This window comes from Phalangium opilio, unplaced genomic scaffold (genome assembly GCF_054372755.1).
Source record: "Phalangium opilio isolate 3A_F unplaced genomic scaffold, DU_Popi_V2 ptg000013l_1, whole genome shotgun sequence".
In the NCBI taxonomy this organism is placed as follows: domain Eukaryota; kingdom Metazoa; phylum Arthropoda; class Arachnida; order Opiliones; family Phalangiidae; genus Phalangium; species Phalangium opilio.
In genome coordinates, this window is record NW_028324148.1 from 9,416,409 (window position 1) to 9,475,169 (window position 58,761).

Below are 58,761 nucleotides of genomic sequence, written 5' to 3' on the forward strand. Positions count from 1 at the left end.
TGATAGGCCGTTGTGAATTTCAATGAGCATTCACGAATCACCTAGCATTTTATGGACAGGACGTGGCTATTGGGAATCGACATCTTCAGTCCAATGTTTCAGATGAAGAAACGTAAAAATGTGCACCCTACTCGTCCAATTTGCCAATCATTTTTCTTAATTTAAAGCAAGTCTTTATTGTTAAGTTTAAACAAATGCTCCAAAAATTGAGGGGTGCGAGCTTAGCAAAGGCAAACTTTAGCTCCGCCCTCATGGAGACGTCATTTGCTTTAATGTGTCAGCCTGTCTAGTCTCCATCGTTGTTTTCCCTTCCTATTTTTTAATGTGCCTGTCAATCACGTACTTTTAGATTATTGGGTAAGGTAAATTATGTGTTTGAACATCTTAAATATCACCCACAAAGCGTTTCATTAGTTGGGGGTCTACAGTTGTTTTGGCCAGTAGAGCTAACATCTTTATCAACCCAAATTTCTTAGAGAAAAGACTACATGTTCTCCGGCCCAAGCCTCAACTTGAATATTTAATGTCGGAAGGTCAGAATCTATGGAATTAATATGCCTAGCTGAATTTGCAGCTGGGTTCAAATTCAACAAAAAAATGCTGAATCACGAAGGTTGCATGTCCAAACGGGGATGAAGAATTTGGTAGCGCGAAGGAGGAATCTGACGAAGCCTCGGTTTCAGTGATGTCAACTTCCCGAAAAAAAAGCACGTTTTCGGTTAACCGATTAATTTAAATGGCCGGTTTATAAGCTGGACATAAAAACCGGTTTTTATCCGGCCGTTTTTGATAAATGTTAGAAATGCTATACTCCAACGTAGACTCAAAGACCGAATATTAGTACAGAGTTGGTAGTGCCACTAGGCGATAACTAATGCCGCTTTCCGATGGCATTCTAGAATACACCATAGATGGAGTAATTTTCAAGGAGTGAGAAGGAAATTTCCTTTAAAATTGCATTATATGCATATGTGTCTCCTTAAATATTGCTCCATGGTTGCAAAATTGCTAGAAGCCAACCAAAACTAAATAGCAAGTGACGTAAATTTAAAATATTTAATTTTTTGAATAGAAAAAACTGATTCAGTTTTCATTTTAAAAAACCAATTAAAACCGAAGAATTAAAAAACCGGTGCTCTGTAGTTGTAAAAACTTGTTTTAGGTTAAATCGGGACTCGGGAGGTTTTTAACATCCCTATTCGGATTGGCTAGCTTCGATACACACAAACTAAAATATTTGGAAACGGAAATTACAACATCTAAAAAGATTCCATACATTCCTACAGAGAGCGACGAAGAAATTGATATTTTGGATAAAGATTTCAAAGAAATCTACGAAGCAAAAATTTGGATTTATTTCGCTGAAAAGAAAAAAAAATTGTAAAGAAAAGTAGTAAAATTGACTTTGAAAATGTGTGGGTGGAATTCCTTTAAAATGAAGGCCAAGTTAATGTTGCTAATGTTCGACCATAATGAAAGAGATAGTGAATACACGTTGAATGATAAAGAATTCTACTTTCTGCCTTTAAGAGATGAGATGGTAATGCAGACATTGGGTCGGAAGTTCGGAGCTGCCCGATAGCACTGTTCCAGACTACACAATCGTACAAACTGTTACTGTACTCTTATCGTAGAAGAAAAATGGTTCAGCGTTTAAACGTAATTCAAAGGTAAGTTTTTAACCAATATTTTGTGGAACTTGCATGCATAATGATCACTCAGTGGGAGATAATATTTTGATTTTTTAAATTATTTTGGAAGAAATACAAAAATTATATTCCTATAATCAGAAGTTTATGACTTCTTATCCTGGGAAGTAATGGACTCTAACCATATCCGGAACCATCTCTGTTAGCCAACTTCTTATTAGGTCCGATCACCGCGCCACCTACGGCGCTTCTCTCATTTTGAGCTGGCAGGCTGATTTGCGCGCCAGCAGCGGGAAAGTAACGAAACTTTAAGGTGTGTCCTGTGCTTTGAGGTAACGAATCAGAAACGGTGACAAGAAGAGCTGTTTTAATAGACTGCTAGAAATTCCGGTCAAACTAGTGTGGGGTCCTAGGCCCACGGATTGTAATGGATTTTCATAGAGTTCTAGACAGACGGCTTTTCAACGATTGGCGCTGAAGAAGTTTTGAACACGCCCCACAGTTTGAGTGCCTCAACCTCTCGGCGTGGGATTTTTTTCAGTAGATTAGATAGTTTTCCTAGTGGGGAGGAACTTTCGACCCTCTTTTACGACTGCCATAGGCAATTTTGACTAGCAGAGATGGATACTATATAAAGCCTTATTGTCCAATACTTCCCAGGATAAGAAGTCATTAACTTCTACTATAATAGAGGAAGAAATTGGTGTAAAATAATGGAGAAATGCGAAAGAAATAATTTTTACATCACAATCAATTTTAAAATAAAAAGTACGAATTCGATTTTGTCAGGGATCCATGTAATTTTAGAAGCAGAATAATCTGGGCACGCTTCAAAGTCCATGTTCACTTCCTCCGGGACGAGGGGGGGGGGGTATCAAAGAAGAGGCGGGTCATAGCGACAGAGGTAAAAAGGAAGTACGTTTATTTCACCGTCCCGTCAGCAAAATCATCAAAACGTAGTTTAAGTGAGCCAGTAAGATTATTTAAAATTTTCGTTACGTGTTGGAGGGAGGGGCTCTATACTGGGCTATTAGTCGGACTGAAATAAATACTAACTAAATGTTACGGAGATGTTGTCCTCTAAAACAGTACACTTCTGTTTGATAAAGATTCAATAACGGTCTAAAATCAATTGAAGACAGGTATGTCTTAATCCACGTGGGTTACTGTTGCCTTGTTTTAGGGATCAATCACTGTTTGGAAGCCCACATCTCTGCAACTAAATGTTGTTGACCTAATATTCTTTGTCACTTTCTATTCGGTTTGATCCTTAGAGCACAATCCTTTAAATTGGGATATTTATAAGAAACACCTTGTATTCTGATCTTGTGTTTTGAGATATTTAAGAAAAAAAAGAAAATTGAAGTTTGAATAATCTCTGACATGTTTCCAAAGATTATTCAAACCACAAGTTTCTTGCTGGAAAAAGCAAAGCAGTTTTGACGTCTCGTTGTGGTTTTTGTTATGGCATTGCACGCAGCACATATTATAGAGGAAAAGCTAGTCACGAAGTTCAGATCTTGTTCACCAGAAGGCGACACAGTTTTCTCCACCTCTGTTTTAGTTATATCTTTCATTTTCATAAAAAAATACTAACTTCCTCAAAATTGAAGTATTTAAAACTATCAAAACGATTTTTAGATGAAATCAAACCCTATATTACCTATAAAATGCACTTGATGTTTCCGCTGTCTTTAAAAATAGAATCTTTTGTGAAAATACCAACTAAATTAAGGGGCCTAAAAGTTTTTTCTAAAATATAAATTAATATTGAGCTTCAGCATTTTCACCGGAGCTGTGCTTTATTTAAACTAAAGTGCTTTATAATTTTCATCCAATTATATTTATAACAAACTTTGTCGTGTAAAAAAACTCAACCTCGTTGAAAATACTGTCAAGTAAAAAGCGCATATACTAAGGGAACAATAAATTCCTCCAAGGACTATAAAATAAGATTTCAGCAACGCCAGCATAACGTAGTTAAAGTGAGCCAACAACATAATTTAAAATTTTCATTTCGTGTTGAAGGGAGGGGCAGAAGTAAGTCGGACTGAAGTAAAGGCTAACCAATCTCTAAACCTGCTTCTAAAATTAAATGGATCCCTGATTTGGTTAAAACTGTTCCTTTATTTTTAAATGTTCTAATTAAGTAGATAACGATGTGGCTAATATTATGGTCCAGCCATTGGGTCATCTTGTTTTTAAGATGTCTTCGAGTACTAACAACTAGCTCGAGATCGAAAGGGAATCCACTGTACGCGGTTTCCAGTTCAGTACCCTATTTAATCGGTACGAAGCGACTCACTGCCCTCGCCTTATGAGAATCTCCGTCTCACCTCTCAAAATCAAGTGACAATCTTACGAAATATATCCTACAAACCTATGAATAATTTATGTTTCTGAAAAAAATTAACTTTCCACTACAAAAGGTTTTCACTTCAAATATATTAATCACACCATAAGAGTATTACACTCCATAAATATGGGTCGAAAGATTATTTGCTGAGAGCATGCATTCTTTATAAATTGAAGAAGGGCGTCTCTTGGGTGGATAGGGAGTCTTCTGGTGACAGATTTGGCACAAACAGAAACCATAGCTAACTTTGAACCATTATACCGAGATGGCGCTGCATTATCTTCATTTTTTTCGCGCATCTATGCAATGGATACAATGCCGATACTATATGACAATTAATTAGTTAAAAGTCATAGGTTTCAATGAGTTTTGAAGGAGACAGGATCGTTTCCCTTTGCCTCCTTAATTGGTCTTTTGCGTCTTTTCTACAATTACACAAACACGCATCTCTTCTATTCCCAAGCTGTCTCGGTTTACTATCTACCTACAAGCTAGTTTGGTAGCTTGAACAACACTAACTCTTTCTTTGCTATAGCACTGCCATCTCTAATGTACAACTGAAGCATTTTTATGTGACATTTTGAATTTGCGCTTAGTAACCGTTAGATGGCTCTTTTCTGGAGCGAATTTTAGCGATGGCGGAAGAAAATTCGTACTTCGCAGTCTCGCATGACGTCACGTCTTTCGCTTATGGTGGACCAGGAAGGGAAATAAGGATTTTTTTAAACTGGACTAAATAACCTGGTCAAAGACTTTTGACCAGGGCACTTGGTCTGCTAAACTAGAGAAGTGAATAATTAAAATATTGGAATTAATGTCTGGACTCTAGTTACCCTTGAATTATGTGAAATTCTAACTGCCACCCCTTTTATTCGTATTGCAAGGCCTAGTATTAGAGATGGCAGTGGCTATAAACTAAAGACCTTCGTCTCCGTACTCTAACACCCAGAAGAAGTGGAACACATTACTCTTTCAAGGAAAAACAAAGCTGTCCAGAGGGGGATAATTCGGTCCGTTTTCCCAGGACCTTTACCTTCTCAGGGTCGCGGGTAGGGTCAGAAAGCCGGGGAGGAAATGACGAAATGTTGTCCTTTTCAAGGGGGCTTAGAAACTCTCTTCATGGTCCTGTGGAACGGAAAATCTTTGGTAGCTACCAACTCATCCCACCAATTCTCCACATTTCATCTGAAAAGAACTCCAAAAAAATCTCGACCCTACCAAATACGAGAATTACGGCTTCATTACCGTTTAATTTACATTTTAGAGGCTGTTTTCTTACAATACGTTGCACTTCACTGATAAACGACTTGGCTGATCTGGGTTATATGAAATTCTACCTAACTTAAAGTTGAAATACAAATCATTCGCTACGCTATCTCAGGCAAACAAAGACAGCAAACAGAATAGTTGACTCGGTAGCCTTTAAAAAAGGGATCACCACAATTCGGAACACCGAACTATACCCATTGATGTATGGTGTTATGGAACAAGTCTTCTTTGTAGCCGATAGAAAGTAACATTTTTCGATCTGTTGGGAAAAGATAATTTCTATACTTACCATATACTTGCACTATAGTTCGAGTCATACCGCATTAAATAAAGCTAGGGTGATATAGTACTTTTGCGTCTCGCAACGACCTTATATCTTTACACCCACTCCAACAGGAATCATTCTTGCGTTACGAGTCGCGAGCTAGTCTAGGTATTTCCGGTTGGCTGCTTCCTGAAAGTTTTGTGGACACCTTAGAAACATATCAAACGCTTCTCTAGAGGGTCTTTATATGTTTGAAAGTTTTCTAATGGGCAAAGTGTTTCCGAGTTTTAGGTCCTGCTTGAAGTCTATTTTTTCTACGCTGCGAGCGTAAGGGAAGTGAAGTCAAAATTTTAAGAATCCACAAAACTTTCAGGAAGTATACGGTGTATTTAGGGACCATCGTCAAGGTTACATATCCCTCATTAAGCTGAGCTTGCGTTTCAAAATGTAACTGCTTGAAACATTTATTATTTTTGGCATCGCTTTCCACAACGAATTTGTAATTCAGTCTAATTATCTTGAGGGACCGTTTATAACCTTACCTACGTCATACAATAGACCATTCCAATAACCAAGAGGGGTGAAACTGTTCCCTTCATCTCGCTTTTTAGCGCCTGCGCTGTAGTCTTTTGTGAGTGCGCTGAGACGGCTATGTATCAACAACCTTGTATGTCCTGATACAGAGGGTTGCCTACCACATTTTTTATGTCGAAAAGGTCTATTAAGCGAGAGAGGATTTGTCACTTTGAGACATAATGTGATGAATAGTGAGGATTGGAGTGTTTTTTTACGTTAACTATTACTTTTATATTTTACAATTTTTAAATAATATAAATTTATTGGGCCATAAAATATCTTGAATACCAAGAACTAGCTTCAAATGTAATAGTTCTTCATGTCAGAATCCCTTGATTTTTACCTCTTTCAGCCTGAGAATTTTTCGAGATTCTGCAGCTGTACAAGCTTCAAACTACATTAGATTTGGTTTTTGTTTTTCTTAGCGATTAGATGAAACTTCAATCGTGTCAACATTTGCTAGATTCGATTATACGCGCTTAAATTGAAATAACGTTAAAGGAAAATAAGTTACAGGTCTCAGAACTATAGATTTGCAGTTGGCTGAAATAGTTTTTATAAATATCAAACGCTTGACACAACATGTACCGTACACAATGATGATGCTGAAAGTGCACCGTTATAGGTAGGAATAAAACATTAGAAATATTGATAAGTAATTCATGAACAGTCGAAAACGTCTTGTCCTCAACAGCCAACAAGCTTATTTTTTTTTCATTGTTTAGGTCTAATTTTTATCTATGTTTCAAATTGCAATTTAAAATGTCTTTCACATAACATAGGCCAGTAGCTTAAGTTTCATTGGCAAAGGTTTTGAGCTCCGAAATTAAAAGAAGCTATGAAAATATTGCTTTGGAATAGATCGGTAATATTTCGTATAAATTACTATGGTAAAAAAAATGCTACACATCGGTGTACGGGTAAATTATGGACGAAAAAAGTTGAACACTGCAAGTGCGGAAACTTTTAAGATACTGAACTTAATGAAAAATATATGTAAATTTATGTATAACAAAATTGTCAGCTAATGGCATTAGAATAGTTTCAGCATCTTATGAGGGATAGATGAAGGAAAAATAGTGGATGGAAAAATTGGTTAATTTCTAGCCGATAAAGGAATAATGGCTAGTTAATTATTGCTACCTAACGTAATGAAATAAAAATTTCCAAATTTCTTTGAACTGTGAACTTGAAACAGAAACTGAGAACACTTTTCCTCCAATTTACAAACAGCGAACTCGTTCCCCAATAGTGAAGCAACACCCACACGTCCCGAACAAAACCTTTCCGTGACGTACGTCAGTCGGAGTGGTAATTATCACAGGGTCCATCGTTGCTTGTAACACTTTAATAAAGAGATACATGGAAATTCTGATTATGCGTTTAAAAAAATGCTGGTCTAATTAAGTACAAATTTTGTCATTGCAAGGGGTTTCGTTACTTATGAGGCAAAATGAAGTGATTACGATTTATCTCGCTTCCTGACTTTTGTATAGATGATGATAGTCACAAGGTTCGCTTGTTTATAGGAAAGGAAGCCATTGAAAGGGAAACGATCGATAAGGCATTCTACAGCACTGATAACCCTGCAGGGCATCGCCGCTTCCTTCCATAGCCATTCCCTTTAATTAAGATGACTGGGAAGTAATTGCTGCCATTCCCAACTGACGTCTCTGAGGCCTTATTTAGAACGTTATTTGCTTTCTTTATTGGGTTATTGTGAGCAAACGATACGAAAACTAATGAGGAAATGGATGGAGCTGCCACAGTTTGTTTTCACGTTGCACAAGGGTGTAAATAGTTCATAATGACATATATTGCCCATGAATTCCAAGATCGAAAGCGAAACAGTCGCTCGAAAGCCTGAAAATTGCGGAACTCACCATGGGGCAACTGGTAAATCACATCCTTTTTCTTCTCTTACATCTGGCTACAAGTAATTAATTCTTGATTGGGAAAGATTCAACGAATAATACTTTGAAAAATGGGAATTTCGCGTAAGGTTGTAGTATAGAGTCGAATAAACTAAAAAAACTCACAAAATATAACACAATACAACTTTAAGTATCTATCATATTATAGTACAATAGGTGAAAAAGATTAGACTAACAATTGTAAGGATAATATCGCCGAGTTACTCACTTGAATAATCAGATGTACAAAACCGCAGAAATCGATTTCTTGATATCTTGAATTCTTATAAAATCATCCGTAATCACAATCATTTTTGTGGGTAATCAAAGTAATCAGAAATCTCGGATAATCACTGAAAATCACATGAAATCTTGAGAAAATCAGAAATAATCAGATGATTTTCAAGCAATCTTTTGTAATCACCTCGGTAATCACACATTTGGGATCGTCCATAAACTACGTCACGCGAAAAAAAGCATTTTCTGACCCCCCCCCCGTCCCCCCAGATCACGCTTCGTCACGCTTTTCTCAGACCCCTCCCCTAAAAACCACGTCACATTTCTTTAACCCCCCCCCCCTCCGCACTATGATTTGTCTTATTTTACAAATTTAATTTATTTTGATTAATTTCTTGAGTGATATGCCGCCCTCTCAGAAATATTTTGCTCGGCTGAAAATTCAAGTTCTCTTCCGTTTTAAGCTTTTTCCCTCTGATTGACCTTTAGAATTATAATGTCTGGATGTGCTTTTTATAAGCTTCAAAAAAGTTCCATAAAGCTTAGTTAAAGGGCAGAATTTTAGGTTTCGACACTGTCACCGAAAACAGACTAATCGAGCTTGAGATTTAGAAAATTTGCAAAAGAATCGAAACCTTTTCAATCGGTAGGAGGATTTATTCATCCTCACAAATAATAGGGGCGAATAAACAGAGACATAAGAGAGTTTACGCTGTTTATTTTAAATGCGCTATAAATTGGTGTAAATAGTAGATAATTGCTTAAATTTTCAACTATTTAACTGATGATGGAATAACAATTTTGGTAAATTAATGTAACGGTGGACTATGGAATGTTGTCTTTCTTCTTCTATAACATAAGAGAGCCAATCGGCCTCTTACTGACTTTGTAACAAAATCAATGCTAAATGTGACGTCACGCATCGAAGAACCCCTCCCTCCCCCTTGTCACGGACCGTCACAAATTTAGAAACCCCCTCCCCCATAAGAGTGTGACGTAGTTTATGGACGGTCCCTTTCGTGAAATAATCACACATAATCAATCGAGAAATTCGAAAATCCAAAATAAAAATCGTAATAAGTTGAAATAATAATAATCACTCTATTATTCACTGCATTCATCGTAACTCACGAAGAATCCAGTGGTAATCACGGCATTTACCAAAAAATCACCGGAATTCAAATAGAAATGACATGTAATATGCCGAAATAACGGGAAAGAGTATGAAAATCATCTAAAATAATCGTAATCAAGGAATTCATTCAGTAATCAACGGAATTCGCGTAAAAAATCAGAAATCTGTTGCACAAAATTTTGGCCAATCTTTTTCACTCTGTAATACAGGGTGTTTGTGAAAGGTCCATCAATAATGAAAGGGCGTATTTATTGGGCCATTTTGAGTCGAAAATGTTCTATGACATTTTTCCGTTCGGGCCACTGTTTTCAAGTTATGATTGGAGTAATTTACGGATGACCCCTTAAATTTAATTAAGAAATTGAAAGACAGCGCTAATTTAATGAAGGGGTCATCCCTAAAATATTCAAATCATAACTCGAAAACGGTGGCTCGGACGGCAAAATGTCATAGAACATTTTCGACTCAAAATGGCCCAATAAATACGCCCTTTCATTATTGATGGACTTTTCACAAACACCCTGTATATCGGGCTCAACTTTACCATGGTGTTAATAGAAATAGAAGTGATCTATATCCAAGTAAAGTCCTGACATAAAACGCATTAAATTGGAAATTGAAAGTTTCAAATATTAATTGGGAAATATTTTTTAATATCCGCTTATAGTGAGTGGACAGAAAAATAAAACCTCCTTCAGAGAATAACGTCCCCTGTTTCAACCGTTGAATTTAAGTATACTTATTTCTTACATCCAAAAATGGGGTTCATGGCTTTTAATTACAATATTAAAATAGCGTGGAAAGCATTCGTTCATCTAACCCGGAAACTCCAGCCCTCTTTACTAGTCTTATGATGAAGGATCTGGAGTCCACTCTAGTTGTTGCGGATATGATAACAATTGTGTCTAGAGGGCGTATATAATAATAATGATATGTGTTTAGTGAATACGGTGATGAGGAAGAACAGGCTTTTATGGTATTATATGGATGGTGTAATTTTGTCTCTAGCTCCGGCAGGGACTCTACGACTTCGCCGTCAATGGTTCAGATGAGAGCAGAAGTTTATTACATAGGGAGTAACTAAGATTTGGCGTTGGAAATGAAAATTTTCCGAAAGCTCCTTTTCTCAGTACACATGGGGTGAAAATATTTCCCCCTTCTAAAGTCGATAGTGGTGATATTAGAAATATGGACATTGTTTTAGGCGTATTTACGTCACCATAACTGTATCGGATTAAAATTCACTTTACAAAACGATCACTAACCTTTTGTTATACCTATTTTTAGCAGAACGATTTTTTACTACATCCTCAAGGGCTATCATAAAAATTATTGCAACCTTCCGTAGTAGTTTAGGCACCTCTCGAGATTCTACTCCAGGGGTGTAAGGTTAATATAGAGGATTAACACCCTGTGTTATTTTTGACCTTTCCCTAACTATAAAAGGGTCGACTGCTAGTATTAAACAGTCAGTCATTCTCCACTACTAACATGTAGTAGTTCGCCCGAGCGTACTTTTGATCCTGATTTTCATTTTCAATAGTAATAATTATTTTTACAAGTCGGTATTTAATTATCAATTATTTAGTTTAATAAAAGTATGAATAAACCTAAGTTACGGGAGTAGTTTAATTTTAGCAGTAGCCAAGGCTTTTATGGCCACGTGGGGCGAGTTTAGAAATCTCGCAAGCGTTGTTACACATATGACACCCATTTTATTGTTATTTATTTATTTTTGGGCCGACAGTGCCGAAAATTCCGCACCAGACGCTGCTGTCGTAGTAAAAGAAAAAAATTAATCGAAAAGGTGGAGCTGGGAGAAACTTCTGATTTGCACATAGTATGTTGTTCTTGGTAGTACCATTGTACTTTTTTACTACATTTTAAAGTTTTCAGTACGAAAAGTACATTTTGATGTTTGAAAGTACATTTTCAAATTCCATGTTTTAACATAAGCGTCTATGGGACGAAAAGTACACCGCAAGATGGCGCCAAAAGCTTTTCGTGGAGGGGGAAGGAAATTTTAATACCCCCAAAGGGAGAAAAGTACGTTTTCAAAAAGCCGCCCATTGGGGTAGTACGTTTTACTATTGGGAAAAGTACGTTCCCAAAAATCTAAGGAACAACACTGGCACATACTTCCTTGGGATTGTAAGCTTCTATTCCGAGTAAACTTGATATTTACGAAACAAAATATTATTCAAAGCTTCGCGAACTCAAGGAACTCAATTATTAAATGGGAAGATGAATTCAATGACTATATAGAGAGATAAATTCAAAATCTGAAATACGCTTGGGGTCACACTATCTTTGAAATTAACCCTGCGCGGAAGTAAATTTAATTTGAAAAGCAATATAATAAAGGGTTTAAAATTATATTATCTATGAGCTGTTGAGCGTTATTATAGAACGTAATTGTTATTGTTGGGTACGAGGGATTGGTTAATTGAGCAAATATTTTAAAGTGGAGAAAGACTACGAAACTTCAAGAACAGCACTTTCCGTTCGGCTTTAGTCACGTACTTCCTAAATCTTATTAACAAGCTTCTTGAGAGTAAGGCCCACTTGCCACCGCATCAGGTATGCAGTCTAAAAATAACTTTGGATGAAACTAGTTTTTTTGCGATTCTGAAAATGCAAAGAAGTTTTGATAATATTACGAATTTTTTTGCGGTGCTTCGTGATGTGACGAAAAGTTTATTAATTTATTAAACCGTTGTAATTTTTTATTAAATTAATTAATTAAATTAATGACATACCGTTATGTTATGATTTATTTAACATAACCTGTGTTATCTTGATGTGAAACCAATAGTTTGAGCAAATGTTTTAAAGTTTTAAACATAATAACAATAAATTTCAAAACCGCAAAAGATGCTATCGAAATAAAAAAAAATACATGACCTTTAATCTTCAATAATATGCTGATAGAGGACAGCAAATTCTACGAAATGTAAGTATTAGAAATCAATAAATCGGCTTACGCGCGCTTTATGTTTTTTTATTCCCATTGATTTAATATTACCTTTTTCTTTGTGGATATAATATTTAAACCCACGTCACGATGTGAACCTTTATTAACTATACTTAGAAATTGATTGGTGTACAGTTACGAAAAAAGCCGGTTTGGAACTAAATCAGAGTTGATTCGCCGGTACAAATGAGGTTGAACCGCGGCTTGCTTCAAGAAAGTCCTTTTAGCTTGAAATTTTTCTATATCCATTCGTTTTTAGCAAAAGTATATAGAGGAAATTTAAAGTGTCTAAATGCAGCTCTTTCAGCGATATCCCTTTCGGAAGGAGTCAAAATTTATCAAAAACACGTATAACCCCCCCCCCTCTTTGCCTATTTACTCACTACGAATATCGTTCTACTATAAACCAGACAAAAAGTCCCGCTTTCTTACTCTATAGACACAGCTTACTTTATCGTTTGACTGCTAGGAGGCAAAGGCCCGATGTTAGCAAAATTATTATATCATAAATGATTAATATGATTGGATTAAAAAACAAAAGAACGCAGCCCGAAAGAAGAAAGAGAAAGACGCCTCCTTTAGCGATGACGAGGCCAATGCCGCCTCAGAGGGTTTTAATAGTGACGCGTCTGAAGAAGCCAAGTCACCGCCGCCACCAAAGAGGAAACGGAAGGCCAAGAGGTCCACTTTGCTGGACGATAGTGTCCGAAGGTCTTCGTCCGCGTCATCCACAAGTGAAAGTGATAATAATAACAAAGAAGCTGAGGATGAAGGTGATGGAGATTGGGGTTAGTACTAATTGCAAAGGGGTGCAATACCCAATCTAGCAACCCTTTAAGGAGTCCCAATGAAATCACAGTTAGAATTTTGAGGCGTGACGGATAAGCGCACAATGATTCCAAGTAGCTGCACGAATTCCTGGATGTAAAATATTGCAATAATGTTTTTTTGTTTATTTATTTATTTATTTATTTATTTATTTATTTATTTATTTATTTATGGTTGTAAAATGTAGGTGCTTCTACAAGCCAAACTGAAAAACTGAGCTTCGCGTGCGACCAATGCGACATGTCATTTTCAAAAGCGAACAATTTGAAAAAGCATAAAAAGCAACAACACGCCAGTGAACGACCTTTCAAATGTAATATTTGCGAAGCTGATTTCAAACTTAGAAAATGTTTAAAAGAACATATGAAAGTTCACGGAACCGTTAAACCGTTTAAATGCGACCAATGCGAATGGGCCTTCCGTACTAAAGGCAACCTTAAAATCCATCAGTTAACGCACACGAAAGAAAAACTGTATCAATGCGCGTTTTGCGGTTATTGTTGCGCCCTTAAAAACTCGCTTAGACTTCACGAAAAAATTCATTCGGACGAAATCACGCAGGCATAAATTCCTGTAAGTCACTTTGTCTTTTTGCTATGTAGTTTTGGTTTAGGATTATTAGTAGAAACACAGCTCTCTTATCTACGTTCTGTTTCTATTCCGGGGTTCGTATGAAATTTTCGTTTTCAAAATCCTTGATAAATTTTTGTAGTTTACCAGAATCTCAGACCACCTAACCCGTGGACTGGCAAAGCCATGTTAAACCCCCGTTAACAAATGGCAATCGGAGGTGGGCAAATTCACCGAATTTCCCCCGCTTTGTAGTACAACGTGATTCGCGATTGCCCAACACTGATGGCAATGCGTAGCATGTGCCCTCACGCGTCTACCGACCGCAATTTATCGCCAAAGAGTAAAGAAAAATTAGTCTGCAATGGTTCGGGATATTTTTTAGCCAAGGCTTAATATTAAACAGACTTTATAAACAATACCAGAGTGGTATTTATAAAAACTAACTTCACAGATCGTTTATAAATCTTTAATGAGAAGCTACAATAAATAAAGAATGAAATTCAAGCTCACTTTTATAATTTAGTCAGATTTTCTCCTCAAAAAAAAAAACAAAATGGCGCGAATTTTACTACAGATTGGTGAAAAACTTCCAACATCCGCCGCCACAGTGTCAGGTGTTTCTCTAAGCAAACCCAGCTCTTTATTCAGTTGCCTGTCCATGGGTTAGGTGGTCTGAGCCAGAATCCACTTGATCACGTCAGACTCATATTTAGCAATCAACAAAGAAAAGAAACTACTGCCTTATCCCCGGCATTTTAAGAAAAAATTTAAATGCCTAAGGATTTTTTCTCGTTTTTCAAAAATTTCTGACTTTTCCAGGCGTTTCTGGCTATGCAGTTTTTGTTCTTTTCTGAATTCCGTTAAGCCCATTTTGTTGAAACCTTAAAAAGGTTTTAGGTAAATCTACATTAAATGATGAGAGAAAATCACTGGGGTTTAAATTTTGCCTCGTCTTTTCAATGAATCCTAGCCTTGTTTTTTTTTGTCTCATAGTTATGTAATTCAAAATCTTACGCTAATTAATTCCGGAACTATTTGGAAATCAATCGTTATCGTTGCGTTGAAAAGTAGAACAATTTTATTGCCATCGACCACATGAATCTATCAGTTAATAGATTCATGATCAACGAGCTGAAGATGTATCGCTTTGTTTAACGGAGACTTATGATGATAAACTTAAGCTTTGCCTTAGGCCATTTTATAAATCTTGACAAAGATGAATGGTAATATTTAAATCCCCCTTTAAATCACTTTTCCAATATATATATAAATAAATATAGATACATATATAACCACAGATATTTTCCATTTCGATTGGTATTTTACTCTCAAAGAAAAAAGACAAATATATCAATGATGAAAGTATGACGAAATCGAGCATAAAACAATCAATTCATCTTATTTTCTAATTTCGTGAAAAATTAGGCTGTGAAAACAAATACTTTTTTATCCATTTAGGACACTAAATTTTGGAAGAAACTATAAATATGAAATTTACAGTGAATTGTTTCTCTTACAGTGAATGATTGAAACGTCTATTTTAAAAAGTGATAGTGTAATGTCAATAGCTTATAACCCTCCGCTTATGTTTACATCAGAAAATTCTCCCATTTCAGCATTTGCAAAGTTTTTTTTCTTGGCCTAGACAACAGCGGGTTAAGCGGAATTTTAGTATTTACAGACCTCTCCGCCGTAAAACCAAACAAATAATTAACAAGGCGACCCAAGGGCTCGTAATAGTAGCCACATCGTACGAGTGAATAGCCCCTCTATACCCTACTCTAATGAGTGGATAACCCCTCTATACCTTACCCTAATGAGTGAATGCTTTTACAATGCTTAAATAATTTACCGTGCATAAAATCAGAGTGAATGCCCTACCCTAAACGGTGATAGAATTATTACCCGTATAAATTTACTTATGCCGTAATTCTAATATTCCGGCGAATCGAAGAACAGAACATAGACTTATGCCGATGCACACTTATCGCTTCTTATAAATTTCTAGCATGAACTTATGGTCAGAACAGTTTGAAAGAGAAAGAATTCGGTAAAACACCCAATAATTGTAATATCCCGGTGCCTTAAGACCATTCTAAAAAGAACGTCAGTAAATACTTGCTTCCCTCGATTTCTTTGAATGTTAAAATAGGGGAGCGTGAAACTCTTATTGTCGACGGGTAAGAGGAATTTTTAAGGGAGGGTATATGGCTTAACCTAACTATCATAATTTCCTTCCTTTTAAAATACACGAACGAAAAATATCACCTCACCACAATTCTCTCCCATTCACTCTCCCTTCAATGACGATCGAAAAATTTTATACTGTCTAAGGCAGTTCTCTTTCACGACGCCTCCACCACCAACATGTCAGGTCAAACTAAGACCCACATCGTAGATGTTCATCATACGATGTGGCTAAAAAAAGCCACTAGTTGTCAGAGCCAATGAGGGAGCAAAGATGACTGTGGGGGGGGGCAACATTCTGCTAAAAAATAGATTTTTTCTTAAAATCGAAATTTGATTGGATATTTAGTTATGACGACGTCAAGGTTCTTTAAATAATGTTCCCCCATTGTGTCGACATGAGGAGGGGGAACAATTTTATCGATTATCTCGTGTTTTCTGGAAGAGGAAGCTTTCTGAAAACTTTCACAGTGCAAAGCATTTCTTATGGCAACTCCTTATATAATGAACTTCTGGTAATGCAAATTCATTTATTTTAATTTAAAAAAAATTATGGACAACAAGCAAAATACATATGATTCGCTACTTACATTTGTTCTAAATATAAATTGCTATACATGATTAACATTTGAATAATAATAAGTCGGTCAAAATAATGGCCCTTGTGTTATTGCGAATATGCTTCTGCAACTGGTAGAACAAATGTTGTTGCGGACTTCTATCCGAAAAATAAATTGGTCAGTTCCGTGGCCTGTAAAGGATTATTTTTCGTTAAAATTTCGGTTAAGACCTCATTTCACAGTTTCCACAAATTGATATTCCTGTGTCTATGAAACTCTTAGAACTAAATATTTTAGTTCTGAACATCAACGTTAATAGTTGTTTATTCTAAAATTCCGGTGGCGAGTGGGTCGCTTTGTTGCATGTCCGATAAATATTGGAGGTACTCCGTCTAGACAATTTAGTCGAAGCCTAGAGCTATTAGGTATTTTCGGTTGCGATACAGTGAGCATCATTTTTGGTTCTCGGTTGCGATACAGTGAGCATCATTTTTGGATCTCGGTGCTGGATCTATCTAAGAATTACACCATTCCAATCGACCTTTTGCCTTTTCACTTAATCATTGCTGTTGAATAAATTGAAAAAAAGAGCCTGGGCTTCAAAACCTTCTATCAAACTATTTTGATGTAATATTCGCAAAGGTTTCTTTAAATTTCTGGAGAAAATAATCACGTGACATTTCCATCAAAGTACTTACCTTCGAACATCTCTTGTCTACAGATTTATTCGCTTTGTACTGTCGCCGTTAAGGCGGAAAGAAAGAGCTGTTAATATTAGATAAAGAGCTAAGTAATTATTGTCTTATGATAGAAGTTAATAAGTAAAGCTTCTTATCTTGGTATTAAAGGTTTTGGATGACTATTAGTTAGAGACAATGAAAAACGAGTCGAATATATCATGATTAAATCTCAATCCTAGTTTAAAGAAAGCCAGTCCCTAAAATAATTCATAATAGTGATAAAGACATTTTATAACCAGAATGATTTAATTTGTGTTTCGAAATGTACAAACAAAGGTTATAAATAAAATGGTCAAAATATTAACGAAAGTTATCACTTTAAGTAGCGTATGTTCCAACTTGATTGCATTTTACAAAAATTGTCTTGGACGTTAGTGACTAGATTTTACCATATTTCCATAAGATATGTTCCATAAGTTTGTCACTGGTTACTGAGAGCTTCTCATGAAGTGACGTAGGTGAACGTCATAGATTCTCGTAAAGCGACGCCTAGTGAGACGCTATCAAAGGCTTAGAACAGACGAAATAAGAAGATGGACTGCAACCCGAGTGTAGTCAATTCTCGAGTCGTTCTCAAACTAACTCTAAGTAAGTCTCTAGCATGTATACTTGTATATATAAACTCGTGATTTTACAAAGAACTAAGCAATTGAGTTACATAAATTTTCACGAAGTGGAAACTGTCTAGGGCGACTGAACAACTTCAGGTACAATTTTATAAAGCAAAAATTTGAAGATTCATATAAAGAACTGATTCTATCATAATCTTAGACATGTGTAAGGTACATACACAGTTCGAAAACAAACACTCTGAAGTAATCCATTCTTTCAGTTAGAGCAAAGACAAATAGTTATAAGTTACACAAAGTGGGACACTAAGGTGAATAAAAACCTACCGTATAGTGTTCATAAAATACACGACGCGAAGTTTCGTTTACTCTATATATAGCTTCTTTATTTGACCAATCAGCGCTCTACTTTATGAAGTTCTTTCTTTATTTTCTCTCTCCCATGAAAATAGTTCGGCTTCTAAGGCATTCAGATTTGGTTCTTGGTAATCATGGAAACCTAGTTTTAACTTACTTTAGATAATTTTAAAAAGTGAGTTTTCCCCTATAGGATATCGTAGGGTGGATTTATACAGTAATTATTTGTTGCTTGGGTAAGTAGCAAAGTGAATCACGCGTCGCCTACGCTCTTCCTACTATACCAACTTCCCGTTATTAATATTTGCCTTTGGGTAGACCAGTGGGAAAAACATCTGGAAAGAACTACGAGTAGCGGAGTTGTATCGGAGTTGCTTCAGACGCTCTGAGGTTAAGAGGCCATCCTCGAACCTCTCGATCGTATGGTTTCAATGGGGTTTTCAAGTGAAGGGTTAACAAAGGGAACAGTTTCAAAATATATAGGAATAACACACATTTATTCTTACAACAAAAGGAAAGAAAATATTTTTTTTTCAATCTTAAGAGGATTGAGAAAACGGACAAGTTGAAATCGTTAATAGTTGGATTCAACCAAGGATGATAAATATAAAGGAAGATATGTCCTTTCGTGAAAAAAAATATCCTTGAACTGTCACTAAAAACTAGTCTCTTTATCTCTAGAACTTAAGTCAATTAGTTAAGGCTAAGTGATCCATTTTGTTCACGTCTATTAGTGGAAGTGTTAGAAGAAAATATCTAACCTTAATTTTATGCTATGCATAGTGCTTGTGCGTACCCCGCCCTATTTCACTGAGTTGGGCTACTGCAATTTTTATATTTTACTATCGGAATTTTTGTAGGTAAGCCAAGCTGATGATACCCAAACGTCTGTATTGCAGGATATACATTGCGAATTTACCATATTTTGACATCAATTAAAACAACCATGAACACAGAGTTTTTGAACCCAAAAAATGTAAAAGCACATGAAAAAGAACGTCATAGCTTTTCGGTCACATTTCTTAAATGTCCGAGTTTCCTGATGACACGTGTGCTAACCCATGAGCGGTAAGGCAATCTCCGATGAATGCCTTGTAGAGAGCTTAGCTGGTGTTGAGTGAAGCTTGCCTTGTTCACGTTTATATTCCCTTCTACATATCTTCCATGCCTGAACTCAATTGTGCCTTATGTTGATTTGAATCGATCGAGGTACGAAAATAGATGTTTCTCAGAACCTTTAGTTAATGAAGAATATCCATACAAAACTGGAATTATAGAATATATTGTGATTCCTTTCATTCTTGTTTTCATTGCTCAAGAGCCGAATAGAAGCTTTCTTTTGCAGAACAAGACGATGCGGACCAAATTAAAGCCCCTTTGTAAGCGTTGTTCACCTACTTTGTGCATTTTACTAGTAAACCCGAGTAAACCAAATACTCTTAGAGCTCGGCATTATCTATCCATTATCCACGTTATTTTATCTTTATCTATACTCGAAAATTATCCACATAACTTTACATGTTAAATCGCATTATAATCCACAACTTTGTTTATAAATAATCGGTTATCCATCAATTCGTGGATAATGGATAGAAAATGCCGATCTCTAAATACTCTAACCTGACTGCAATTAAATTCACAATTCAAAACCTTGATAATTCAAGATTTTACAAACTTCGTAAGACTTACTTTTATTGATTTTGGCTACTCAAATAACTTCTAAACAATAACCTCATTTCATCTCAGTTACTCAACTACTATATTTTTAAACATCTATAGAAATCTATGTACAAATAAATATGATTTCTTAAATTAAAACCGCGAAAACTGGGGATTTTCTGCCGTCAGTCATAGTAAAGAAAGCAAACTGGCTTAAGTATGGATCCCTTACAAATTCTTCAGTTAATGACAAGTAACTGGGACATCATCTTTCCCGTCGTGAACCAAACTAATACCTCCTTCGTAGGTATCCACAGTAGAATGTGGCCAAAAAACTATTGATTCCAAGACATCTGTCCCTATCTCAAGAAATAACCAGTGATCTCAACTGCTTGTAAGTAAAACTCACTTAAGAACTGGTAACTAAATACACAGTATAAGGTAAAATAGCTTTTATATTTTTCCACGAAAAACGGTCTTGTATTTCCGAAAATAATTTGCTTAAAACAAAGATTACTTGGAATTTGTACAAGCATAAATATATAATAAACCATTAAGTTTGTATATCTTAATGGGAAATGATATTTAATAATATGAGACACCATCGACTTGAAAGGCTTCCCTTTAGTCCACGCTAAGTATCAAACTTGATAAGAAAACATCATCTCGATTGCCCTTGAGGTGTTCGTTCTGTTATTTCTCACCCAAAATCGTCTACACAAGAGCGCGATTGCTTCAAAAGTCATGGTAAAAGAAGTTGTTTGTCTTTTGCTCTGTTTTTCTTTCGAAACGTAAAATTATCAGTCGTGTAATTGGTTGGAAAAGTACCGCGTAATCCGTGCATAAAAACACGTCGAATGTAGCTGAAGGGAAAGTCCAAGATTAAGAGAAAAGCTCATAACTAAAAATTTCCACCCAAGAGAGTCAAGCCCCTTCCCCCCTTCAACAAATATATAATTTTAGCCACAAACGGCGCTACCAGCGATAGAAAAATCTCTTGTGAATTTTAGGCACCGAATATCTTAGAACCGCTGACGTGAAGGAAAGGGGCAGGTGACGTTCCAAAAAATAACTACAGATGGATACTTAAAGAGGATGATTCTCCTATGATACAAAGTTCGACTTCCAAAGAAAATTTTCTAGTTAACCGAGAATCGAAAAATGAGACTAAATATAGGGAAATGTTCTTATTTTCGAGGTGCCAGTGTTGCTTAAGTTTGAGAGGACATAGCAGAGATAATAAGGACTACGTCATACAACCTCACTCTAGATACTAAGAGGGGGTCGAAAGAGGGGCTGAAATACCTTTCACTTTGCAGAAAAGGAATTCCAGAATTGCAGCAGGAGCAGAGCTACGCCCAAATTGCCAAGTCCCTATTAAGGGGGAAGTCTAGCGTTTTGAAGTAATAAAGGCAAATTTTCTTGAACTAAATACAAGATAACTAAATAAGATAGAACATCGCGGTTTGTTTTAAAAATAAACTTAATGTCTATTGCAGCGATTGATATAGTTTTGAAAATGTTTTAAGTATAATTACTATTCGTTAATTTTAATTTAAAATAAAGAACTCCCTGAACTGAAATCTCCAGTTCTAAAGACTCGAATTGCAAAATTCCAATTGTCAGCGGTCCGTACCGAGGCTTTGTAGCGAATGATTTGCTTTGGAGACTCTAGCTTAAATAGATTTAAATTAAATGCGAAATTTGTAATCCGAAGCCAGCTTTTCAGGTTTTCTTAAGATGGCACCACTATGTATGAGTTGGCTTTTGATATCTCAACCCTGGCCGAGTTCTAGGCCTTTCTGTCAATAATTCGTCCACGCCCTTATATAACACCATGCTCCCCAAATTTTACCGTCATATTATCTTTCTCTACAGCGTCCTTCTATCGAATGGGGGGTGGGGAGATTTCTTTTTGAATAGGCTATTCTTGTGTATATAGAGCTTTTACCTTGTGTATCCTTTCTCGAAGGTGGGTGAATTTTGTAGCTATTCATATATGGTTTGATAGATACCAACTATTTCTCAAACCCCCACCCCCATCTTCTTTGTCGTGTTAGGGATTAACCTTCCCTGCTTTTTCTAGGAAGGGTTCGACAGTTTTACCCTTCATTATTTTGGTTCCATAGAAATAGTTTCACCCGCATTAGCAGCTTAGATTGTCCCCATGAAGTTTATTTAGACATGATATTTTTCGCACCTCCCCCAAACCGCCCTTCTCAAGAGACGATTTTTCGAGCCATCTATATTTTCGGTTAGGCAAAACAAAAATGTAAAGTGCTGCCTCTAGTGGCTTATCTGCGTACTTCAAATCGCTAGACTTCCCCCTTAAGAAAGAGATAGGAAGTTTCTGCCTTTGGCAATTACTGGCTAGTTTAAATTCCAGTTACATGACTAATCTAACACCTTTAAACACGGGAGAGAGCATACCTTCCGGAACTCGATCTGGCCTCGTATTTTTGCTTATCATCTGGTTTTATAGCTTCATCTGTCCTAGGAGGATATAGGGGTGAAGGAGACTTCGACTGCCCGTTCTTAGAGCTCAGGTTTCGGCCTCTCCCATGGGAGATTCGTTCACGCACACCTAGTGACCTTGGTTACGCGCATCACGTGACCACGCAAATCCCAATTCAAAAAAGAGCGAGTTTTTTCATGCTAGCTTAGGCCTTAGAAGCAACACCGCCTATATGTAGGCGGCGTTGTAAAAAGTAAGAGATTTGGGGAAAGAATCATATTTTTTAATGTTATCGGGTGTTAACTCTACTCTCCCACAGGCTTTAATCCATCTTAAACACTTTTTACTTAAGTTTTTGGTTTAGGGATAGAGTAAAAAAGCGTACCCTCTACAACAGTTTTATCAAAGAACAAATAATTTACAATTAATAAAAAATGAAATAATGATAAATGTTCCGTTAAAGCACTAAAAAATGCAGCCTTTACCAAAAATGAAATCAAAAGAAAAGACGACGCCCGATGACGATGTGCGCGGAACTAGTTGCGCGGCTATGAATCTCCCAGAACGAGAGAGAACGGGGGGAAACCACGGCCGATAATCTGTAAGTGCGTTTCAATGGGAAATCGGGCAGTCGAAGACTCCTTCACCCCTATATCCTCCTAGATCTGTCGAAAAGGTTCCAAATAAATTTTTAGTTCTCTCTGGTTCCAAATACGGAAAGCCATGCAATGCACACCAGCGAACTGAATATTTATTTACATGAATTGGGCTAAATACCAATGACTCACCTTCAAAGTAAACCTCATTTCCTTCACCTGATTACTCAAGTATACTGAAAACTGATTTCTCGCATCCCCTCAGTAGTATTAATAGCCTCTGTAGTGTGTACACCAAAAAGAAAAACTTTTAAAAATATCCCTCATCGGGAACTCGGAAATCGCCACGACCGCCTAGACTAAAATTTGTTCTTTTTAACTCGGCCTTTAACTTAAAGGGTAGCTGAAGAGAATCAGGCTTTGAATTTGGTTTTACTGTCGAAAGAACTCATGCGAATTGATCTCTTGCAGAACGCCCTTTGGTTTCCATTGGAAGGATCATTATGGAAGGGTCAAGTAACATTGAGACATTGTATAGTGTCGCCCTCTCTCTACCGATGGTTTAAATTTAAAGTAACTTTATTGCTAACAGAAAACTTAAACCAAACGATTTATTCAATTTTAGTAAATTTATTCTTTCATAAAAATGTATTGGAATTTATAGTTTTCATTATCTTGATGTAGTGGTGATGGGAGGAAGCAGTCGCTCTCGGTTTCGAGACATTACAGCTTTCATTTCAAGAAATCCTGCTTTAAAGGCTGAGATCCAGCAAAACCGTTATAGTTAAACGGTAGCAGATCATGATGGAACTATGAATGAAGAACAGTGCTGATGTCGGAGTTCCCGCTGTTGAAAGATTTAAAGCTAGCTGATAGACGCGCGAAGCGATTCAAGAAAAAAACGGAGATCAATAAATAGGACGCTCTATTCTCTCTCTTCAATTCGCCTGTAACAGCTTTGCTCGACTTTCAGTTAAGCTAAAATATTTCAAATGTTGATAGGGTATCCCATTTGTAGCAAGAAGGTCCCGGACATCGGAACCGGGTCAAAAACCTCTGAAAGAAATAATCAAGGAAAAGTTTCAAGTTCTCTTCGCAATTGTTAAACAAGTTTTTCATCGCGATGTAACCCAATTTCTTCTTTCCATCAAAACTGAATGAGGTTAACATCACCACCTTTCTTTGTATTGTAAAAAAAGCCACATTATTGGTGTGGATATCCCTTCGTAGTTAAGCCTTAGTTTTTTATTATTTATTTATTGTTATTATTTTTGTACTAGGTCTTCAGTTTGCCTAGAATCACTTTCATAGTCCTAGTCTATATTTGAGTAAAGCCGCCTCTACCGAAGTTGCTCAATTTTCGGCGCCATTTTTGGATGCGTAATGTTGCCAGACACTTTTCCCAGTATTTTTCTGACTGTTGTCGGCTGCTATTCTTTCCGTTTTCAGACACAATATATTTTAGTTTGTGTTGAACTTTCATTTGCTTAGTATCAATAACTATTTAATTAAAATTAGAGATGTGCCGATAGCGATATATCGGTTTTTCCAAATATCGGTACTGATATCGTTATTGGTATCGGCCCATCTCAAATTTAAATAGAAAATTTATTTTCTAAACGTAGAAGAAAATCATAAAACCTTAAAGAATACGACCTAGACGCTGCCATTTTTAAAATCGTGTTCTAAAGTATTCTGAACTGTAGGAATCAGTTACCAAAGCCACATCCCACGCGCTAAAAACCAAATGCATCTCCATAAACTGCCGTCGATCATATAATCACATTTTTCCCTCGGACATTCATGAGACATTTGCAGCGTTCAAATGGACTAATACTATCGGCTCTCGGCCCTAGAGCCTCGTTCTGCGGAAGATGGCTTTTTTTCTTGACAACATCATGAAGTTCTGGTAGATATGAGACAGACTCATGATGTCATTGAGGAGTTCCCTCAAGAACAATTGTAAGGAACGACACAGAAAATGATACTGTACGTTACGCATTTTGGGAGAGTGGGTAGTTTTCAGATTTTTCCCTGTATTGCTCCGAAACCTACGCAATAGCGAGGCGAAAGGATTATATTACAGAAAAAAAGAAAAATGGGGATAACTCTCACGTTTTCGAAACAGTATCCAGTATCATTGAATCCTGAAGCTTAAGAACATTTTCGTAACGCCCCATTTTCAGCTTCGAAAATCCCTAAAAGTAATTCGGATAAATTTCAGATGAAATTCAATGGCTTATGTCCTTATCGTTGATATAAATAGAATACCAGTTCTAAGTCAACAGGGTAAAATGTACATGTACGTCTTACCATAACCTTGTTCATGAAATGACAAATTTTACTGAAATATGTGGATGATCAGTCAGTAACCTTTCATCATCCATGATTCATGAAATGCATTAAAGAAACAACCAAGCTATAATTGTTTATTTATTATTTGAAAGAGTATAATGAATATTACAATTTAGAATACTAAACAATATAGGCCTACAGACACTGAATTTTCTTACATGATTCTATGAACTATACCATTCTGTAAATTACATGCCGTTATAGGTCTAGGGTTGCACATTACAGTCAGAATTGAACATTACTTCATGATCTGTTTCACAAAGAGGCACAACATTATACATATCTTCCTTAAAATTGGGATTAATTTTTCCAATTTGAAATGTTCATTATTTTATATGCTTTAACTGGTTTAAAAAAGGTACAGTTATCAAGCTGTATACGCCCATTATTAATAAAGTCTCGTAGTTTAATCGCTATGTGTTAAATTTTCAAGAAATTTGAAAGACTTTGTCTGAACCTGACTTTCACTTGAATGCGTCACCTTCTAAGCTTTAAAAAAACAAGAGCTAAGACGTCAGGCAAGGTTTGTACAACGGTGCCTTTTCAATTTGATAATTTGACGCTAATCTTATAAAAGCAAGATACACTCGCTTCAACGACTTTAAGTTTTAACATTTTCAACTGAAGTTTTTCATCTTGACAAGCGAGAGAACCTATACCCTTTGAATGATGTTTTTTCGCGAATTTTCATCATTAAAAAACTTCAGCCTATTTGAAAAGTTTCAACTGTCCGTCACCGTAACGAACTTCGCTATTTCTTTTTTGACTGGTGTCACGAGAAAAAGTAAACGAAATTTTTAAAACGGTATCGAGTCCAAAAGGAGCCTACACAATACGCGGTGATCGATAAATTCGTACCACGCAGGTCTGGATGCAACAGTGAAAACTATTGGGAAGTAGGGTGGACTTTACGAGAATTAAAGAGAGTCAGAACAGACTGCGCCGGTTAACCAGTGCACATTTGTTTTCAAAGTTCAACAGAAAAAAGACAAACAAAACAGAGCCGTAGATTTCAATCGAAAATCAACTCGTGGTGCAAATATACCATCTTCCTGTTCCTGTCTCGCAAAAAAGGGTAAGCTTTATAACACCGGAATGTATAAATTTACCTAGACTAAAGTAAATATGTCATTTATGACTTAATTCCCGTATATAATTTTATATCTAACGCCTCAATGAATAACACTGCAGCGAAAATATATCACAAATAAAAGCCACAGAGATATGTATGATTCCTGACTATATTCAGAAGTAACATATGCTACCGTTGAAATTTTACTTTCATTTAATGTTTAGTTTCTAATACGGAGCTAAGAAAGTTTATTATTTTGAATTTAATATTTCTGATATGGTTTTCATGTTCTCCCACGTTTCTTAATCAAACATCCTTGCCCCCTCTGAACCATTTACAGGGCGTCATTGATTATCTGGTAACTGAGGTAAGTTTTTACCGGATGCATCATATCAGGGTCCGACAGACTAATATCATGTTAGGGGAACGATAATCAGTACATCGTTTGGTGGAGGTAAGGCATCTAAGGGTTGCAATAAAAAAGGCGAAATAAGAGGAACACCAAGTCCTGTCAGTTGTAATGATTTGCAGCTTGCTATTGCGGTCTCATATCAGGAGATACAAAAATTAAAAACGTTATAAACCATTTAGATTCAAAGGTTTCTCATAAATTGAACATATCAAACTAAAATGAATAAGTTCTAGTCAAATGTTAAAAATTTTTATTAATCTTTTGGTAAAGATTTTTCATATGTTCAATTCAGCATGAACTTCGGTACGATTTTTTTTCCTTAAAACTATTAAATATAATTAGATGAAATCTTCGGTCCCAATGTAATAAAAGTTAAAGTATATTAGCCTTTAGAAAGTGTAGCAATATCAAGAATATGGTTTTAAATTGAAATCTAACAGAATTACCCTTTCTACGCACACTTGCTAACCTTCAAAATCGCCCAAGGACTTGATAAGAGTATAAATTTTCTCTACAAAATTTAATAAGGCGTTAAATCACATAAGGGAGATCATATATGATATATGACCAATTTTAGACCTTACTAAAACGTTTGAAGCCATAGCCTCTAGTACCATCCTCTGTCTGCTAAATTATGTTCGAACACTAATAAAGTCTGAAAGCGAACTCTGGAATATTATATTAAACTTTCATTAGTGAAAATAATTAGATTTTTCGATTATAATATAGCTTATCAAATTGCATCAAGGTTGTTGTGATTTTGGATTTAAGCTTAGCTCTCACTTCGAGTGAGTTACTCGGCGGAAAATCACGACCGAATACGGCGGAATGAGATTTCAATGGAAAATTACACGCCGAGCTAGACGGAATTGCTGTTCCTTCAAGCATGTAATAATTTCTTCGGTTGGACTTGCGAACCTCGGTATTCCACCAAACGTCATTGATGACGTAGAGAGATACAGCTCTCTTATATATGAATTGATACTGGCTTTAATGTTTTAAGGAAGGGTGCACGGTTTTTATAGTAATTTCACTAAACTATTATAACGAGATCTGTTTTTCCGTCCATTTTTGTGAGTTTTCTATATCTATACCAGTATTATCAAGAAGTGATATCTAGTTTATTAGGGAGAGGGTATAAATTCGCCACGTTTCCAGTTTTATCTCCAGTCCAAACGTAGGTCCGGAGTTAATCCCCGCCTCTAAATTACAACCAGCATCTCATGGGTTCTTGAAAACTTACATCAGCGCGACGCAAATGACGAAAATTAAGTACTTTTTGACTGAGGGGAGGCGAAATAGCCCGGCCTCCTTGTACGTCCCCCTTGTATTTTGAAAGGGGGACTGGGACTATGGCAAACGAATACTTAGGCATGTTATACTGTCTCCCTAATAAACTAGATATCACTTGGTAATTTAAAGAGGTAAAAAAATGTTTGTTGGTTTTCTCGTAGGGCATAATATCTGGAACTAATGAATCGATTCTAAAAACTAATTTGCTATTTAAAAGCTACACTACTACCCCGAGTAGCATAGGTTATATTCTATTTTCGATAAAAACAATTTTTTAAATAAAAATTTAAATAATTATATATTATGTTGATCGAAAGGTAATTAGACACAAAAGGTCCTTCCCATACCCTACAATCACCTTTCACCCGCATCGCGTAAGCCCGACATCAAATTTCATCAGTGGTAATTACCTCGAAAACCAATTTCACCTACCACGCCAACTAATTTCACTAGCTACACTTTTCCTCAGTAATTTAGGCTATACTTTTTGTAAACAATTTTAATCTCAATATTTGTAAATCAAGATTGGCTACTTTATCGGCGTTTGCTCACCAAATGGTTGGATATACTAGAAAATAATGTCGTACAAAATTTTTAGTTTTCATTAAAATCTACCCACTTCGTTAAAAACTTTGATAGAAGTTCGAATTATACGCGGGCTACGCCGCGGGTAACAGCTAGTACCGTATGAACATAGTGGCCAAGATATTAGCAGAAATATTAGTGGCGAAAAGGTCCGCCATTTTGTAACTACACGGTCAGAGTGACGTGATTTCGTTCAAGTTTCGTCGTCAAGCCAAAATTGAGCCGAATAAGAATTGAGCTTTAGGATCTTAGTTTCTTCATCTTCTTGGTAAGATAAATATGATAAAAATCAGTCTAGAATTTCAACTTTTTAATTTGAAGGAATATATAAAATAATGAATTTTTAAAATTGAATCATCTACAATATTAAAGAAGTACCGAGCAACTAGCTTACAAGAGACTACGCAGAGACGTCATGGGAAATATTGGAAACCCTTGCCCCCAGCCGTCATCTGCTTTTGAGACAAACATAAAGCGTAGGCTTCAAAACATAATTGGTCATATCGTTATTAATATTTCAGATTCAAATTTGTTATGTTCTTTATTTTATGAGCTCTTAGAAATTAAAAAAGAAAAATATTCGAGACTGTTCTAATCTAGAGCCACGTTCACACTTACACGGGAAACCAATTTGAAGCGATTCAAAACGCTTTCGAAGTTAAGTGTGAACAAAACTGATAGTCTAAAAACTGATTACAAAATACAAACGCGAACCAGCTTAAAGCGGCTTTGGAGGTCAGTCTGGGAAAAAGCACACTTCCTCTGGTCCAAAACCAGTTTATAAATTGCTTGGACTAGTTTTTAAATTCAAGAAGTGGGGGTTACTGGTCTTCGGGACCAGTTTATTTATTGAAAATCTATAGGAGAACAAAAGCAGGGACCAATCCGGACTCCGGAGACCAGTTTATTAGGAGGTTAGCTTCTAGTTTTCAGGGGTATTTCACCTTGAATGAGACTAGTCTTAAGGATACTTTCACCGGATAGCAGGAACGTCTTAAGGTTTGAACCGAGACTGTTGAAATCGCTTTTAACTGGCAATAAAGAGTGTTTCAAAACTAGTCGGGCAAACGAGTTGTCAACCGACTCCCGTGCAAGTGTGAGCATAGCTTTAACATTCACGTATTATCCCCCAAGGGAAGCAGCAGAAAAGGGTGTATTTTCCTCACAGGCAAATTGTGACGTGACGTGTTTGAAGCTTTACAGGCGTATAATAGAGCTACCAATTAATCTAAAATTATGTTAAAAGTTTCATTATGTCTCAAGTAGTTGAGATGTATGTACAATTATACAATATAAATTTAATTTAATAGACCCTTTTCAAAAGTCGCGGGTAAAATAGAGTCTGGTGTTTGCCCACTTTGTTTTTTTAATTTAACTTTTTCTTAGCCCAGTTATTTTCAATGAGAAAGAGTTACAATTCAAATCGGCTTTCCGCGAAACAGATTGTTTTTATCAAGCACGTTTATCAAAACATGACAGCGCCATCAGTGAGCCTCTAGCGGAACTAATTACAACTTCTACTTGCTTATTTGCAATCAGAAACATCGTTATGATTTTTATTTCATCTATTAGATTAAAAAGGACTAGAGTTTTTATTATTTAAATCGCGTATTTTATTTAACACGTTTAAAAATTACCTTGACAGCATGTTACGCAGATTAAAGCAGCAGACGGTAATAAAAAAGTTCTCCAAGTGATTAATAGGTGGCGCCACCCGTATTTGATAAAGATTCATGCTCGACAAAAAGTGTATCGCGAAAAGTCGATCTCGAGATCACACGTTGCGACTCTAGGTTTAAAATATATATTCTATCTCATTGTTATTATAGTTTACACTTATTATACAATAGGCCTATAGTTTGAAAATTAGAGCAATTTTATATTTTAGAAATTTCAGGGAAATCGGCAAGTGGTTAAGTTATTAAGTTATTGGCACGTTTCTTATCTAAACTACTAAGAAGTATGGAGTAAAAATTATACAGTAGGAATTATTTTTTACAGTGTAATAGTTAGAAGTTTTGTAAGCAATCACGACAATATTCTTAAATCAGTTAGCACTGGATGAAAATGTTCTCAAAGGTCAAAAGGTCACAATTTTCTAAAACTCAATTCTGTAGGAGACTTAACATAATTGAAAGCTTTCTAACATATTTGTTTGTAGCCCAAACAGGTTTCCAATATCTTTTTTAAATGCGATGGGTAAGAAAAATTTTAAATTGCGTAGGCAAATGAAGCATCAGTTAATTTGAAAACTGAAATGCTGATTTTGGAAAAACTTCAAAAATACAAAATTTTGAACAATTCGCCAAGAAGCTTTGCCTATTTTCCTTCGAAATAAACAAGGCCTATTTATATAACGAAGTTTTTTTTGTTGTTGAAACGACGGGTGCGCGTTTCCTTCCCACGCTTTAAATATGCATTAAGGGATTTGGGGAAATTTCAGCCCTTCTTGGGGCTTTACATTAATATGTTTTTGACCTTTTGTTGTTTCGAAACTTAAGCTTTAAAACGAAATTTAAAATTTTCAAAAATCTTACACCGTGTAGAAAAGATCAGGTGAACAGTTATTTGTTATAAAAATAGCTACAGTAACAATGGTATTAGGACTCGGCATTTTCTCACCATTATCCACAAATTGGTAGATAACCGATTATTTATAAAAAAATAGTTGTGGATATATTACGATTTAATATGCAAGTTTCGTGGATAATTTTCGAATATGGATAAAGATAAATTGATAGATTATGCCGAGCTCTAAATGGTATAAATCGGAAAAATTCAGGGTGTTTCTGATAAGTCTGAAATGAATTAAAAGGTGTGTTCTTGGGGTCAAACTGTGGAAAGTGTTGAAGCCGAGGGGCTAGTCATTCGCCAAAGGTTTGTACACCTGATTACTGATTTGTGAATTTTTACGTGAATTCCGATAATTACTGAACGAATTCCTTGATTTCTTGATTACGATTACTTACCCCTAGCCATTAAGGGTAAAAAGAATGTCTCATTCTAGACCCCGTGACATTTATCTTTATGAATAGTCCCTAATTAAGGATAGTTTTAATGAATTTGAAAGTTGTGAAAATGCTAGTTTCTAAAATAACTGTATCAAGCAGATATACCACTTGAGTGGGGTAAAGGCTATTTAGTGTTTAATATCTACATAGACAGGAAATTCTTCAAGGATTCATGTTCTTTGAAACAACCACGCAACGCAGGGTAGCTTAGCTAGTTATGATTAAAAATCCACAAATACATCAAAGAAAAATGGAAATACGGTGAAACATTAAGGATAAGAAACTTTCTCTTATATTGAATGGGCATTTTGACCCCTGACGACAAAGCATTTACTTTACAGGATAACCACCGCCTGAAGCTGCTTATCCCTTTGAAGTATACCTTCTTCCAGTATTGCTTTTATCAGTTTACTAACTATGCTGCACGGGTGTTCTAAGAGAGCTGAAGCAGGAAGAGGTTCCGGTCTATATAGAAATTAATTAATAAATAGTCTTTGGACCCACCCTTATGAGATACCTGTAGATTAAATAAGACATAGAGGGTCACTTCACTATGATACAGACTCAACCATTTATTAATCTGTGTGGTTATGTAATAACCAACGGAGTTATACGATGATGCCTGGTTAGTATTTTAGTTATTTAGTAGACCTTTAATGCATGTAAAAAGGGAGTGCACGCGATTTCATGGATATTGCAATAGTTAAGGGGACTGGTAAAAGTGACAGCTCTGATAGTTCAAAAATAGTGGTACGAGGACGGTTTTGAAGTTCAGTATAAAGTTCCGGTTCTAAAATAAGTTGTGAAAGGTGCCTTTTAAGAGTTTGTAAAAGTATAGAGTCATTTTTAAGCTCATACTGGAAAAGAGGAAATTCGCATTGCTTTATAGTCCCGTATGAGTTTATATGGTCCCTAACCCACCAGTTTCACGACTTCAGAACCAGTTTTCGTATATGCCGTCACTCACTGAGAGGCGATTAGTCGCGGTGAGTTTTCTTTCGAAATTCGATAGACTTCGGGAACGCCTTCCATAGACCATTCAGTTGATGAATTTAGTTTTTGGCAAGCGAAATTGTGAAATTAGTTACTGCAAGGATTATTTGTGATTGTGTTGATTTTTTACGATTTACGGAGAGAATAAATCAAGATAAACTGGAAATGGCACCTTATGGTGTCGTGGTTACTGTATCTCGCAAGTATTGAATTTTCCAGGCATTTCTCAAGTTTATGTGGCACTCTTCGAGCCATTGTCTGAACTTAGATCCTTGTTAGGTGCTGTACAACCTAAGCACATTGGTAACCACACGGAGTATTGCAAACTGATTTTTGCCCTTGTTTTTTCATTAATATCTAACATTTACTAAATAAATAAATCGATTATTTTAACTGAAGCAGATCAATATCCCATAGATTAAAGAAAAAGTAACCATTATTGTTAAATGTAACGTAACGCTTAAAACGTTTCTTGAAATGAAAGAGTTTAATTTTTTTCTTTAAAATAATAAGTCTGCTTTGCATACGCAAATTTTCAAGTTTCTTAAAAATGTCAAAGCTGAACTTTTCTACATTTGGGATTTTATTTGTATGAATAAGAAAAATCATCCCTTGGGTTTCGTCAAAACCCTTGACATGGTCATTGCATTTTGGACGTAGAAGTGGATGACATTTACAAATCTGTGGAAGGCCTGCATTTGCATCCAAAGAAATAAAGAATGCACCCAAAAATCTCTCAGGAATATCCGGGAAAGCTTATGTCGAATGGAGATACCATGTACGTTTGGGAAAAATATACAATCCTCTTATCTTTATTTCCGGAATATTATGTCCGAGATAGAAGAAAAAAGGATTTTCACTATTAGGTCGATTTAATTATAGATAAATTTCATTAAATTGCTAATAAGGTATAGTTAAAGAGACAAAAAACGATCAATCTGAAGACCAAACAGACATTTCTCGAGTTCTCCGTTTGAGCGAGAAGCTAATCATTGTAAATTCCGAATTTCATGTGTGACATATAACTTCTTTCGTTTCGCCTTGAACTGTGCGCACGAGCCTGGTCTCAATTAGCACCCCACAGCGAGCCAATGAAATCACAGTATGAAAAACGACTTGAAAATAGTCGTGAAACACTCGAGCCTTGCCCACAAAATTCAAACAGAAATGTACATGAGGATAGATATTCTATTAGCTATGTGGACTCCGTTTGAAATCAGTATTTATTGAAATTAATTGATTCTTCCTTAGTATCTAAAAGGGATAGATTTAATTTTAGAAGTAGGAATGGAGAACAGAGTAATTTATAGAGCTCGGCACAAATTGGTGGATAACCGATTATTTATAAACAAAGTTGTGGATTATAATACGATTTAACGTGTAAGATCTGTGGATAATTTTCAAGTATGGATAAAGATAAAATAACGTGGATAATGAATAGATAATGCCGAGCTCTAGTAATTTAGGCGCCCGTTAAGGTAAGCTAGAAGAACGAGTGTTTCGTATTAATTTATTGATAATACAGGGGCTAGCCTATTACGCTTGATTTTAGAGATGTTCAAAGAAATACTTAGTTTATAAAATTAATAATGTTTATAATCCATGAGGCATACTCTAATCACAAAAATATGTTGTACAGACTGTTAAAGAAGTCTTTGCGCGTTGCGTTTTTCGCACATATTTTACTATTATTCAAAAACTATTAGAGCTAGCGCTCTGGAATAAAGTGCGTTATAAAAGTTTTGCATTTATCTTTCATATTTTACCCGTTCCAAAGTTGTCCTTTGCATACTTATACCGGAAATCGGAAATGTCAAAATTATCAACTTTGAAAATATTGATTTCTCGAGGATATAAATGCGATTTTCGGATTCCTTGGGGTCGATTCATATTTGAAAAGTGTTCACCAAATTCAATTCCGATGAATAGGTCACGAGTAATCAGCCTTTATTCAAAATCTGGCAAACTTGGTTAGAGTGGCGATAATTCATCATCGAGTATCGAATCTTTGTCGTAATAATGCTTGTTAGATGTTATGGCACCTTATGCGTATATATATGATTGGTCTTGTGGCGCAATACTTTGAAACAAATCAGACGTTCATTAAAGGGATGGTGAAGTGGAAAATTAAGTAATTTTTTATTGATTCTTCTATAAGACCGATCTGCATAGTGAAACCTCCAGGAAATAACACCGAACGATTTTTAAACTACGATTAGTTTGAAATTTCATGGATAATTTTAAATATGGATCTCCGACCAATCGCGTAGCGCCCCGCCTTTTTATCAACAATTTTCTCTTGGAACGCTCCGTGTTGAATCAATTTATGGCGAGATTTGAAAAAAATTGCAAGATGTGACAATTGTGGCGCGAGACATGGAACGTGCCACGAGAATTTTGTTAACAAAAAGGCACGGCGTTACGCGATTGGTCGGAGGTCCTTATTTAAAATTATTCTTAAAATCTTAGCCTAATTTGAATATTAAAATCATAGCCTAATTTGAATATTAAAATCAATGAGAGGTATTTCCTAAATTTTTCATTATACAGACTGGTCTTATAATTAGTAGAAGAATCGATAAATAAAATCACTTAATTTTCCACTTCACCCTCTCTTGAAGAGAAAACTCGCGTCTTTTGAAGAGGAGAAGCGGTTTGAAAATATTGTTATTTGGGCCATGATATCATAATATTTAGAACTCATATTAATTACGTCTGGGTCTTCAGCCCGACTCATTGCAGCCTAGTGAAAATCTCATTCATGATGGCGTATGCGCTGCACGAGATGCCTTCAAATAGAAAAATTCGACTGTTCCATACATGGAACAACTTCAGAGGAGATGGGTTCTATGCTAGGAACATCCGTTACGCGATTGAGCTTCGCTAAACGGAGCCTGGGGTTGCCCATAGCCTCCCGCGTTTAGCGCAAATGTGAGGCCATTGAAAGATCTTTATTTTAGAAACAGGAATAGGGAACATAGTAATGTGGGCGCGAGTCAAAGTCCCGGACCCCCTTCCTCGGGACGGTGGGATATGAAAGAAGAGGCTGGTCATAGCGACAAAGGTAAAAAGGAATTACGTATTTTTCGCCGTCCCAGTAAGCAACGTCATAAAAACCTAGTTTAAGTGAGCCAATCTGAAATTTTAAACTTTTTATTACGTGTTGGAGGGAGGGGCTCTATACTGGGCTATGAGTCGGACTGAATTAAACGCTAACCGTTCTCTATTCCTATCTCTAAAATTAAGTCTATCTCTGTTGAGGCTTAATAATAAAGCCGACCGCAACCAAAGCATGGGCAAAGGCGTATTTCACAACTGACGTTCAAATAGAAAAGCCTAAAAATTAAATGAAAAAAAAAATGAATGCCGGTAAGAATGATCACAACCGAAAATAACAGCTAACAGCTAAAACGAACCCGAACTTGAAGTTGGTCTCTCTGTGCTGCTGGTCTGCTACTCCTTTCGTTTATTTTCTATGGCAAAAATACTAACTTTGGGAGGTATTGGGGATATTACGCCATTTTGTGTTTTAAGACTTTTATTGTGTAGGAAAGAAAACGACCCTGTTTAAAGAAACTTTGGATAATTTTTAATATTTAGTTAAAAGTTGAAATTTATTTATAAAATTTGGACGAAAATTTTTAAATAACAAGACTTCCTTTGAGTTTCAAATCGAAGAATGTTCGTGTGCTTTATTGAACAAATTTTTACAAAAAAGACAGTCACTTTAAGTTTCAATTGTTGCTTTTATTGGACATCCCCTAGCCGTTAAAGGAATAATGAAGCGGAAAATAGAGTGATTTTTTGATCGATTTTTCTTATTATAAGACCATTATATGCACAGTGAAACATCCAGGAAATACAGTCTCCGAATGATTTTAAAATTCAAATTAGGTTCAGATTTTAAAGATAATTTGAAATAAGCACCACTCACTAATAGCTTAACGCCATGCCTTCTTGTTATCAAAATTTCCGTTGCACGCTCACGCGCCACGATAGTCACATCGCAAGCAACTTTTATTAAATCTCGCGATAAATTTCATTCGGCGTGGAGCGTGCCACGAGAATTTTGTCAATAGGAAGGCAGGGCGTTACGCGATGGGTCGGAGGTCATTATTTAAAATTTTCCGTAAAATCTGAACCTAATTTGAATCATTCGGATATATTTCCTGGATGTTTCACTATGCAGAACGGTCTTATAATTAGTAGAAGAATCGATAAAAAATTATTTGATTATTCATTTCACCCTCCCATTAAACACATTCTCAATCGTATTCTAAAAGACAGACATAAACTCTAATGAAATTAGGAGGTAAAGCATTGTAATATTAAAAATAGAGATCCGCCCTGTTCGCTGGTATGTTTTTCTCCGTATGAGTAACCAGCCCACATCGTGACCGGTATTAATATTAATAACTAACTTAAAACATTGTTTTAGTGTATGGTTTCAGGCTCAGCAGGACAATTGCCCAGCCCATACGTCCAGATTCCTTGCAAGATTTCTGGAGAACGAAGGAATTGACGCTTTGGATTGGCCCGCACTCTCGCCCGACTTGAACCCGATTTAGCGTTTATGTCTGTCATTTAATAAAAGATTAAAAATGTGTTTAAGGGCTAAGGGAGGTTAAGTAAAATATATGGCTACAATTGAAACTGAAAGTGACAGTCTTGTTTGTAATAAATAGTTCAAGAACGCAGACGGTATTTCCTGGATGTTTCACTATGCAAAATGGTCTTATAATTAGAACTAAGAAGAATAGTAAAAAAATCACTTTATTGTCCTCTTCATCCTCCCTTTGAGGGCTATGGGATGTCCAATAAAATATCAAGCATAATTAAAGCTGAAAGTGACTGTCTTGTTTGTATTAAATAGTTCAATAAAGCACACGAGCATTCATCAATATGAAACTCGAAGGAAGTCTTGTTATTTGAAAATTTTCGTCCAAATTTTATAAATATTTTTCAACTTTTAACTAGTTATCAATAATGATATTAATAGTTATCCAAAATTTCTTTAAAAAGGCTAGTTTTCTTTCCTACACAATAAAAGTCTTAAAACACAAAATGGCCTAATATCCCAATACCTCCCAAAGTTAGTATTTTTGCCATAGAAAATAAACGAAAGGAGTAGCAGACCAGCAGCGCAGAGAGACCAACTTCAAGTGTTTACCGTTCGGGTTCGTTTTAGCTGTTAGCTGTTATTTTCAGTTATGATCATTGTTACTGGCATTCGTTTTGTTTTTTTTTTTCATTTAATTTTTAGGTTTTGCCATCGGTAGCTTTGAACGTCAGTTGTGAAATACGCCTTTGCCCATTTTTGGTTGCGGTCGGCTTTATTATAAAGCCTCAACAGAGATAGATTTAATTTTAGAGGTAGGAATAGAGAACGGTTAGCGTTTAATTCAGTCCGACTCAGAGCCCATTATAGAGCCCCTCCCTCCAACAGGTAATAAAAAGTTTAAAATTTCAGATTGGCTCACTTAAACTAGTTTTTTATGACGTTATTCCTTTTAACTTTTGTCGCTTTGACACGCCTCTTCTTTCATACCCCTCCTTTCCGTGGAAGAGGGTCCGGGAATTTGACGCGCTCCTAGATTACTCTATTCTCTATTCCCACTTCTAAAATTAAATCTATCCCTGGCCTCACATTTGCGATAAACGCGGGAGGCTATAGCCAGCCTCAGGCTCCGTTTAAAGAAGCTCAATCGCGTAGCGAACATTCCTAACATAGATGCCCTCTTCTCTGAAGTTGTTTCATGTATGGAATAGTCGAATTTGTCTATTTGAAGGGATCTCGTGCAGTGCATATCCCATCATGAATGAGATTTTGACTGGGCTGAAGACCCAGACGTAATTAATATGAGTTCTAAATATTATGATATCATGGCCCAAATAACAATATTTTCAAACCGCTTCTCCTCTTCAAAAGACGCGAGTTTTCTCTTCAAGAGAGGGTGAAGTGGAAAATTAAGTGATTTTATTTATCGATTCTTCTACTAATTATAAGACCAGTCTGTATAATGAAAAATTTAGGAAATACCTCTCATTGATTTTAATATTCAAATTAGGCTATGATTTTAATATTCAAATTAGGCTAAGATTTTAAGAATAATTTTAAATAAGGACCTCCGACCAATCGCGTAACGCCGTGCCTTTTTGTTAACAAAATTCTCGTGGCACGTTCCATGTCTCGCGCCACAATTGTCACATCTTGCAATTTTTTTCAAATCTCGCCATAAATTGATTCAACACGGAGCGTTCCAAGAGAAAATTGTTGATAAAAAGGCGGGGCGCTACGCGATTGGTCGGAGATCCATATTTAAAATTATCCATGAAATTTCAAACTAATCGTAGTTTAAAAATCGTTCGGTGTTATTTCCTGGAGGTTTCACTATGCAGATCGGTCTTATAGAAGAATCAATAAAAAATTACTTAATTTTCCACTTCACCATCCCTTTAATGAACGTCTGATTTGTTTCAAAGTATTGCGCCACAAGACCAATCATATATATACGCATAAGGTGCCATAACATCTAACAAGCATTATTACGACAAAGATTCGATACTCGATGATGAATTATCGCCACTCTAACCAAGTTTGCCAGATTTTGAATAAAGGCTGATTACTCGTGACCTATTCATCGGAATTGAATTTGGTGAACACTTTTCAAATATGAATCGACCCCAAGGAATCCGAAAATCGCATTTATATCCTCGAGAAATCAATATTTTCAAAGTTGATAATTTTGACATTTCCGATTTCCGGTATAAGTATGCAAAGGACAACTTTGGAACGGGTAAAATATGAAAGAGAAATGCAAAACTTTTATAACGCACTTTATTCCAGAGCGCTAGCTCTAACAGTTTTTGAATTATAGTAAAATATGTGCGAAAAACGCAACGCGCAAAGACTTCTTTAACAGTCTGTACATACCGGTATATGGTGAACTAAATTAATTGAATATTTAGTAATTAAAAATTTTGATTAAGATTAAATCTCGAGAAGACTATAACTACATATGACGTCTGATTAAGTTAGTCACGATATTATATGATTAATTATTGAATAATTAACATTCAACGATGTTTTAATATATTTTCCTCAAAATTTTAGAAACATTTTACATCATTGTGAGATGTAAACTAGATCCATTTTAGAGAAAGTGTATCCTAAATTGCGAAGTTTATATCGCCTAACCACGCAACGCGTTCTTTTTATTGTTTAGGATCATCGGTTTTGATTAAAAATTTAAGTAAAACATATTAAGCTTGCCTCGTATTTATTTATCTACGTGTGTAAACATGTAATCATGCACAGAGTAGATTATTGAAACTGAGTTCTTTATGAATTGCTAGTGTATGTGATTTTTTGTTGTAAGTTTTTATTTGTTTACGGAAATAAAAATTGATGAGAAACTCATTGGAAAAAAACGAAAACCGAACCGAGCATGTATGGGAAGGAAAAAGTTGGTATAATTATAACGGAGGCTTTTATAACTTCGCCAAACTCTTGGTTAGTGCCTTATATTCACCACTGAGAGCTAATACACTTAGCCTATTCAATCAAAAAATCGCAAAAACATTTGCTGACACTAATAGAAGGCTTTACTCTATTGTTAAGCTTTGATTTGAAGAACAGACAGTTTTGGAGACAAATTATTGCGAACTTATCAACTCAGGATGTTACTGATATGTCTACCGTTAATCAAAGGGCATGTTCTTTGGGTCTTCCACATTTAGTTACGGAGATATGGGCTTCTAAACATTGGCCCCTTACTTGACCCTCAGGTGACACCAAAGAATGGACATTTTGAACAATACCTCTAACAAACAATATTAGCTTTGTGCGAATATAAGGTACCTTAATTAGAAACTCTTCTATTGGATGCTGTGAGATGTTGAAACGCTGTGACACTTTGAATAGCTTTAGTACGCACAATAGAACTTATTTAATAGTACCCTTCTGCTAGATAAAAGTTCAATAACGTTCTTTGATCGAAACCCATTAAAACTGTCCAATACTTCTAAACAAAGTTGGCTGGCTGATTAGTCTTACTCCTCATGTTTCATAATCCAATGTTTCGGAGCACGTCTCTACGTAACTAATGTTGTAGACCATATGTTCTTTTACTCTTTAACATGGGATACACGGGCGCACAATGATTCCTATCAGTTTCACCCACAAGAACACACATTATAATTTCAGGCTTATCAGATAACGATTTTCATATTTCATGCAAAATTTCAACAAAATCTCTGATGTGGTATTTTTTAGAACCGCGTGAATATATTTTTCCTCAATTTTTAGTATTTTTAGCAAATTCAGTTTATAAAACCTCACGGATTAGTTGAATCCAATCTGAAATGTGGATTAATTCAAAAATATGACATCCAAGTGAAACAAACCTGATTGTTATGACTTAGTGACACAGATTACAAATATTTGCTAGGAAAATTTAAGTTAAAGGGACTGTAAAGGGCCAACGGCGGGTGGGTAAAAATTATTTGAAATACGTCAGAGGCACGTGACCAAGGAGAGGCGTGGTTCAAAGAAGCTTAGTTCATTTTATTTCGAAAACTACCTCTTCATGAAACTGGCGCTGCAATCTTGCGAAAAACAAGGACTAGATGTCCAGTTCCATTACATGAGGAGCAGACGACGCGATGATTACTGATCAGTGATCAATTTCATCTTACATGGTTAGACTGAGTGACTCTTTTAGTTTGAGTTATTTTAATTGCTGATTTTTAGCCATATCGTAGTATACGATAGGCTCTTAGTTTGACCCGAGCCGTCGTAGTAGTAGTAGTAGTAGTAGTAGTGGCCGGGGTTGTCGCTTCGTTATCGTCAGATTTTAGCTTAAAAGGAACTTTATATTACCACAACCCACCCATAGGGGTTACTGGGCTCGGTTAGAGATTTAATTTTAATTAAAAAATTTTCAGGTCAGACCCGGGAATCGAACCCGGGTCGCTGGCGTAGTAGACAAACATTCTACCACTCAACCATAGAGACTTGATAGAAACCCCGAGTTTTTTATCATTTATTTTTATCTCTAAAATGTCGGGGTGATGTGGGGTGGGGTACCTCTTAATCTGTGGGGTCGGATACTTTTGAATTTTAATCTGTGGGGTCGGATACTTTTGAATTTTTATCTGTGGGGTCGGATACTTATGAATTTGTATGTTTGGGGTTTATATTTATTTTCTTTTTATGTATGTGCTAATTAAAAAGATAACGATTTTCCCCGTTTCCTAACGCGCTCCTCATGTGTTTCGTTCTCGTTCGGTAGCTATCGTCATCTATGTTATGTTTGACTGGAACGTTTTGGCGGTGAATTCAAATGTGGGTTTAGATAGAGCTAACATAGTGTTAAATGAGCGTTATGTGTTTGATCATTTTAGCATTGCTAAAGGTAATTCGAGGGGATAATCACTAAAATGCGTAATCACTATAACTAAACTTTCTCTTTCAAAAGTTTCTGGGCATAAGTCCTTGTTAGAAATTTATAAGATGCGATAAGAGTGCATCGGCATAAGTCTATGTTGTAAACTCATCGAGGGGATTATCACTAAAAACTATATGTTCTTCGATTCGCCGGAATATTAGAATTACAGCATAAGTAAATTTATACGGTTATAATTTAATCACTGTTTAGAGTAGGGAATCGAGGGGCTATTCACTCTGATTTTATGCACGGTAAATCATTTAAGCATTGAAAAAGATAGCGCTATTCACTCATTAGGGTAAGGTATAGAGGGGTTATCCACTCATTAGGGTAGGGTATAGAGGGGCTATTCACTCGTACGATATGGCTACTATTACGAGCCCTTGGGCCGTCTTGTTAATTTTAAAATGTAAACTGGAAGGTATTGTTGGACCTCACGTTTGCTCTTTCGCGAGAGTTTGCCCCCATAAATGCAAATATCCTACGTTCCATAACGTTACCAAGAAAGTGCCGTGTGTTTGATTATAAAGCTAAATTTGCACTAGCTGCCGCCAAAAGCGTCTCTCCAAAGTAATCAAACTTCCTATTTTGTAGCCTGTCCAGATGTTAGTTGCTGAGGTCTGAAAACGTTCATAAGTATTTCCATAAGTTAATAAGATTTGTTCCATAAGTTTGTCACTGGTTACTGAGAACTTGTCATGACGTGACGTAGATTCTCGTAAAGCGACGCCTGATGAGGTGCTGTCAAAGGCTCAGTACAGACTACATAGGAAGATGGACTGCATTACCGAGTGTAGTCAATTCTGGCGTTCTCGAACTAGCTCTCACTAAGTCTCTAGCATTACAAAGTATGGGAAGTTTCATACTTATGTAAACATATCATATAAACTTATGGTATTTCTAAACACCTTTTAATAAAGGCAAATCATTATGAGCTTCCTGTAACTTCGGATATGGCTTAATTATGCCAACACAAGGTTAATTCTTTTACCATTTATGTATTGTAGCATAAGAATTTCTTTAAGAAACACAAAGTCATCTTTGAAATTTTCCCCTTACACAAAAAAATTAAATCTGTTTTTTCTTTTAAAAAATTTCCTTGATCCACTTTAATTGAGCAAACTCTTTAGTTTAAAACTGAACATTCAACGTCTATAGATTGAAATTTTTTTGGCAGGGCAGGGATTTTGTACGACGTAGTGAGGTCCACAGAAGAGAGATTCCGTAGAAAAGTAAGCCTTGGCGCTACCAAACGCTTGTCATTGGTTGTTCCTGAGGAATTGGCCTTGTTCCTATTGAGCGCCACAGGCGGTGGGTCTGGAAACTACTCCAAAATAGAGACTGGGTAGTTTACGATGGTTCACACAATAACCGTCAGATGGCATGGCGCTCGAGCCACCTGGCGGTGATTCAGCGAACCTTTTTCAGATCCTACGCCAGTGGCGCTGAATCGGATAAAGGCCAATTGCCGTATCAATTTGATAGATGGCGGCATAGTGCATGACGTTGTCGGGCATTTCAACAAGCATACCCGATCCCGGCGATCCGTGTCCGTGTATATGATTTGAAATTCAAATAGAATGGAGCCCAGAGCGAGATAGTCGTTTTATAACTATTATTTTAAGGTTAAAAATTCTTATAAGTAACAACAATTGAATATTCAAATTTTACGTTCCCGAATGCATAAAATAAACTATTTTGAAAAGGATAATCGTGTAATTTGGTGTGATAATAACCCTCCAATGTGTCTGGCCACCTAGCTCTCGTTGAACTTTACAACTTACTTCCTCTTTAATGTGTCCAACATTTTCCAATTATCACTTAAGAAAAATGACCTTTTATCCAAGTTATTATCCACCCACACCAACATTTTCCAATTATCACTTAAGAAAAATGACCTTTTATCCAAGTTATTATCCACCCACAATCTAAGTGAAATTATTTATAAATTCCTGCATTTAAAGATTACGCGTAATCGCTTCAGTACGCAAAGTGCCTGACACCTCTATAGTTACCTAGTGCAGTTTGTGATACAACACCAGCACCATGAACGTGGGAGTAAATAGAAATCGACCAAGGGAAGACTATAATTCGGGTTTTACTGGTCTTCTGTATCTAGAAGCACCAGATTCTGTCCTTTGGGTTGCGTATCTATAAAGAAACAGATTTGGTCTATAAGAAAAATATATATTATTGCGCTTCCCCATAAACCACGAATTATTAAAAAAAAATATTTTCGTATGTAAAATGGGATAGGGATTACTCATAGGGGATTTCGTACCACAGGTATCAAACTTTCCGGTCCTCTTAAAAAAAGAACGAAAGTACTTTCCTCTTACGTTTCTTATGTAAGAAAAGTGAAACACTTAAAGGGATAGTATCGTATAAATAGATAATTAAATTTTGGAATGAATTATTTTAATAAAAAATAATAATAAATTAGGACATACTTAACCATTTTTTACGGATGACCATTTATAATCTTAGCACTGTCTTTGAGTTTCTTAGAGATTAAAGGGACTGTAAAGCAGTCGACGGACCGTTGAAATTTTTTTTCACCTCAGCAGCGGATTTAAAACGCGTCAAAGAACAATTATTTCGTGGCTTTATTACCACATCCGGTTAATTTCTTTTGTGAATGGTTGTGACTTGTGAGCCTCCTACAGAGGCTGCCCGCTCAGATGATCCCCCCGAGACACCGCTGCGTTTCCTACATTCGCCCACCATAGCAATAGCAAAGGCTCTTGGATTTGACCTATTGTATCACCAGCGGGCTGGATTAAGGCTGAATAATACAAAAATAGGAAAATACCTTACCACTATTTTCCTGGAAAGAAGTAAAGACTTCCGTTTTTCTTACCCCCGCGGGTTTTGACGTCAGTAACATTTTTTAAAAATAATAAATTTTTCTAAAATTTCAACGGCCCGCCGACAACTTTACAGGCTCTTTATAGAAAACGGTACAGTTATGATATCGCTCTAGTAGGTAAGGCGTTGCATAAGGGAACACTATGAATGAAACGCCAGTAGTGAGCTACAAATCTTTTACACCATATTTCGACAGTTTTGAAGTCACCTCTAGGAATATGAAACAATTATGACATCACACTGTTTGTTAAAAGTGAGGGCATGATCTCAGTTATCTATTTTATTTTCCGTTTTTAAAGTTAAAATACAATTTATTAAGCTCAAATTTCATGAATCATCAAGTAATATTAAAATTAAAGATTACTGTCATGACTCTATTCACAAACATGAATGACTATGCTTATCGATACGAGAAGGCATATTTTTGTACCACTCGTGTGTCGTAAATTTTATAACCAGTAATAAGGAAACCTTGGAATATGAGCACGCCTTTCGGATTCTTGTAGCAGACGGCATAGCCCACACGAATATTGCACTGACGTACTCAAGCTGCTCGACCTATATGAAGGCCTAGCAGCTTGCGTCCGCGAGCGCAGTATTCGAGTTGGCTATGCTACCACTAAATATACTTACTCCTATCGTTGAGTAGGAGACGACCTAGGGTAAGCCTGTTACTTATTCATGTTAATGAATAAATTAATACTACTGGCCCTTTAAGGGCAAAAAACGAATAATCTTAAGAATATTTTCTACGTGAACCAATCCCTTTGGCCACAATATGGTATTAGAAAAAATATTTCATGACGTGTTTCCGAGTGGTCGGTCAATTATCCTTCTAAAATTTTTGAATCTTTTTGTAGTAATTGCTAAATAGTAGAATAATTGGATTTCTTTTGGAAAACTAATTCAAAATATAGAAAACGATCGAAATTTCATAATAAAGGAGTAGTGGCGTTTAATTTTGTAGTTTTACGTCCTTGAATATGTAATCAATTAAACTAGTAAGATTTCTTCTTAGACATTTGAATATACAGGGTGTTTCTGAAAAGTCCATCACAAATTAAGGGGCGTGTTTATGGGACCAAACTGAGCGGAAAGTACCAAAGAACATGGGGTGTACAACATTTTGTTACGGAGATATGGCCTTCCAAACATTCGCCCCTAAAACAAGGAAATATCCAAAAATGAGGAGTAACACTTAAGACCGACTAACCAGCTTGTTTAAAATTACTAGACAATTTCAATAGCCTTTAATCGAACAATTGATTTCTACCTTTACTAATCAGAAGCGTATAAATGAGTAGAAGTATGCCTACGGTGGTAATGTAAAATTAATCCCAAGTGACATGATGTTTCAAGATCTTCCCAGCACCAAGTAAAATGGTTCTGATTGAAGGGACTTTTATTAGCACAGCGTAAACAACGTTATTTTCAGGAATTAGTTCAAATGTCCACGGGCGGCATTACAAAAACGAGGCAGTCTTTCGAATGATACTTGGACATGTTGGAAGATCCCTGGCTTGTTCCTGTTATCTCAAACCGTAAAAAGCTACGCAAATCTTAATTGGAGATGGGTTTTTCAAATACATTCGAGATGTCCTTTTAGGTTTTCTCAAGGTCATACCTAACGTACAAGAGTGTTGTCCGTGATGATGAAGATTTGCGTAGCTTTTTACGGTTTGAGATAACAGGAACAAGCCAGGGATCTTCCAACATGTCCAAGTATCATTAGAAAGACTGCCTCGTTTTTGTAATGCCGCCCGTGGACATTTGGACTAATTCCTGAAAATAACGTTGTTTACGCTGTGCTAATAAAAGTCCCTTCAATCAGAACCATTTTACTTGGTGCTGGGAAGATCTTGAAACATCATGTCACTTGGGATTAATTTTACATTACCACCGTAGGCATACTTCTACTCATTTATACGCTTCTGATTAGTAAAGGTAGAAATCAATTGTTCGATTAAAGGCTATTGAAATTGTCTAGTAATTTTAAACAAGCTGGTTAGTCGGTCTTAAGTGTTACTCCTCATTTTTGGATATTTCCTTGTTTTAGGGGCGAATGTTTGGAAGGCCATATCTCCGTAACAAAATGTTGTACACCCCATGTTCTTTGGTACTTTCCGCTCATTTTGGTCCCATAAACACGCCCCTTAATTTGTGATGGACTTTTCAGAAACACCCTGTATTCGGAAAACGGAAAGGCTTACATCTAGGCTCTAGCCAACTAATGATGTCAACTAGGTTGAAATATCTATAGTTCTCGATAGACGTTAGTGTTATCGGAAGTGAGATGAGACCAGAAGTACTGAGCTAACCAAATTCTTCACTCGGCGAAAGTGAATATTCTTGATAACACACCAACGGTTGGCCCTCTGGTGGCGGTTTCAGAATTTTCCCTCCAAAACGTGAGACGCTCGCGGTGGTAGACGGCCGAACTGGATTCAAGGAGCCGGGTCCGTGTTCCGCCGCTTTAGGTTGAGGAGAAGGGGGTAGGAAATGTTTTTGGAACTCGACCCATTTTTTTCTCAGTAGTGTAGGCGCGTGGGAAGAGGCATAAAATCCTCTAATTTGTTCACTAGTGCCAGGATCTACTATCAACGCTAGGGCCCTTCACTTCTAGTCTCATCTCACTTCTGGTGTTATACAGCGTGCGAGGCCGTTATTACAGCAACAAAGCGATGTCCTAACTGTGTCATTTTCTTCAAGATGTCACCAAGGTTAATTTAAACCTAAAATTACATTTCTGAAAACATACACATATCAAAGTATTTCTTTACTTATTTTGTTCCAAAAGTTTCACTCCAAGATTGAAAGATTGATTCCCTTTAAGTCCAAACAGATGGGGTTTTGGTGGCAAGTGTCCTGTCACTTTATATTTTATATTGCTCTACCGCCAGAAGTTTTTAAAACTCTCTCCCGCAGGCCTTGAGTTATTTATTACTTTCTTCCTCTAAAACTTGATGTAAAAGATTTACGTGAGTTTCACCTTACTACTGCTCTAAAAAATATAAATTCCCATGCAAGAAAATACAGATTTTTACGACTTTTGGGATGCGCCAACATAGGCAACTTCTTTGGTCCATTCCCTCTGTCGACGTGGCTGGCATTAACGGGTCGCTGCCCAAACGTATTAAAATTTCCAAACTTATACAAACGTTATTTTCGTCTTTGGTTAATATAAGAAAAAGTTCCATAAAAGTTAAATATGAACCTATCATATTTTGAATATTTTTCCGCGTATTTTCATTCGATGCTCGTTTGGGTTAAGCTAGGCTTAAAGTTCTTTTACTGTGGTAAAATGTAAGGGTCTGACTTGTGGCCAGAAGATAAGCCCGTCTTCGGTTAAAAAATAAAATGAGTTTTGGTCCTAACTCTCACCATTTTCAAAGATTTGCGTTTGGGTAAAAACTTTCGTATACATTTTTGAAAGAATGGGGCTTCTAGCTATGTAACTTTGCTGATATGTTACTCATTAGTATACAATTGAAAATGGTGCCTCAAAACGAAAAAGACATAATGGTATAGCTGAAATCGAATGACAGACATTAAGTATAGCCATAAGCGGATAATCCTCTTTAAGTGTCCATCATTACGTCTTTGGTGTAACGTGTCTTGCCCCCTTCATTTACGGGCGCCAAATTCCAAAAAATATGAGAGAGATTATTCTTTTCCTGGTAGCGCCTTTGCGGCTAAAAGAATTCTCTTGGGTGGTAGTTTTAGTTTAGGGTGTCTCATTTATCGTTTGCCTTTTCACAAGCTATTTACCTCCAACCTATGTTTGTTTCCCGAATCACGAGGTACTTTTCCACCCAACGTGACGTTTTCACGTTTCGGAAAAAGAAACTGAAAAAGACGAAGACTTTTTTAACATGGTTTTAAGCGATCATGCCTTTGTATAGACATTTTGAGGCATAAAATGACGGAAAGAATGCCTTGCCGGCTAAAGAGTAGAGGTTTTCATCACCTCTTGCGTATCATACTAAGAGTCCACTAAAGGAAAGGCTTTCACGGTGGTAGTGTCTAGGGATTGTAGGCACTGGGGGGGGGCAGAATAGTTCACTGTAGATCACCTCTATATATATAAACTTAATGGGAGATTATTAGTTTATGATATTGCCATGTTGAGAAGATAGAGTCCGGAATTTTCTATCCATTATCCACAAATTGGTGGATAACCGATTATTTTTAAACATATTTGTGGATTATAATATGATTTAACATGTAAGTTCTGTGGATAATTTTCGAGTATGGATAAAGATAAAATAACGTGGATAATGGATAGATAATGCCGACCTGTAAGAGAAGATAATCATTTTTGGATTGATAATATGTTACTATCTTTTAAACTGACAAGCCTGAAATCTATCTAACTGCTTTGAGTGATATTTATAAACTGGTCAACGAACTATTCAATGGATGTTTGATTTTGGAAAATGGGGGGTCAGAAAACATAACCAAAACGTCCTGTTGGGAAAAAATCGGTACGCTTTGTCCACGAGTTTGGATCAAAGCGTTTGCTTCGTCTAAAACGGAAATATGAAAAAACACTCAATATGAAGGATTACAATATTGTTCTGTTATTTCAGGACACCGACATAAATCAGACGGTCAAAACATCAGAACGAAATAAATCAAACGAGTACTGTGTCTGGATATGATGAAGTATTACCCATTGGCTGTGTTCTTAATTTTAGTTATATTTTTTGATTCAATCATTGGAAGCTCTGTTACACTATCAGGTAAATCGAAACTTATACAACACATATCCGAAATGATCAATAATTACTTTTTTCTTTCTTACATAGGAGACGAAGTTGAAGACTTGGATTCCTACAATGACAAAGTGGCAAAACTATTATTTTACACGAGAAAGTAAGACTTTATCAAGGTTCATTTAAGTAATGGTTCATAAGTAACATAATAACAATGCGTATGATATTCAAAGAAGATTCTTCTATGTATGAGCTAGGGGTTTTACATGAACGAAATAGATAAGTTAGAGTAAACTCTAAAAAAATGGGGGCCAGAACTGTAAAACATAAAAATTTGTGCCTCAACCGACTTCTTTGCTATTTAGTATGCTGGTAGAGCTCGGCATTATCCATCCCATATCCGCAAATTAGTGAATAATTGATTACTTGTAATAATGGTTGATGTAACTGCCAAACGATTTTGCAAATGTTAACGTCTGTCATAAGGTCACAAGATATGTTCCATAAGTCTATCGCTGGTTACGGAGAGCTTGTCATGAAGTGACGTAGGTGAAACATCATAAATTATTATATCCACAGGCTTAGTACAGACCTATTAGGAAGATGGACTGCAAAACCGAGTGTAGTTAATTTTTGCGCCATTCTTGAGCTAGCTCTTAGTAAGTCTCTAGCATTATGAAGTATAGGTAGTGTCATGCTTATGGATCAAATCTTATAAACTTATGGTCTGTGGATAATTCTCGAGTACGGATAAAACTAAAATGACATAGATAGTGGATAGATAATTCCGAGCTGTATATACTGGTTCGCTATATTCTATAGAGGGGCTTGATGACTTGGGAATGTATATGCCGCCATCTTTTAAAATGGCGATTCAAAAAGTAAGAAAAATTCCCCCGAGAGGTAACACCTAACACGTGGTCGTATAACTTCTAGTGGAAATAAAACATCAATAATTATGGTTTTCCTATTAGTATCAACTTGGCGTTTTATTTTAAAATTCTTTTCTCTTTTCACTTCTTGGCGTAATCGAATTTCTTGAAATTCGTAACTACAATTTTTTTCAGTTCTTGAATGTTCCTTTACCGTCACTTCAGGGAATTTTTTCTATAATATTTTCCTTAGAAATGCTACATTAAAGCAACCCAGGCAACATTATGGATTTTGAATTTACTCTGAATTTCAAAATTCGGAATATTTTATTGGTTGCCTCACATTGTACCTATTATCGATTGTCTAAAACTCGATTTTAAAATTGCGAAGAAATCGCTCTTTTATTTATTCGGTAAAAGCTTGAAAAGGCATCAATAGTGATTTGATTTTGTGTTTCGCTTCACTTCAACTGACTCTTGGTTTGCATTTTTGAATGACTGTTGGGCATTGGGAATATTTATGCACTAACATTACATTAGTTACAATGAACTGAGTAGTTAAAACACAGGGGATCCATTATATTGAACTAAGTTTTAAAAACACTGGGGATCCATTATATTGCACTTAGTTTTAAAAACTCTGGGGATACATTAAATTCAACTGAGTAGTAAAAACACTACGGATCAATTATATTGAACTGAGTAGTAAAAAACAGTGGGGATCCTTTCAATTGAACTGAGTAGTGAAAACACAGGGAATCCATTACAGTAAACTGAGTAGTATAGTAGGGCTCGGCATTTTCTATCCATTATCCACAAATTGGTGGATAACCGATTATTTATAAACAAAGTTGTGGATATAATACGATTTAACATGCAAGTTCTGTGGATAATTTTCGAGTATGGATAAAGATAAAATAACGTGGATAATGGATAGATAAGTAGTAAGCATAGCGAGAATTCATCCAACCCAGAAAACTTAGCTCTATTACAATTAAAGAAAATTATTATTTAGGAAACTCTCAAGACAACCTTATAAAGGCAAAAGGTTCAGTCACCTTCCTTCATAATTAAAAGTTTTGACTGACTGACTTACAATCAAGGTTGAGACAAGGAATCTGAAAATTTGTAGAATGTTACTTCTTATCAGTAATAATAATTCAATTCAGTTCAATTTTATTAACTCTGCAACACAACATGCCAGGACACTTTTTACAGTATTACAGAGGGCTAAATTAGATTTTTTTGTCAAGTTTATATAAATAATTAAAATGTCCAAATGCTGGAGTTAAAAAAATGATAAAGCTTTGATTGCAAGAAATACGTCAGTAAGTTTCAACCGATTCCATAATTTGTGGTTGAAGATGCCACCATCGCTTAAAATAGAGGTATGAAATGAAAGATTAACGTCTTAGTGGGCAACGCCTGTTCCCCTTTGCTGCAATACTTCTCACATTAAGTGTATAAAGAACGATAATTCCTAGAACGCGTTACCATTAGATGAATTACAGTTGCTCTTATTGAAGGAAGGAGGATTAAGCTTCAAAACTGGTGTTTTAGAGATTGCATCGCTTGTTATAGCCCCATATAATCAGATAAGCTGAGACCCTTAGTTGCCTCTTATTGCTTTTGTGCACTAATCAATAGATGTTTCCGAAAATTGAGTTGGCCACCAACATCAACAGCTTGTTTCAATCCACGAGCCAAAATCCCAAAACAAACATCGCGTCGGTATTTAATACTGTTGTCTTCAGTTTGAAAGCGATCGTACATAAATCATTTCACGCCTTGCCGTAGAAAGGAATTTTTGGCATCATGTCCCATTTTTAGCTACATAGTATAAACGATGAAGATATTAGTTTGCACCGCGGTGTCGAAGGAGAAGAAATATTTGATAGACCAGGCTTCCGGAAATTGGAATGTCGAAAGGTTAAATGAAAAAATTTTTAGGGATAAATTGTTTCGACTTTAGAGTTTTCATTAGTGGTAATGCTTGGTTTAAAGGTGTGTATTTGAAAAAATGTATTCTCTCTGACGAAGGAAAATTCCTCTTATTCGAGGTCTTTATTTTTATTATTTATCTTTTTGCCTTTGTCTTCTATTGATTTTATCTTTGTACATATATATTTATTTATCTTTATATCTACTTATTTATCTTTATATCTAGTTTTTCATCTTTGCATCTATTTATTTATTTATCTTTATATCTACTATTTCATCTTTACATCTATTTACATCTATCTATTAACTATTTACATCTATTTATTATCTATTTACATCTATATATTATCTATTTACATCCATTTATTATCTATTTACATCTATTTATCATCTATTTACATCTATTTATTATCTATTTACATCTATTAATTAACTATTTACATCTATTTATTATCTACTTACATCCATTTATTATCTACTTACATCCATTTATTATCTATTTACATCCATTTATTATCTATTTACATCCATTTATTATCTATTTACATCCATTTATTTTCTATTTACATATGTCTAGTATGTATTTACATCTACTTATTTATCTTTATGTCTATTTAAATTTCTTTATCTCTATTTATTTATCTATTTACGTTATCACTTTTTATATCGACTGACGAGGTATATATAGAAAATGTTTTAGTCTACTGCATCAGTTTAAGCCTGGCTATAGTTTTCACTATATCACGTGCCTGATTAGTTTTTATCACAGGTGAAATTGCCTTTAGATAAATTTTAGTAAGATAAGCCTTTTTTACTGTGCAGAACAATATGGGTAGTATTACGGAATAGTGCTTTGGCCATATTGTTTTTCAGAGTGGTATTTAATCAAAATGAAAATAAGTTGCAAAATTAGGGACGACGTTATTTTAAAGTATGAAGTGTGTGCTCTAGTTGACATGAACGACAAGCAAAAAATCTTATTTTATAGTCCTTAGAGGAATTTATTGTTCCCTTGGTAGATGCTCTTTTTACTTGACAGTATTTTCAACGAGGTTGAGTTTTTTTTACATGACAAAGTTTGTTATAAATATAATTGGATGAAAATTATAAAGCACTTTAGTTTAAATAAAGTACAGCTCTGGTGAAAATGTTGCAGCTCAATATTAATTTATATTTAAAAAAAAAACTTTTAGGGTCTTATAGCCCCTTAATTTAGTTGGTATTTTCACAAAAGATTCTATTTTTAAAGACAGCGGGAATATCAAGTGCATTTTATAGGTAATGTACCATAACGTTTTGATAGTTCTAAATACTTCAATTTTGAGGAAGTTGGTCTTTTTATTATGAAAATGAAAAATAAAACTAAAACAGAGGTGGAGAAAACTGTGTCGCCTTCTGGTGAACAAGATCTGAACTTCGCAACTGGCTTTTGCTCTATAATATGTGTTGCGTGCAATGCCATAACAAAAACCACAACGAGACGTCATAACTGCTTTGCTTTTTCCAGCAAGAAACTTCTGGTTTGAATAATCTCTGGCAACATGTCAGAGATTATTCAAACTTCAATTTTCTTTTTTTCTTAAATATCTCAAACACAACATCAGAATACAGGGTGTTTCTTATAAATATTCCAATTTAAAGGATGTGCTCTAAGGATCAAACCGAATAGAAAGTGTCAGAGAACATTAGGTCAACAACATTTAGTTACAGAGATATGGGCTTCCAAACAGTGATTGACCCCTAAAACAACGAAAAGTAACCCATGTGGATTAAGACATACCTGTCTTCAATTGATCTTAGAACTTTATTAAATCTTTGTCAAACAGAAGTGTACTATTAAATTGGTAGTGCGCGAACGCTTCTAAATCTATAAGTACTACACATCTGTAACTACTCTCTTATCAAAAACACCCTTTATAACAAGGGCTTCTTTTTATCTTCTATTTAAAAATATCTCTACGAAATATAACTATCGATTTATATGCTAATATCGCTCAAAATATCTTATTGATCATTTTATTTTTCTGTATGCATACGGTATTTGTTAATGCTCGGAATTCAATTCAACTATCATTTGTTTTTAACATGGTGGCGAAATATGTTCTCAAGCTCCCTAAAAATGAACCTCGGTTCTCGCAAACGTTTCGGAAATAATTAATCCCCATCATTAATTTACCGAGAATTTTAATTTGTTATTATCGCTGTACCTTTTAGCTAATTCTTCAGAATAAGAATATTTAATATAAAAAGATGATCTTTAAAACCTCGCCCAAGTATTAAAAGAATTCAAAGTAAAAATTCTAAAACTTACAACAAAGAACCTAACCTCTTTCGAACATAGAAAAGGGTTTCACATTTACGTGGAAAGACTAATTAGGACAGCCTAATTAGCCTTCTTTGTTTTGCCTCGCCAAAGCTTAATGTTTGGCCAAAAGCTTAGCTTCGGAGGCTCAGATTATATCTTTAAGGGGGTGTATTATTTTCGTTCCGTTCGATGGATTTTCCATGTTCCGACGATGCAGCGTAAACACCTAGTTGGGTTCGGATGGAAGATTACGGTCGGCGTAGGATCGTCTAAGCGAACCTAACGCTACGGCTGCAGAACCAGGAGAGCTAATCCTTTTTCTTGTCACGACTTATTTTTTACTGGAACCTATTTTGACGAAAACCTTTATTCTACGACGTTTTCACGGATTATCCAGGATCGTCTTTCTAAGAGAAAATAGTCTATTAAATCCTTTTTGAGTGAAAGTAAAAACTAAATGGATTTTTTTCTTCGTTTCTATGAAATTTCACTCGTGCAATTTTAGATTAAATTCTCCGCATTAAGCTCCTTCAATACTAAAAATATAGTTTTCTTTAGTTCGCGGAATTATTTATTCAATACCATTTTTATCCATTTAGGATGATCATTCATTATAAGATATTTTCCATAAGTATGACACTACATATACTTCTTAATGCTAGAGACTTAATTACTGAGAGCTAGTTCGAGAACGACGCCAGAATTGGCTACACTCGGTTTAGCAATCTATCTTCGTATTTCGTCTGTACTAAACCTTTAACAGTGCCTCATCAGTCGTCGCTTTACATCGAATCTATGACCTACGTCACTTCATGACAAGCTCTCAGTAACCAGTGACAAATTTATGGAACATATCTTATGAACTTACATGTTTTATCGTATTATATCCATAGCTTTGTAGATAATTAATTGATTATACACAAAATACTAAATAATGTAGTGATAATTTGGAGCTCAGGTCAATTTTTCCACATTAAAAACTCCAAAACGGTTCACGAATCAGAAAGTATTGAACTGTATAGCAAGGTCTACTGTATTTTTTAAGGTATAAGAAACATATTTTGTATCATGATGATCTGAGGTGGCAAGCTCTGAAGCTCAGCAAATCTAAAATATTACATGAACTTTATCAAGAAACAAAACTCATCTCATCTGATTGCAGTCTGCTATAGGTGGAAAAGTTTAGATCCTAAGACAGCACGGAGACAAATTTTAGGCAAGAAATGAGAGAGAAATAGGAGTTTTCGTCAGTCTATGACGTCGTTTACGTCATATTAGACCCACCAGATGTTGAAAACCTAATTTCACTCCTACGGTGATTTGGCGTTCCTATAGCCTACCACTGACCCTCAAATAATTCCTAACTTAAATCACATTGTACTATATTTCTCGGGGTGGTATTTTTTACTCAAATTCGACTGCAGAAGGTTCTGGTATTTAAGTTATATTAGGGTAGGGTTAACAAACTAAAATATACGTTTGTTTAATAAAACCTCAACTTCCTTTATAATTTATTTGTTGTTATCCATACCTTTCTGATTGAGCCTGGTAATTCCGAGCTCGAGTTTTAATTAAAAATTCCTTAAGTAAAGATAATTCCCCAGCTTATAATTATAAAAGTACCCAAAAAAATTAATTATAGCACTAGAACTTCGTTGATTTATTATAAAAAAAAAAATGGGGAAACATAAATTATGGGTTTACTGAATATTTAATGATTCTTTAGAAATTTTTTTTAAAACGGTTAAAAAAATCTAGTTAATAAATCAAATCTTTATCGTAATTAATGAAATTAAACTTGAGCGGGGTTTTAAAACCCACGAGAAATTTTCGAGGGGCTAGACATTTGCCAAACTTTTGTATACCTTATCACTGATTTCTGAATTTTTATGTGAATTCCGATGATTACTGAACGAATTCCTTGATTTGTGAGATTACGATTGTTTTCGGTGATTTCCAAAGTCTTTACACTGATTTCCCGTTATTGCCGCAGATTACTTGTGATTCCTGTTTGAATTCCGGTGATTTTCTGATGAATGCAGTGATTATTTCTATTTCAACTGATTATGATTTTTATTTTGGATTTTCGAACTCCGCGATTGTTTATGTGTGATTATTTCACGAAAGGTGTGATTACCGAGGTGTTTACAAAATATTACAAGTAAATCATGTGATTATTTCTGATTCTCAAGATTTCATGTGATTTCCAGTGATTACTTTGATTACCCGCAAGAATGATTTTGATTACTGATAATTTTCGAAGAATTCTAGAAATCAAGTAATCGATTTCTGCGGTTTTGTACGCCTCATTATTCAAGTGACTAACCCCTCGGAAATTATTTTTAACTAGGGTTAAAAAGCAAAATCAATGTCATATTTACCATCCGATAATTTCTTTATATTAAAATAGAAATGTTTGTCATTTCTCTTTTCTAGACGAAGCTGTATACGAAGAGGTAGCAGTTGCGACAACAGACCAAGTGACTGTTGTTATAATTCTGCCTGTCGATGTAATCTTTGGGGAACCAACTGCCGCTGTCAGAGAGTCGGTCTTTTCCAAAAATGGGGATAATTCGGATGTCAAGTATTTCAACTCCTGAACGCCATGTCATATATTTTAATACTACGAGTATAAATTATATAAAAATAAAAATGACATTTAGTTCACGTATAATTCCGTACCCTTAATTAAATTATTCTAAAGATTGTATTAAATTGTTATGTAAACAAATTTGTTTCAGTATTTTCACTATCAAGATAAAGCTATACAGATTTAAAATAAATCTGCTCGTTCTATTTTAACGATGTTTTAAATTCCGAGTCTGTTAACTCTATTTATTTTGTCACGTTGAAAGACACTATTTTATGCCTTAAACATATTGTTAAACCTGAAAGCTGTGCAAGGTTTCTATTCGGTTGAGTTGATCTTCATTTAATTATAATTATCAGTGTTATGTAAAACTAATTAAGGAATCATAAACTAACGGATAATAAGTGATTAACCAAGTCATTCTCACTAAAAGTAAAAAACGTATTTTTATCTACATGTATGTAATACAGTTATCTAGATAAAGGGAAGGTGTCGTGTCTGTCACGTGTATGGATGAATCGAGGAACACGAAAAAGCAGGTTCCTTGAACGAACTCGTTAAGAAAAGGATGATGTTGTTACCTAGTCCTTACTTGGTATGTAGTTTAGCAGGCTGCTAGAAAGTTTGTGTTTGTGTGTCAGTTCGTCTTGTACGAGAATCTGACTCAAAAGATCCACTACAATTATGGCGGTCACGGCGTCTTTTTGGGCGTGTCCAAACTGTTCCTCAAATAAACCTCTCCTGCCAGCTCCATTTAAAAAAATGAAGTAAATCCACTTAGTTCTCAAGCCGTAAATCGCTACATTCATTGAAGGCTTATACATTATTGTTTGATTGAAAGGTAAAATAGAGCGACCTCCTTTGTGACTTCAGTGCCTAGGTAAAAGGTCACGGGTTTAGCTTTAGCAGTGGGCGGCCATGTTTGGTACCGCTTTGGTTCATGGGTGACGTCACACTAATCCTTCTGAGATAGCTCTATTGTAAAGCAAGATTGGAGCCAAATTCCAGGGAGTTTAAGGTTACGTAAACACGAGATTCGTATTCTAAACTGTCCAACCAACTGTTAATTTTTATATTAAATTCGACATTCTGAGAGTTAGGTATCTACAACACAGGTAGATAATTAAATTAGATAATCGTAATTTTGTTTTCTCGAATTTCAATTGGTTCGACTTTATAAAGGCAGTTCTGTATCTTGTAAACTGTACAGGATGAAGTAATGATTTGAATTAATTAACTGTAAAACACGCGAGGGATCTAAAGGTGCAAACAGAAAGTTCCACAACAAAGGGTTAAATTATAATTTCGCAAAAAGATAATGATGATGGGGAAATATCGGTATAATTTTGCAGCTTCAAAAGTCATAAAGTTTACAGGCATACTTTCCAAGAGCATTAGATAA

General features: G+C 35.6%; 2 protein-coding genes across 3 annotated transcripts; both read left to right on the plus strand.

Annotated features, from left to right (window-relative positions):
- Window positions 1–12,910: 12,910 nt before the first annotated feature.
- On the plus strand, window positions 12,911–13,769 carry LOC149708860 (uncharacterized). The gene is made up of 2 exons (XM_089863881.1): window positions 12,911–13,162; window positions 13,390–13,769. The coding sequence occupies exon 2, from the start codon at window positions 13,443–13,445 to the stop codon at window positions 13,767–13,769; it is 327 nt and encodes a 108-aa protein (XP_089720007.1). The 5' UTR covers window positions 12,911–13,162; window positions 13,390–13,442.
- Window positions 13,770–26,100: 12,331 nt separating this feature from the next.
- Window positions 26,101–57,765, plus strand: LOC149708861 (xibalbin-1-like). 2 transcript variants are annotated; one of them, XM_089864370.1, is made up of 4 exons: window positions 26,101–26,328; window positions 49,526–49,678; window positions 49,745–49,811; window positions 57,206–57,765. In XM_089864370.1, the coding sequence occupies exons 2-4, from the start codon at window positions 49,594–49,596 to the stop codon at window positions 57,339–57,341; spliced, it is 288 nt and encodes a 95-aa protein (XP_089720496.1). In that variant the 5' UTR covers window positions 26,101–26,328; window positions 49,526–49,593; the 3' UTR covers window positions 57,342–57,765. The 2 variants fall into 2 exon arrangements, with proteins under 2 accessions (XP_089720496.1, XP_089720497.1); XM_089864371.1 differs by lacking the exon at window positions 26,101–26,328 and having other exon boundaries at window positions 49,348–49,678.
- Window positions 57,766–58,761: the final 996 nt, after the last annotated feature.

Excerpts from the sequence above, each read along its gene's own strand:
- LOC149708860 (XM_089863881.1), top strand. The coding sequence starts at position 13,443 with ATGTCATTTTCAAAAGCGAACAATTTGAAAAAGCATAAAAAGCAACAA.
- LOC149708861 (XM_089864370.1), top strand. The coding sequence starts at position 49,594 with ATGATGAAGTATTACCCATTGGCTGTGTTCTTAATTTTAGTTATATTT. Across the intron at positions 49,679-49,744 it reads AAGCTCTGTTACACTATCAG|GAGACGAAGTTGAAGACTTG; the intron begins GTAAATCGAAAC and ends TTTCTTACATAG. Across the intron at positions 49,812-57,205 it reads CTATTATTTTACACGAGAAA|ACGAAGCTGTATACGAAGAG; the intron begins GTAAGACTTTAT and ends TCTCTTTTCTAG.